The sequence below is a fragment of the Capricornis sumatraensis genome, chromosome 6 (assembly GCF_032405125.1).
Source record: "Capricornis sumatraensis isolate serow.1 chromosome 6, serow.2, whole genome shotgun sequence".
NCBI classification, from domain to species: Eukaryota; Metazoa; Chordata; class Mammalia; order Artiodactyla; family Bovidae; genus Capricornis; species Capricornis sumatraensis.
This window is the reverse complement of record NC_091074.1, coordinates 108,753,604-108,816,692: the sequence shown is the minus strand read 5'-3', so window position 1 is coordinate 108,816,692 and position 63,089 is coordinate 108,753,604. Positions and strand designations below refer to the sequence as shown.

The 63,089-nt window shown below is 41.2% G+C and overlaps 1 protein-coding gene across 1 annotated transcript; it reads left to right on the top strand.

Moving 5' to 3' along the window:
• The first annotated feature begins 12,731 nt into the window (after nucleotides 1-12,731).
• Nucleotides 12,732-49,459, top strand: LOC138081435 (thioredoxin domain-containing protein 8-like). Its single transcript, XM_068974581.1, has 6 exons — nucleotides 12,732-12,755; nucleotides 15,736-15,840; nucleotides 24,375-24,434; nucleotides 30,087-30,152; nucleotides 48,477-48,542; nucleotides 49,397-49,459. Exons 1-6 carry the CDS (start codon nucleotides 12,732-12,734, stop codon nucleotides 49,457-49,459), a joined length of 384 nt encoding a protein of 127 aa, XP_068830682.1.
• The last annotated feature ends 13,630 nt before the right edge of the window (nucleotides 49,460-63,089 follow it).

The following is a 63,089-nucleotide window of genomic DNA, read 5'->3' as shown; positions in this document are numbered from 1 at the left end:
CTCCATCCACAGATTGATGGACAAAAAAGAAAAAAAAAAAAAAAAACAGAAATGTTTGGGTTCTCCTTGGAAATTATTGTAGAGAAAAATGATGACAGAGTCTTTTGGGGTTTAGTTATGGTGAGTCGAGTGGAAAAGGGGTATTCCTGTAGCCCACACAGTAGGAGAAAATGTTCCCATTTTGATCAGTGGTATTACTAGCATAAGGCTTATAACAGTGGCATTCTCTCTCTCTTGTCCCTTATAGACCTAGAGTATATAGAAACAGTATCTGTTGAGCCAGTGCCATCATTTCTATTTTACATATGAAGGACACGTTGCCTTCTGCTCTGTTGCACCCATAAAATTTCTAATTCTACTATAGATGATGCTTCTCTGAATCAGTGTCTCTGCCTCTAGCCTGTATAGGACACATGCTCAGTTGCTTCCAACTCTTTGTGACCCCATGGACTGTGGCCTGCCATGGGGGGCCATGGGAGTTTTCAGGCAAAAATACTGGAGTTGGTTGCCATTTCCTCCTTCAAGGGATTTTCCTGACCCAGGGATTGAACCCCTGTCTCCTGCACTGACAAGTGATTCTTTACCACTGAGCCGCATAACATAAGTATAAAAATCCTTCCTAAAGTATGCTTTTCCACCATCGCTGTTTCTTCTCAAGAACCTGTAATGTTTCTTCTTAGCTGCTTATTAACATCAGACTCTTCTCTGTGAAGTCCCTTTGTAATCTGACCACAGACTACCTATCCAGTCAGTTTTCTTACAACTCATCTCCAAATTGCTCTACGTAGAGGGATACAATGTTCAAACATTTTTTATACAACTCACATTTCCATTTCATGTATTAACGCTCTATTATCCTTCACGTGCAAAAGCTATTTTTTTGCTTTTTTTTAATTTAATGTAAGTATAGCTGATTACAATGTTGTATTAGTTTCAGGTACCAGCAAAGTAATTCAGTTATACATATTTTTTGAAGATTCTTTTCTATTATATGTTATTACAAGACTTTGAATATAGTTCACAGTGTTCTACAGTAGGTCCTTGTTGGTTATCTATTTTATATGTAGTAGCATGTTTATGTTAATCTCAAACTCCTGATTTATCCCTCCCCCACCTCTTTCCCATTTGATAAACGTAAGTTTGTTATGTTTGTGGGTCTGTTTCTGTTTTGTATATAAGTTCATTGGTGTCATTTTTCTTTAGATTACACATATAAGCGATAATATATGATATTTGTCTTTGGTTTATTTCACTTAGTATGATAATGTCTAGGTCCATTGGTATTGCTGCAGATAACATTATTTCATTCTTTTTTATGGCTGAATCATAGTCCTTGTATAAATATACCATGTCTTTCTTATTCTTCTTTATCCATTTTCTGTTGATGGCCATTTAAGTTACTTCCATGTTTTAGCTATTGTAGATAGTGCTGCAGAGAACATTGATGTGGATGTATCATTTCATTATAGTTTCCTTTTTATGTATCCCCAGGAGTAGGATTGCTGGATCATATGGTAGCTCTATTTTTAGTTTTTTAAGGAGCTATTTTTTTATATAACTTAACAGCACAGATTTTTTTCCAGACCTCTTTTTCTTTTCTTTTTCTTCCTCTTATTGATTTACAGTAGTTGATTACAATGTTGTGTTAGCTTCAAGTGAACAGCAGAGTGATTTATTGATATATATATATATACATACATACATACATATATATTCTTTTTCAGATTCTTTGTCATTGTAGGTTATTATAAGATATTCAATATGGTTCCCTGTTCTATACACTGGGTCCTTGTTGTGTATCTATTTCATATGTAGCAGTATGTATCTCTTAATCACAAATTCTGAATCTATCCCTACCCCCCCTTTTATTCATATCTAAGAAAAGTTTACAGTAGAAAAGTAATATGAGTTTTTATATTTTAATTAAATGTGTGATAAATATATGTGGGTCTGGTACAAGAATAAATACATAAAGCAGTGGTAGAAACATAGAAATGCTCAAACATGCCCTGTCAGATATTATCTCAATAGGTTATATAGGAAACATCATATATAGCAAGGGAGAAAGATTGACATTCCATAAATCAGATCAAGGAAAATGTAAATATATCCTCATCTGTTCCTCAACAACAAAAGAAATAGTGAAAGTATTAAAAAGTAAAGTGTACATGGACACAATGAGGGAGGAATATATGTGATATTCTATTTGTTGAAGGATGGGTACATCCTTTGTCCTTTATGTATTATGATTGTCCTAGGTTTTTATAATTAGTGTTTTAATCATTACCAAAAAAAGGTTTAAAAACTAAAATTACTTTTTGTTATCAGGAAAATTATGAGTATTCACTAATAACCACAAAAAGAGGGTATCTTCCCTAGTATACAATCAGTAGAGCAACAGCAAAATACATGACCGACAGATTTGACTAAAAATTTAATTTCTGTGCCTAAAAAAAGTATTAATTACCAAAAAACCTAAAACATAAAGAGACTCTCACAAATTAAAAATCAGACATCCTAATAAAAAATTAAATACTGAATAATTTATATAAAAAATAGAAATATGTTCAACCACATATGTATTCAAGGAAATACAACTTTAAACTATCATGATATAACATCTTATCTATCAATTTACCAAAAAGTAAAGTCCTAAAAGTCAGTGAGTGAAGTCGCTCAGTCGTGTCCAACTCTTTGCGACCCCATGGACTGTAGCCCACCAGGCTCCTCCGTCCATGGGATTCTCCAGGCAAGAATACTGGAGTGGGTTGCCATTTCCTTCTCCAGGGGATCTTCCCAACCCAGGGATTGAACCCAGGTCTCCCACATTGCAGGCAGATGCTTTAACCTCTGAGCCACCAGGGAAGCTAAAAATCAGTACTAATAATTAAAAAATGGTGAGATGAGCATTCATGGACATGGTGATGTAAGTTATTTACTGGCACAAGCGCTCAAGAAGGAAGTTTTGCATAACACATCAAGATTCCTTAAAATAGTACATGCCTAGGAAATTACTCTCAGAAAATAAAGAGTTTCCACAATTACTTATTGGAAAGACACTCATCACAGTTTTATGTGATGCTTTGTGACTGTGAATTTGTGAAGAACATAAGAAAAAGCAACTAAGAAACTAGCAGAACATTGTAAAGCAAGTATACTCCAAAGTAAATTAAAAAAAAAAAAAAACACAGTGCACCCAAATGATAGAATGGTATGCAAGAATTGCAAATTATGCAGTCTGAGTTCATTAGATAATCAGGAAATGTCCCTAGCATAACGTTAAGGGAGAGAGCAGAATGCAAAACCACACAGTAATAAAATGGCGATTTGATTAAATTAAATTGCCTGTGTGTGTGTAACATCAAAATATAAACAATGGTGGTAATACAATCTTGGAAATAAAACCTCCATTAATTATTTTTCTAGTTTCCTGTTCTCAGTATTTTGACATTTTTTTTTAAATAAAAAAGCTATCAGAAATAAACAAGTAACTATAGATTTTACAAGAAGCTTTGGGGACTTTGGGAGGACTGTAAGCCACCTGTGGACGTGAGAGAAGTAAATAAAGACTCCAGTGTTCTCTGAAATAAGGAAAACAAAGGGATCTTTCAGTAGGAAAGAAGCTATGTCAAGGTTTTAGTCAGTTATTTTCCCTGGTGATCCCCTCTGCCTCAGTTTATCCAAGAGCACACTGATTCTTCTTTTCTTCTTACAGAACGTTTGCTGATTCAAGCAGATGGGTTTCTAAACTGACTCCCATGTAACTTCTCCCTCACTCCAAGTAACAGGCATTTCCTTGACCTCAGCTTGTGTTCCAGCCCTTTCCATGCCTGAAGGAAAATCCAAGGACTTTCAGGATCCAAATCTAAGAAGTTTGGGGTAATGACATACATGTTTTTCCTTCCTTTTACTGCAGTGTCACATATCTCACAGCCATGTACTGCAGCCACAGCCCACAGAAGTCAGAGGCACGAGTTTGCCCCAAGCTGGCAGAAATTGCCCTGTGATGGTTATATTAATAATTACCCTAATGCTAAACAACTCACCTTTGTGAACACTTTGCCTTTGGCGCAGTTTTTCATACCTACAATTTCATTCACTTCCCTGAAGGCTTGTTGTCGGGGGTTAAGAGATGCTTGAAAATTTTCTGTCTTGGTCTTTCTGTGAGTCCTTGGCCTCTTGCCTTTCTTTTTCTCCCCACTATCTGAGCTCTGTACTATTCACACTACCCACCATTGTGACTCTGGCCCCATAACCTTGATCTAGTACCAAGGGCCTCTCAAGTAGCACAGCTCCTTCCTGCTCTGTCCTATAGACTAGCCATCAGCCTAGGGACCTAGCAGAGTTTTGCTTCCTTTTAGTAAAGGGATCAGGCTTCCCTGGTGACTCAGATGGTAAAGAGTCTGCCTGCAATGCGGGAAACCTGGGTTAGATTCCTGGGTTGGGAAGATCCCCTGGAGGAGGGCATGGCAACCCACTCAAGTATTCTTGCCTGGAGAATCTCCATGGACAGTGGAGCCAGGCGGGCTACAGTCCATTGGGTCACAAAGAGTTGGACACAACTGAGCCACTAAGCACAGCACAGTTAAGGGATCACTGAAGGTTTTATTCCTATCTCAATGTGAAAGCTCCAAGCAAATATTTTTCTTGGTAAATAACAACTTCTGAATGTTACAATTGCCCTGGATTTCTGGAAAGAGCAGTTGTTGCATTTTTCATCAATATCACGAGGCTGATCCTTAGTTGATAGGTGCGGGATGGCTAGCTGAACCAGTTGTTAAACTACTGGAATGTGTAGGCTAATAAGCAGCCTCTGCCCTCATGTCCCACTTCATTGAGGCTGCCCCAGTCCCTCCTCTAGGACACCCTGGATCTCCCTACAATCCAGCAACCGAAGGGGTTAATACCTGGCCAGGTACCAGCTGAGCTGATACAGATTTGGATTGATCAGTGGCCAAGGCACTCAGAGTGTAAGTTTTGTTTGTTTGTTTCCGTTCTTTCCGTTTGTTTGTTTTGCCGCCTCTCACAGCTTATGGGATTTTAGTTACCCTGATGGATAGATAGATACCCTGATAGATACCCTAACCACTGGATAGGCAGGGAATTCTCAGGGTGTGATTTTGATTGCTGCTTCTTTATCATTGGGCTTCCCTGGTGGCTCAAACCGTGATACATCAGAGGCATGGTTAGTCACTTGGGTATGTCCGACTCTTTGTGACCCCGGGATCTGTAGCCCTCCAGGCTCCTCTGTCCATAGGATTCTCCAGTCAAGAATACTGCAGTGGGTTGCCATTCCCATCTCCAGAGGATCCTGGATCCTGACCCGGGGACTGAATCTGCATCTCCTGCATTGCAGGCAGACTCTTTACCAGCTGAGCCACCAGGAAAGCCCAATACACCAGATCGATATATAAATCAGTCCCTTTGTTACAAAAAACTTCTAGTCAGCTTGAGCACCCAGCAGAATCACCTGGAGGGCTAGTTAAACCACACATCTGGGCCCTACCCTCAGAGATTCTGATTCATTAGGTCCAGGGTGGGTCCTGAGAACTGGCATTTCTCACAATTCCCAGGCAACCCTGAGGCTGATGCTCGCAGTCCTCTGTCCCCACAGACAGCTCCCTGATCGACAAGGATCTCTAGAGCAGCTTCTCACACACCAGTGTGCATAAGAACCACCTGGGGACTCTTTCAATCCAGATTCTTATTCAGAACATCAGGGATGGAGCCTGGAAAGTTCTGCTTTTCCTTTAAGCATCCCAGGTGATGATGCCACTGTCTATATGACCTTGAATAGCAAGGTCTTCTGAAGAGAGTTCATACTTCTCATCTACATAATGAAAGTCCTCCCTTACAAATCCTTTATCCTTTCTGTACACAATTCACTTCCCATCCTTCTTTCATTTATTACTCTTTGTAGTTCCTGTAGCTTCTTTCATTCTTTTTTTTCTTTAATGACAAATTCACAGGTGATACTAATAGTTAGTCTGAGAGTATCCTGGAGAGTAAGACCCTAAAATGGCTTTAACTCTAGGCCTTGGTTGCAGAGCGCTTCAGAACAACCCCTTCTTCCTCTCACATTGTTGTTTAGTCGCTAAGCTGTGTCTGACTTTTCTGTGACCTCGTGTACTGTAAGCCCACCATGCTCCTCTCTTCATGGGATTTCCCAGGCAAGAATACTGGAGCAGGTTGCCGTTTCGTCCTCCAGGGGACCTTCCCAACCTAGGGATTGAACCCAGGCAAAAAAAGAAGTCACTGTTTCTCACAAACATATCCTTGAACTTCTCCTTCTCACCACTCAACTAAAGCTGAAGTCAACTCAAAGAAAGTATCACCCACTGGAGTGTTTGGTAAGACAGAATCTAATCTTTTTTTCCTTAGGATAGAACTAATCATGATCTGAATCTTATATTAATACTGAACAGTCCTTCACATGTTGGCATGTCTCTGTAAGTTCTGAGGTGGATTGCAAGTCATGTATATCAATGATTTGTCTCTTTATTCTTATTTTTTAGTTATCCTTTTAAAAATTATTTTCTCTTGGCCCTTTTTTGCTCTTCCTCACTCCCTTTTCCTCTCACTGACTTTCTTTTCTTTCTTTCTCTCTTTACTTTTCTTCCCACTCTGTTTTTTTTTTTTCTTGTTAATATTTTTAAGATTTTAAATTCTCAACCAATGCTTAGGATTCTATCCCTGGATACTTTTTTTTATTTTATTTTAATGCAACTCCGAGTGCTCAGAAAGAGACTCCACCCAGACTGTTATGGAGCTTCATGATTCCAACAATGAGGTCAGAAATGAGTCTCGGAAAATACATGTGCGTGCATGTTGGGGAAACAAAGAAGACAGTCAAGTACAAAAGGCAAAGCTAGAGTGCCCTTTTCTAGAAAATACTTGACTGAGAACTTTTATCCAGGACTAGAAACTTGTACTTCTTACCAACTAGCACTTTTTCTGCAAAACATAAAAAAGATGTGTTTTTATGAACTTGGTCATTCATTTGCTGGACCTTATAATAGTGCTTAATTCCAGTTGGATATAAACAGACTGCTGAGATCCGTCAGCTCCTGCTCTCTCTGCCCTTGGGCTGGGCAAGCTACTTTGCTGCAAATTCTGTGGAAAAATCTGCAAGCCCTAGTACCAAAAGGCAGAAGTCCTGGCCCAATCTTGCTCCACTTCTAGGAACCCAGGGACATGGCAGGAGTTTGTTGGTTTAGTAGCTGTGCCTAAGAGTTAAATCTGTACCATCTCCTTTGCAAGTGCAGTGGAAGGAAGTTCAAGAAAAGCTAGTTCCATAAGGAAAAGGATAGTGGAGATGATAGATACTTTATTGTTGTGGGGGAAAAAAAAGGAATTCACTGCATTCGGTTCATCCAGTACTAACTAGCTCACTAAGAGGCCTGCAGATTCGTCAGCTGACCGTATGTTCCTCCCTGTCTGACAGGCGACCCAGACTTGAATTCAAAATTAATTCTGGCTAGAATAAGTTATCTAAGCTTGCTGCACCTTGATCATCTCATCTGTAGAGTGGACACAATCCCCTTAACTAGGAGAGTATTTGTAAAATAACAAAGTGATGCCAAGAACAGAGTCCATACTTTGAAACAGCGTTTCTCAACAGGGGGCTTGGAAGATGTTCAATATGTACCAACATCTATCTTTCCTTCTTGAATGAAAAAGGAAAAAAAGAAGAAGGAGAGGAAATGGCAGGATCTTCAGTGGATAACCATGAATAAAATTCCGGGCCATGATGGTAAAAGCATCAAAATCAGCAGGCTCAAACTCAAATGCTAATAGAAGCCAGGCAAGTAATATTAATAAGCAAACCACCCCCATGAACAACAACAACAAAAAAGAATACAGTAGATACTCGACAGAGACATTAGAAATGCTTCAAGTACCTATTATCATGGTAGAAAACAAACAGCTGTACACCCTCAACAAAAATGGCATCTTTCTACCCCACCTTGGGTTCTTGGAGCAATGGAGGATGGTGAGGATAAGACCCAGCTGGAAAGAGCACGCTCCTTCTAGCAGGGCAACCACTGCTCTTCGTTTGACAGTCATCATGCAACGCAGAAGGAGAGGCCCAGGGTTGCCAGATCTTAGGACTCCTTGCAAGAGGAGTAAGAGGCTTTGTTTATCCCTAAAATATTCCAGTTTGTAAATGTTGGTCAACCCTCTGATATGACCAACAGTTGGCCATCAGGGTCTTGTGGACATTAGTTTACAACCTAGGTTGCTTCTCCTTTTCAGAGCTCTGCCAGCTCAGAAGATAGCATATTGACTTGCAGTTTGCCTTTTGTCCACTAAGAGGTAAGAAAACCCTTTCTGAAGTAGAAACTTGGAAAGCCAGAGTGATACATGCCTTTGCTGACTTGAGCTAGAAGCTCTTTTTCATATCTGTTTATATCTGTTAATTATCTTGTATAATTATAAAAGCATATATATTTATAAAAGATATAAAGAAATAATCATTTTAAATATACTTCTTTATATCTGTTAATTATCATCATATCCCTAGGAGGTGCACACTAACTCCATTTTACAGATAAAGAAATAGAAGCTTAGATAAGCAATCATTTGCTCAAGAGCTCACAGTAGCAGCATTCAGGTTTGAAACCAAGTTGTTTCATCCAAGTCTGGTGCCTCTTGTGTATTGCAAAGTGGAAAAATAACAGTTGTCTGAGTCTAAATCTTGTTTTCCTTCCACCTTCTCCCTTGATAAATATTAAGCAGTTAGGGAAGCTCAGAAAGAAACTTAGATGACTGGAATGCCAGTTGGTAAATAATTATTTCAGAGTAGTAATGAATATTTTGAGTCTGGACATACTCAGGACAGAAATTAGATTCCTCAGTCCTAAAGTTAGATTTTGCACTACTGTTGTGTGTCTTGAATGAGATTTTTAAACAGCAGTGGCAATGTTGAGTCATAGTTCTGGCAGTTTGACCCAAGTGGAGAAATTTCTATAATACTGTATCTGAGTGGTTACCAGATAATTATTAGAAATTCCAACTTAATTTGGTTTAAACTATAAAGGGATTTGCTGTCTATGGAAACAAAAATTCCAGGCTTTGATTGAACTTCTGGCAATATTTCATCCTGCGGACCAAGAAACTAAAAGCCAGGTTTCCTCTCTGCTTTCTGAAACAGTAGTAGTAGTGTCAGTTACTCAGTCGTGTCCAACTCTTTGTGGACTGTAGGCCACCAGGCTCCTCTGTCCATGGGACTCTCCAGGCCAGAATGCTGGAGTAGGTAGCCATTCCCTTCTCAAGAAGATCTTCCCGACCCAGGGATCAAACCCAGGCTTCATGCATTGCAAGCAGATTCTTTACCATCTGAGCTACAGGGAAGATCTGAAACATTGGTATTACACAAAGACTGGGTTCCTGCATGTTTTATAGTAGCTGCCAATCAACATCTTGTTTATATCCGGATAAAGAGGAAATTTCACTAACTGTCACAAGCGCTAGGAATTGCTTTCTCTTGTTTTCTTATCTTCTCTTGGGTAGTTCAGTTCAGTCTCTCAGTCTTGTCCGACTCTTTGCAACCCCATGAATCGCAGCACACCAGGCCTCCCTTTCCATCACCAACTCCCGGAGTTCACTCAGACTCACGTCCATCGAGTCAGTGATGCCATTCAGCCATCTCATACTCTATCGTCCCCTTCTCCTCCTGCCCTCAATCCCTCCCAGCATCAGAGTCTTTTCCAATGAGTCAACTCTTCACATGAGGTGGCCAAAGTACTGGAGTTTCAGCTTTAGCATTATTCCTTCCAAAGAAATCTCAGGGCTGATCTCCTTTAGGATGAACTGGTTGGATCTCCTTGCAGTCCAAGGGACTCTCAAGAGTCTTCTCCAACACCACAGTTCAAAAGCATCAATTCTTTGGCGCTCAGCCTTCTTCACAGTCCAACTCTCACATCCATACAGGACCACTGGAAAAACCATAGCCTTGACTAGATGGACCTTTGTTGGCAAAGTAATGTCTCTGCTTTAATATGCTATCTAGGTTAGTCATAACTTTTCTTCCAAGGAATAAGCGTCATTTAATTTCATGGCTGCAATCACCATCTGCAGTGATTTTGGAGCCCCCAAAAATAAAGTCTGACACTGTTTCCACTGTTTCCCCATCTATTTCCCATGAAGTGATGGGACCAGCTGCCATGATCTTCGTTTTCTGAATGTTGAGCTTTAAGCCAACTTTTTCACTCTCCTCTTTCACTTTCATCAAGAGGCTTTTTAGTTCCTCTTCACTTTCTGCCATGAGGGTGGTGTCATCTGCGTATCTGAGGTTATTAATATTTCTCCCAGCAATCTTGATTCCAGCTTGTGCCTATTCCAGTCCAGTGTTTCTCATGATGTACTCTGCATATAAGTTAAATAAGCAGGGTGACAATATACAGCCTTGATGTACTCCTTTTCCTGTTTGGAACCAGTCTGTTGTTCCATGTCCAGTTCTAACTGTTGCCTCCTGACCTGCATATAGGTTTCTCAAGAGGCAGGTCAGGTGGTCTGGTATTCCCGTCTCTTTCAGAATTTTCCACAGTTTATTGTGATACACACAGTCAAAGGCTTTGGCATAGTCAATAAAGCAGAAATTTTTCTGGAACTCTCCTGCTTTTTCCATGATCCAGTGGATGTTGGCAATTTGATCTCTGGTTCCTCTGCCTTTTCTAAAACCAGCTTGAACATCTGGAAGTTCACAGTTCACGTATTGCTGAAACCTGGCTTGGAGAATCCTGAGCATTACTTTACTAGCGTGTGAGATGAGTGCAATTGTGCGGTAGTTTGAGCATTCTTTGGCATTGCCTTTCTTTGGAATTGGAATGAAAACTGACCTTTTCCAGTCCTGTGGCTACTGCTGAGTTTTCCAAATTTGCTGGCATATTGAGTGCAGCATTTTCACAGCGTAATCTTTCGGATTTGAAATAGCTCAACTGGAATTCTGTCACCTCCACTAGCTTTGTTCGTAGTAATGCTTTCCAAGGCCCACTTGACTTCACACTCTAGGATGTCTGGCTCTAGGTGAGTGATCACACCATCGTGATGATCTGGGTCATGAAGATCTTTTTTGTACAGTTCTTCCGTGTATTCTTGTCACCTCCTCTTAATATCTTCTGCTTCTGTTAGGTCCATACCATTTCTGTTCTTTATCGAGCCCATCTTTGCATGAAATGTTCCCTTGGTATCTCTAATTTTCTTGAAGAGATCTCTAGTCTTTCCCATTCTGCTGTTTTCCTCTATTTCTTTGCATTGATCACTGAGGAAGGCTTTTTTATCTCTTGCTGTTCTTTGGAACTCTGCATTCAGATGCTTATATCTTTCCTTTTCTCCTTTGCTTTTTGCCTCTCTCCTTTTCACAGCTATTTGTAAGGCCTCCTCAGACAGCCATTTTGCTTTTTGGCATTCCTTTCCCATGGGGATTGTCTTGATCCCTGTGTCCTGTACAATGTCACGAACCTCTGTCCATAATCCATCAGGCACTCTGTCTATCAGATCTAACCCTTGGTCTAAATATAGGATTGTTGGTTGGATTAAGATCATTAGGTCAAGGGAGTTCCCTGGTCTCCCAGTTGTTAGAGATCTATGCTTCCATTGCAGGGGCATGAGTTTGATCCATGGCCAGGGAACTAAGATCTCCCAGCCATGTGGTTTGGCCAAAAAAATAAAAAATCATCAGGGTTGAACCCTGGATTTAAGGTTGGAGTAATCCCATACAAACTGCATAGCTGCAATAAAATGGGGGAGAGATAAATTTGCCCACAGAATATCAGGGTAGTTTAGTAGAAAGAGAAAGAAATGGGTACTAGAAAGCAAGTGACAAATATCTGCTACAAAAAACAATCTGGCTGAAGCTATACAGGAAATATTCATAGTTTTTCATCTAGCACACACACACACAAAAGAAAGGCAGATAATTCATTCCTGAGAAGCCTGAACGGAGGAATAAAGAAGCTAGAAAGAATAATTTTGCTGGGATTTCAGCTAGTAGTGGTGGTTGCTGTTACTCTGAAGAAGGTTTGAGGAGTTGCTGCTGTTTTTATAAAGCCCAGCAGTTAAAAATATTTACATTTTAAAAGATTGTAAAAACGAAGAATATGAACCAACAACTGCATGTTGTTCATAAAGCCCCCAATATTATCTGGTTCTTGACAGGAAAAGTCTGCCAACCCCTGGTCCAGTCAGTCCATAAGAGTGAAATTTCACTACCTCCTAAATAATTAAGGCAAAATAACAAAGTTTAGGGGATCTGGGACTCAAAAAAAACAAATTTACAAGAAGCATTATTTTAGAATTAAGGCTTTAGTATCTTTCTCAACTGCAAAATAATTCCTTCAAAATCCTAAATGAAAATGACTTTCTTCTGCTTAATAGATGAATACCTTGGTTATTTCTCATTTGGTGGTTGCCAGGACTGGGAGAGGGAAGGAGGTGCATGGAAACAGGTAGTAGGAGATTAAAAAGAGACAGACATGTTATTGATTCTGCACACAAGGCCAGCAGTTCTCCGATTCTTACTGACCACATACTGACAAAGTAGTTATGGCATAAAAATGAAATTAGCTCCATGTCTTCCAAAGTTCTAGGTTCTAAGATGTCCTGTTCAGTGATGTCATAGAGAAGGTACCCTTATACTCCGGCCAGGATCCTATAATTGGTAAGAGACAGCTACAGTCTGCCAACTGAACCAACAGAAGAGTTTTGTCAGCAATTCCCAGGTGTAAATCATGGTGCAGAATATTAGAGACATGGCAAGTATTTATTTGGCTTCAAGAAGTATTTCAAAAGAGACCGTCTTGAGAGCAGATTTGATTAGCTTTAAGTAATATTTCCTCCATGCAGTACTCCTTTGTGGCTCCGAGGCAAGAAGAGTTTGTTTTTTTAATGCTTTTTCTTCATGCTTTTTCTTGAGGGATGGCATTCTCTGGAGAATAGCCAAGAGCAAAGTTGATCAGAAAGAGTTTTATCCCTTCCTGCTTCTCATTTCTTGCTTTTTCTCTAGCTAGATCCAGACCAGCTTGTAACATCCCATTCTGTATCTGATCCCACCGATTTTACCTTGGTTGTACCTGGAAATTTTTCTGGAAGTACAATAGTCCACATTTTTCTCTGATTCTAGGAAAGAGAACCCCTAGACCTGCCTGTAGAATGGAATGGGGGCATTAATAATTGTTGAGGTGGTATTTCATAAAGCCACTTTCCATCTACTGTCCAGTGGTACTGCTGCAACAGATCTCAATACATGTAAAGGCCAGGGATAATTATTTATAAAGAAGAAAATTGCCTTTAAAAGAGTAGAGAGGTGAAGCACGCATTAGCATCCAGACATTCTGACACCCACTCATTTCAGGGGGACCAGGAGCCGGAGGGAAGGGGGATGTGTAGGGCCTGGGTCTTCCCTCCGTAGCACCTTCGGACTTAGACTTTTGACACTTTCCCAAACACGCTTGTGTTTAAGATCACAAACATGAGACCAACCAGGTTGAAAGAAGGTATGGCCATTTTTTAAAATAGCATACACTTGCTAATGATCTTACTAATAGTTTTCTTTTCTTTTTTTTTTTGGTTTCCTGGGAATCTCACAGAGAAGCCCTCTCCATCTCCTTCTTAGGTACCTATTCTGAGGACCTATTGTGTCCTTTATGCCTTTATTCAAATATTACATCCAGGTGGTCCTTGGCCACCCAGACTGCAAACGTAATCCAACTCTCATCCTTCCTTCTTATTTTATTCTTCTCCTTTCTTTCTTTGGGCTTCTCTGGTGGCTCAACTGGTAAAGAATCCACCTGCAATGTGGGAGACCTGGGTTTGATCCTTGGGTTGGGAAAGATCCCCTGGAGAAGGGAACGGCTACCGACTCCAGTATTCTGGCCTGGAGAATTCTGTGGACTGTATAGTCCATGGGGTCGCAAAGAGTTGGACACAACTGAGCGACTTTCACTTTTTTTCTTTATTTGCAGTGATCACAAATTTACTATATATTTCACTTATCTTACTGTTGACTTTCCCCTAAATGCAGACTTCATGAAGGGAGGGGGTGGAATGTTTTGTCTTTTTGTCCATGCTGTATCCTAGCAGTGTGTCCAGTACCCAGCACAGAGTAGGCCTTACCTGGTACATGTGGGATCACTCTGTACCATGGGAGTATTACCTACAGAGAACTTAGCCAAGTCAAGTTCGTGGGACCAACTAGGTCAGCTTATACCCTAACAACTACTGGGAAGTGAAGAGTTGGGGGTTTCTGAGGATGACATCTAACTTACAACTTCAGAAGCAAGTGAGAAGTGGAGGTGGCGTGGCTCTCTGAAAAGTTAATCACTTCTCTCTTGGAGGCATATTATTAAAGGAAGGATGTGTCTTCTTTGAGTCATCAGTTTCACCTCCTGAAAGTAAATCAAATGACAGTGTAATTGTCAGGACTCCCCTATTATAGAGTGTATTCCATCTGTATGGAATGAATCCCATCCCTATTTCCAGTGATAGGCCCCCATTGATTTAACTCAGTTACTGATCCCACCCCTCCATCTTAGTTAGTGGTCCAGGGATGAGTGAAGGATGGCATTTGGGCTAGAGAGAGAGAGAGAGAGAGAGAGAGAGTGAGCTCCATTACCATAAAGAACTCAGGAGGCAATTTTCTATAGTGGTTAAGGAAATGGACCTTGGAGTCAAACTAGTAAGGTCAGTAATCCCAACTATGACACTCACCAGCTGGTTGACCTTGAGAAAGTTTTAAAATGTTATCTTATTCATCTGTGAAATTCGGATAATAATAATAATAATACTGCATAAGGTATGCAGTATTATTGCATTCTCTTCCTTGTAAAGATTAAGGAAGAGAATACCAGCCACAGAGTAAATTAGGTACTATTATTGCAATTCCAGTGAGAAAAGGAAAAATAAATCCTGAACAGAACACTGTGTATTAGCAGATTATTCATTTAGTCAACTAAATGGTCCCTGAGTACTTACCATGTGCCACTTAGGGGCCATGAAGGCACTGAAGTGAATCAGGATTGAGCTCTGTAGGGGACTTGTTGGAAAGCCAAGTCATGAATGAAATAAGTAGTGTAGGACATTGTTCACAAAGCAATCAAGCATAGCTACCATGACATGACGTCCCAGAAGGAAAACCTTACTTTATTTAGATGATACAGAGAGCTGATAGAAAATTCACTTAAGACATTCAGCAAGAAGCATGTCTTATCCTTAAATGTATGGTTTTAACTATAGCTTTAATAATGATCAGCCTCTCCTCCCAAAAAAAAACAAAAACACCGAATTAGCTCTCTGCTTAGATTTCTCTGTTAATGCACGTTTAGGTCCTTGCTTTAAAAAATCACGTGTAGATATCCACCTTGAACACCCATTCATCCTCACCCTCTACCCCTCATCACTCATTGACTGATCTCAGTCTCTTACCAGAGGTATCCAGCCGTTATCAACCATCATTACCAATCCATCTGGTAAATAGAATCCTGAAGTTTTTGTGGGGTCGCAAAGAGTTGGACATGACTGACTGAACTGAACTGAAAGTTTTTATGTGGATTTATCATCATTTATGTATACTTAGGAAGATAAATATATATATGCTCGCAGGAACATTTAGGAAAGATAGGGTCCCCTGTAGAACAATGGTGTGGGGCACCATAACTATGCTGTCATTTTGTGCCTCGCATGACTATATGAGATTCAGTGACTGTACACATTTCTTCATTTATGTTCTGGTCTCAGGATGAATTTAAAGCATTTTTGAAAGCTGCTGGAAACAAACTTGTGGTAGTTGAATTCTCAGCAAAATGGTGTGGTCCTTGCAAAAGGATTTATCCTGTTTTTCATGTAAGTATCATGTCTATTTCACAGTTTTTTAGAAGGGATTTAAAGTCCTCGAATAGTTTTCCCAATAAATCTTAAAAGTTTGGCAGTTATGAGCCATTATGGGGTGATAGTTTTCCCCCCACTTAGTGCCCACTTCTTTATTACTATTGTTATTTTAATTTTTAAAATTTTATTGATGGAGAGCTGATTTACAGTGTTGTGTTAGTTTCAAGCTTACAGCACAGTGATTTAGTTAGATAGATAGATAGGGATATAGAGATAGAGATTTTTTTTCATGTTCTTTTTGCTTACAAGTTATTATAAAATATTGAATATAGTGCCCCTAGTCCTTGTTGGTTATTTGTTTTATATATATCAGTGTGTATGTGTTAATCCCAAAAAATAATCCCAACACAAACTTCCTAATTTATCCCTCCCCCTCCTTTCTCCGTTAGTAAGCATAAGTTTGTTTTAAAATAATTGTACTACCCAAGGCAATCTACAGACTCAATGCAGTCCTCATCAAATTGCCAATGGCTTTCTTCACAGAGCTAGAATAAAATTTTTATAAATTTGCATGGACGCAAAAAAAGCAAATAGCAATCTTCAGAAAAAAAATTGGAGTTGGAGGAATCAAGCTTCCTGACTTCAGACTATACTACAAAGCTATTGTAATCAAAACAGCATGGTACTGGCACAAAAGCAAACATGTAGATCAATGGGACAGGATAGAAAGCCCAGAAATAAACCCACATACCTATGATCAATTTATCAAGATCAGTTTATCAAGAGGCAAGACTATACAATGGAGAAGAGACTATACAGTCTCTGCAGTAAGTGGTGCTCAGAAAACTGGACAGCTAGATGTGAAAGAATGAAATTATAGCATTCACTCAGTTCAGTTCAGTTTAGCCACTCAGTCATGTCTGACTCTTTGTGACCCCATGAATTGCAGCACCCCAGGCCTCCCTGTCCATCACCAACTCCTGGAGTTCAGTCAGACTCACGTCCATCGAGTCCGTGATGCCATCCAGCCATCTCATCTTCTATCTCATCTTCTGTCATCCCCTTCTCCTCCTGCCCCCAATCCCTCCCAGCATCAGAGTCTTTTCCAATGAGTCAACTCTTCACATGAGGTGGCCAAAGTAGTGGAGTTTCAGCTTTAGCATCATTCCTTCCAAAGAACACCCAAGGCTGATCTCCTTTAGAATGGACTGGTTGGATCTCCTTGCAGTCCAAGGGACTCTCAAGAGTCTTCTCCAACACCACAGTTCAAAAGCATCAATTCTTTGGCACTCAGCTTTCTTCACAGTCCAACTCTCACATCCATACATGACCACAGGAAAAACCATAGCCTTGACTAGACGGACCTTTGTTGGCAAAGTAATGTCTCTGCTTCTCAATATGCTATCTAGGTTGGTCATAACTTTCCTTCCATGGAGTAAGTGTCTTTTAATTTCATGGCTGCAGTCACCATCTGCAGTGATTTTGGAGCCTCAAAAAATAAAGTCTGACACTGTTTCCACTGTTTCCCCATCTATTTCCCATGAAGTGATGGGACCAGTTGCCATGATCTTCGTTTTCTGAATGTTGAGTTTAAGCCAACTTTTTCACTCTCCTCTTTCACTTTCATCAAGAGGCTTTTTAGTTCCTCTTCTGCACTAGCACCATATAAAAATGGTATTAAAATAATAATCAAAATGGATTAAAGATCTAAATGTAAATCCAAATACCATAAAGGAAAATATAGGCAGAACACTCTTTGACATAAATTGCAACAATATCTTTTTAGATCCATCTTCTAAAGTAATGGAAATAAAAACAAAAATAAACAAATGGGACCTAATTACATTTAAAATCTTCTCCATGGAATCATAGTTTTTTTTGGAAGCATCCTGCTTAACCTGAAGATAATTCAGTGAGATCTAATTAGATCATTAGTACACACTCCAGATTAATGCTGTTTGTTTGTAGATAATTCTACAAGGATCATCGAAATGTGCAAAAGAGTACAATTGTATAAAGCAATGGATTATTCATAATAATGACATTTTACCAAAGTTCTAGTGTTCAGAACTTCCAAATATTGGAATAGATTACAGATGAACATGGTATTTTTTAAACTATAATAAAAAAGAATAAACTACCCCCAATCCTTCAACCCTATTGAAAAGCAGAGACATTAGTTTGCCAACAAATGTCCGTCTAGTCAAGGCTATGGTTTTTCCTGTGGTCACTTATGGATGTGAGAGTTGGACTGTGAAGAAGGCTGAGCGCCGAAAAATTGATGCTTTTGAACTGTGGTGTTGGAGAAGACTCTTGAGAGTCCCTTGGACTGCAAGGAGATGCAACCAGTCCATTCTGAAGAAGATCAACCCTGGGATTTCTTTGGAAGGAATGATGCTAAAGCTGAAGCTCCAGTACTTTGGCCACCTCATGCGAAGAGTTGACTCATTGGAAAAGACCCTGATGCTGGGAGGGATTGGGAGCAGGAGGAGAAGGGGACGGCAGAGAATGAGATGGCTGGATGGCATCACTGACTCGATGGACGTGAGTATGAGTGAACTCCGGGAGATGGTGATGGACAGGGAGGCCTGGTGTGCTGCGATTCATGGGGTCGCAAGGAGTCAGACACGACTGAGTGACTGAACTGAACTGAATCCTTCAACCCTATTATCAGAAGGAATCCTATGTCTTACTTATTCCTTTCATATCTGAGCTCCTTTATAAAATTTCTTTGTAAAATATTCTACTTAATTGTAATCGTATATTTATAGTCAGGTCTTTTTCTGTGTACACATTGTTTATGTTTTTATCAACTCTCCAGATTATAATTTTCATGTCTATACAGTGTTTCATCTAGTTAATTTTTCTGTTACCCCATTTAAGTGTTTACACCATTTGGTGGGGGGAGTGTACAACATGCTGCAGAAAGAAACTCAGGACATTTCCTCTTCATTTCTCGTTACTGCACCGGAGTTTCACATTTACGGTCCATTCTATGCAATCTCCTACCTTAATTATAAAGTTCCGTTTTCTCTACACAACTGAAAATCTGTTATTTTTCAGCAGGGTTTCTAACATTTCAATTTTTTTACTTAAACTCTTAAGTCTACTTTAATTCATTCTAACCAGTCATAAACTTTGATATTTAAAAGACACGTATTCAGATAAAGAAATTCGCTACATGACATCAGTTCAGTTCAGTCACTCAGTCGTGTCTGACTCTTTGTGACCCCGTGGACTGCAGCACGCCAGGGTTCCCTGTCCATCATCAAATCCTGGAGCTCACTCAAACTTATGTCCATCGAGTCAGTGACTCCATCCTACTATCTTATCCTCTGTCATCCCCTTCTCCCTCCACCTTCAATCTTTCCCAGCATCAGGGTCTTTTCCAGTGAATCAGTTCTTCACATCAGGTGGCCAAAGTATTGGAGTTTCAGCTTCAACATCAGTCCTTCCAATGAATATTCAGAATTTATTTCCTTTAGGATTGGCTGATTGGATCTTCTTGTAGTCCAAAGGACTCTCAAGAGTCTTCTCCAGCACCACAGTTCAAAAGCTGAGTCAGTTCTTCAGCACTCAGCTTTCTTTATAGTCCAACTCTCACATCCATACATGACTACTGAAAAAACCATAGCCTTGACTAGACGGACCTTTGTTGACAAAGTAATGTCTCTGCTTTTTAATATGCTGTCTAGGTTGGTCATAACTTTTCTTCCAGGTAGCAAGTGTCTTTTAATTTCACGGCTGCAGACACCATCTGCAGTGATTTTTGGAGCCCCAGAAAATAAAGTCAGCCACTGTTTCCATTGTTTCCCCTTCTGTTTGCCATGAAGTGATGGGGCCAGCTGCCATGATCTTAGTTTTCTGAATGTTGAGTTTTAAGCCAACTTTTTCACTCTCCTCTTTCACTTTCATCAAGAGGCTCTTTAGATCTTCGCTTTCTGCTATAAGAGTGGTATCATCTGTATATCTGAGGTTATTGATACTTTTCCCGGCAATCTTAATTCCAGCTTGTGCTTCATCCAGCCTTGCATTTTGCATGATGTACTCTGCATATAAATTAAATAAGCAGAGTGACAATATACAGCCTTGCTGTACTCCTTTTCCTATTTGGAACCAGTCTGTTGTTCCGTGTCCAGTTCTAACTGTTGCTTCTTGACCTGCATACAGATATCTTGGAAAGTAGGTCAGGTGGTCTGGTATTCCCATCTCTAAGAATTTTCCAGAGTTTGTTGCGATCCACACAGTCAAAGGCTTTGGCATAGTCAATAAAGCAGAAATATATGTTTTTCTGGAACTCTCTTGCTTTTTTGATGATGTTGGCAGTTTGATCTCTGGTTCCTCTGCCTTTTCTAAATCCAGCTTGAACATCTGGAAGTTCATGGTTCACATATCAACATCTATTCTGTGCCTAAAATTATTAGAATATCTACAGAGAATATTTTAATATCTGGCAGGCCTCTCTATTCAGACACTTAAAACTTAAGGCTCTCCATTGTTTAGCTTTAGGAGTATAAATACCCTCACCTGCTACAAAGTCAAAGCTGATCAGATTTCATTGGCCAACAAGGCATTTTAGGCTCAGGCTTAGTAACCCCTTCTTCCCTTCATTCCTTTAGGCCCTGAGGATGGTAGAGTCTCTGCCACCATTGTGTCCAGGCTCTCACAGCTCCTCCACACCCATCCTTAACTTTATAGTTATTTATATTTAGCCCTTTGGTGATAAACTTCCCTAAATTATCCTAACTTGAATGTGCTGTTTTCTGTTGGAATCCAGACTAATGCACACACAGTTTTGTTTTGTTTTGTTTTTAACTTGGGTGTATCACACTCTGAAATACTATTCAGATGATAAAAAGAGTCAAGTAGACCCATACATAATGATGGAATTCTCTCCAAGACAACATAGAATTAAGTAAAAAGAGGACAATATAGGAAAATTTATGGACTATAGTACCATTTATGTAAAGCAGAGATAAGTATATATATATATATATATACACATAGAGATAAATATAAATATATACTTATAAATAAAGAATATAAAAATATAAAAGTACCATTTATGTAAAGGAGAGATAAATATACATATATATATATATATATACACATATACCAGGGCTCCCTGGTGGCTCAGACAGTAAAGAATTTGCCTGCAATATGGAAGACCTGGGTTCGATCCCTGGGTTGGGAAGACCCCTGGAGGAGAGCACAGCAAACCACTCCAGTATTCTTGCCTGGAGAATCCCCATGGACAGAGGAGCCTGGCGGGCTACAGTCCATGGGGTCACGAATGAGCAACTAAGCACACAGCATGTATCTGTGTGTGTATATATCAGTATATATGTAGACAAAGAGGAGCAGAAAATGCATAGCAAATGATTTTTTTTCCATGAAAGGGAGTGAAAATTGGAGTAGGATTGAGAATAGGGAAATTTCATATTTTGCTTTATTTTTCTTGTGATGTTTGAACTTTTACAAGAGAATGTGTTTATGTATTCTGTGTCATTTTTTAAAAACCCAGAGTACATAATGGATTTGGAGAAAAGGCTTTTATTACTCTAGGGCACTGTATCAGTCAGAGCTCAAAAACTGGAAACAGGAACCAAATTAGACAGGAAAAAAAAACTTTAATATGAGGAATTAAATGCTCATAAAATCATTAGAAGGCTGGATGAATGGGCTCCAGACTGGAACCCCAAGAATGACTCAAGAGCACCACAGACCCATTTGAGGGGATCCTAACTTTGCCATAATGAGATATGAGAGGAGACGAGAGGCCACTACTGGGAGAAAAAAAACAACAACAGTAGCAGCTGGGGAGTTAGAACCAGAGTCTGGAAGCTGATGCTGGGCCACTGGACCCTTTAGTACAGCTGCTGCTACCTCCAGCACAAAAACACTCATGATCTTGCTTTCCAGCAGAAACATCCAAAGACAAAAAGAAAATAGCTCCGTCTCACTTCTGCCTTCCCAGTCTTACCTGCATGCGTCTCATTGGTGAAACCAGTTTGCATCCAGAACTCTAGCTGCAAGGGAATCCGAGGAATCTTTCCCTTTTCCCTTTTCCAGGCTCTGCAGGAAGGTGGAATGGAAGTGAGCTGACTACACCGTTACTCTAGGTGGGGAAGAATCCAAGATATTTTCAAATACACAAAAACTGAAAGTTGACCACCCAGAGTCTCTACTAAAGGATGCCTGGTAACAAGAAAAAAGTAAATCATAACCAAAAGTGGTTTTTAAGAAGTGATTTAAAGCTTTTAAGTCTTTTAAGTGAATTCCATGGTCCCATTTGATCTGCGCCTTGAAGACTGAAAGCAAGGGCCAGCAACCTTGTCTGCAGAGGTTAAAGATAGTCAATATTTTCAGGTTTATGGGCTGTATGGTCTATATTATATATACTCAGTTTTGGTGTTGTAGCACAAAAGCAGGCGATGGCAATATGTAAATGAATGGGCAAACCTGTTCCACTAAAATTTTATTTATGAGACCATGTGGAGTCCTGGATTTGGTGTATAGGGTGAAGATTGCTGACTCTGGGCTAAGAGAATCACCAAGCATAGATCCCCAAAAAGAACATTTTTGAGAAAAGGGAAATTATAAATTTGCTGAGAAATTGCATGGTGTGATCATGAGAAGGCAAGTACTCTGCGAGGCTAGCTTTCAGTTTATACAGTGGAAGTGGCAACCCATGAGCCTTGAAAAGGAAGCTGAGCCCTGAAAAGGAAGCTGAGCCCAGAGGGCTTATTATTATAGCTTAGTGAGTTGCTGTAGAGTCATAATGGAGAAGGCAATGGCACCCCACTCCAGCATTCTTGCCTGGAAAATCTCATGGACGGAGGAGCCTGGTGGGCTACAGTCCATGGGGTTGCGAAGAGTCAGACACGACTGAGCGACTTCACTTTAACTTTTCACTTTCATGCACTGGAGAAGGAAATGGAAACCCACTCCAGTGTTCTTGCCTGGAGAATCTCAGGGACAGTGGAGCCTGGTGGGCTGCCGTCTATGGGGTTGCACAGAGTTGGACACGACTGAAGCAACTTAGCAGCAGCAGCAGAGTCATAAAGAAGAATGTTAAGGGTTTTGGAATGATCAGCTGTGAATTTGGGGGAAATACTTTTGGCAGTTTGTATAAGAATGGGTTGGAAAGGCTGAGGCAGGTAACCCAAGTTTAACAACAATGTCAGTGATGGGTTTACCAGAACTAAGGTCGTGGTTTGGGGAGGAGAAAGGAAAGATCAAATTCAGGAGACAATTTAGAGGTAAGATCAACAGAATAGGTGACCAGATGGTAACAGATTGTATGGGAAGAATAGAGCAGAAAGAGGAGTTTTTGTTGAGGACAGAGGATGGTCTGTTGTGGATGGTATGGAATGGAGAGGGAAGGCAGTCTAGCAGGAAACCCACATCTGTACCAGGTCTTCTGGCTACTACTCAATATGAAAATGACAACCCTATCCATTTCCTGTCAGACTTGGGAGACTCTGAAAAGTTCATCAATAGAACCTGACTCTGGAATCAGATGTCCATATCTGTCAAATCCATTTCCCTGCCTGACTGCTACCAGGGAGCATCCATATATCTTAAACTTGAAAAGTACAGATCAGTTTCCCCAGAGTTCCTGGGCAGCACCATCTTCCTGCCAGGCATGGAGATGCTGCCGATCAAAATCAGCATCTATTTTTTAATCTGAAAAGTACTCTAAAATATCAAAGGCCTCCATATTTATTATCCAAGAGTTTTCCCCCCATTTCCCCATCTTGATGAACCACTGAAGAAAGAGCTCCCACTTAGGGCACATTCCATGGATATACAATTGGAGAGAATCCCTTCAGCAGAGCTCTGCACCTACTGTCCACCTAATCAGTTCATATCATGCTGCTTCCTGCCTGTCCTGGGAGCAGCCCCCAGTGACAGCTCTGTCTGTTGTTGCCTCCACTTGGCCATGCTCCAGACACCTCACACCACCATGGAAGAGAGGTTTCATTTGAAACAGGTCAGTGGGAATGCTTGAGATATGATGTTAATGCAAACAAATCAATATGCCACTAGGTACCTTTAAAGAATAAGCACAGCTGTCTGGAAAAAAAGAATATCCCAGGAGCTGACATTTACAGGCTGCTTCTGCATCCATTACCGTACACCCATTATACCACCACCATTATCTCCACCACTATCAAAGATGCTTCCAGAATGTCTGGAACAGAAGCAGAGAAGAGTTGTTTTTCCCTATTCCCATTTTCCATTTTCCTGCAAATGCTTCCCACTGGCAGAACCTAACAGGAAGACAACGGGCAGAGTATTCTGGGAAATCTAGTTTGGATACATAACACAGACTTTAGACTCTGGTTCTGCCATTGATCTTTGCTTGACTTTGGCAACACCCAGCCCTTGACTTCTGTCCTTAAGATTCTAGGCAGTAGTGTCAGGATGATGCTTAGCTCTCTTTCTCAGCTCTTCTGTTTGGTTCTTGCTTTTGCTAAAAGACACTGCTAGTGTGTGATTTAATCTTAACATAAAGCTAATGGGAAATTTTTATTCTTTTGAAGGCAATGTCTGTGCAATACCGAAGCGTCATGTTTGCTAATGTGGATGTGGACAATGCTCGGGTAAGAATCTTAAATCCCTCCTTGTAGATTCATAAAATCCAGTGTGATGTTGAAATGCTGTCTCAGTGATTATACAAGCAATTTGAAGTGTAATTAAGTAGTAAACGCCCTCATAAGGTTTTTGTATGTTTTATATTCTTTAACAGACAACAAATATGTGGCTCTCCCGCTATGTACCCTTCTCCCATACTATGGTAGAATTCGCTGATCAGTCCAGTGTTTTTCATCAATTGCTCTTGACTCTGCCCCACAGTCCTACCCAACAGAGTTGCTCTAGACAGACAATACCAGTTGGTTAGAGTTGGGCTCAAAGTGAAAAATGGTTTTCACCCCTGTTGTTGTTCTTCAGTTGCTAAGCTGTGTCTGACTCTTTGTGACCCCATGGACTGCACCACACCAGGCTCCTCTATCCTTCACTATCTCCTGGAGTTTTCTCCAGTTCATGTCCATTGAGTTGGTGATGCTGTCTAACCATCTCATGATCTGCTGCCCTCTTCTACTTTTGCCTTCAATCTTTCTGAGCATCAGGGCATTTTCCAGTGAATCCGCTCTTTGCATTAGGTGGCCAAAGTATTAGAGCTTCAGCATCAGCCTTTCCGATGAATATTGAAAGGGTTGACTTCTTTTAGGATTGACTGGTTTGATCTCCCTGCTATACAAGAGACTCTCAAGAGTCTTCTCCAGCACCACAATTTGAAAGCGTCCATTCTTCATTGTTCAGCCTTCTTCATGGTCCAGCTCTCATATCTGTATATGACGACTGGAATAACCGTGTGTGGTTAGTTGCTCAGTCATGTCTGACTCTTTGTGACTCCACAGACTGTAGCCTACCAGGCTCCTCTGTCCATGGAGATTCTCTAGGCAAGAATGCTAGAGTGGGTTGCCATGCCCTCCTCCAGGCAATCTTTCAAAGCCAGGGATTGAACCCAGGTGTCCCGCACTACAGGCAGATTCTCTACCATCTGATCCACCAGGGAAGCCCAAGAATACTGGAGTGGGTAGCCTATCACTTCTCTAGGGGAAACTTCCTGATCCAAGAATAGAACCAGCGTCTCCTGCATTGCAGGAGGATTCTTTACAAGCGGAGCTACCCAGGAAGCCCAGGCCTTTGTCAGTAAATTGATGCTTCTCTTTTTAATATGCTGTCTAGGTTTGTTGTAGCTTTCATTCCAAGGAGGAAGCATCTTTTAATTTCACCCCTGTGATAGATTATTAATAAATTTCTAAAATCCAATTCTGTGCATTACAGACATTTTTACGTACCTTGCTTTCCCCTTTCTATAGCTTATGCTTTTTGTGGAGTTCTGTTTGTGTGTGTGTGTGTGTGTGTGTGTGTGGAGTATTTTAAGCATCACAGGGAATTCCAGGAAAGCTTTCCCTTTTTTCTCTAGAGTCTTTCTTCCTAACCCCAGCCCTGCCGCCCCCCACCCCTGCCGAATAATCAGCCTCAAGTTTTCAATCAACATGTGTTTATTAATACATACAATGTGTCTAAAAACTTATTCTTCCTAGTATTTGTTATTTTAAAATGAGGGAAAATAGCAGTAATAAGTGGCCTGTGCATACATTGGATTGAATTTGAGCTTTTTAATTAAACAATCTATTATTTACCCATTTTGCCCTTTAACAGCTTTGTGACCACTTATCTGTTAACCTCTATAAATGTCAGTTTCTCTATATATAAAACAAAGTAATAATATTTAACAGAAAATGAAAAAAATAAAAGACACAAAATATATGGCATCATACCCAGAATGTAATAAAAGTTCCATTTTTCTATTGCCCTCAAAATGTGACAGTGTTTAATTGTCCTTTACGCTGAATCATGTACCATGCATTGAGAATAAACAGCTAGGATTATTATCTGTCAGATATTCAGATTGTACTGCAGCTATCAGTACAATCAATTTTAGAAGGTATTTACAACTCCAAAAAGAAATATGCCCCCTTTAGTACTCATCCCCCTAGTTGCCTCTATCCACCACCTCAACCCTAGATAACTGCTAGTCTACCTTCTCTGTAGACTTGCTTACTCTGGCCATTTCATATAAATGGAATAATAGAAAATGTGGTCTTTTGTGACTGGCTTCTCTCACTTAACATAAGTTTGCAAGATTCATCCATGATATAGCATGTATCCGTATTCCATTCCCTTTTATTGCTGAATAATTTACTACCTCTTTTTTATCCATTCACTCTTTTATGGACATTTGGTTTGTTTGCAACTTTGGGGTATTATGACTAATACTGACATAAACATTTAAGCATATATTTTCATTTCTCTTGGCTATATATCTAGGAGTGGGATTATTGGGTCATATGACAACTCTATGTTTAACTTATTGAGGAGTTTATAAATTATCATACAAAGTACTACACCACCTTACATTCCCACCAGCAATGTCAGAGGTTTCTTATTTCTTCATATCCTCAGAAGCATTAGTTACTGTTTTACTTTTTGATTTTTATAGCTCTTTGTCTCTTAAGGTGAGACAAAATGCACAGTTTTCTTTTTAATAATGTATTCATTGTTGTCATTACTGTGGTCATGAAGATTATCATTTAGTGTGTGTTGGGAGTAGGGGTGGGCAGTAGGGGAAAGATTTGTTTTGATCCTGTGAGCAGCCATGAAATTAAAAGACGCTTGTTCCTTGGAAGAAAAGTTATGACCAACCCAGACAGCATATTAAAAAGCAGAGACATTACTTTGCTAACAAAGTTCCATCTAGTCAAAGCTATGGTTTTTCCAGTAGTCATGTATACATGTGAGTTGGACTGTAAAGAAAGCTGAGTGCCAAAGAATTGATGCTTTTGAACTGTGGTATTGGAGACGACTCTTAAGAGTCCCTTGGACTGCAAGGAGATCCAACCAGTCCATCCTAAAGGAGATCAGTCCTGAATAGTCATTGGAAGGACTGATGCTGAAGCTGAAACTCCAATACTTTGACTACCCGATGCGAAGAACTGACTCATTTGAAAAGACCCTGAAGCTGGGAAAGACTGAAGGCAGGAGGAAAGGGGGACGACAGAGGATGCAGTGGCTGGATGGTACCACCAACTCAATGGACATGGATTTGAATAAACTCTGGGAGTTGGCAGTGGACAGGGAGACCTGGTGTGCTGCAGTCCATGGGGTTGCAAAGAGTCAGACACGACTGAACGACTGAACTGAACTGTGGGTGGCTAACTTTCGCTTGACTCTTAAACAAGATAAACAAAAAAGTGATACTTGAAATCAGATTGTAATGGGTTAGAACAGTTGGGATTCTTATATATTTTCTTTTCTCATGACTACAAAATCTTTTACAGAAATGGGCAGGGAAAAGAAGGTGTAAGGCATATAAGAAAGAAACACATAAGCCTTACTTAAAATGCACAATATACCACTCCATGTCTAAGTGTGAGTTGTAAAGAGACCTTTGAGTTCAGTTCAGTTCAGTTCAGTCGCTCTGTCGTGTCCGACTCTTTGCGACCCCATGAATCACAGCACGCCAGGCCTCCCTGTCCATCACCATCTCCCAGAGTTCACTCAGACTCACGTCCATCGAGTCCGTGATGCCATTCAGCCATCTCATACTCTATCGTCCCCTTCTCCTCCTGCCCCCAATCCCTCCCAGCATCAGAGTCTTTTCCAATGAGTCAACTCTTCGCATCAGGTGGCCAAAGTACTGGAGCTTCAGCTTTAGCATCATTCCTTCCAAAGAAATCTCAGGGCTGATCTCCTTCAGAATGGACTGGTTGTATCTCCTTGCAGTCCAAGGGACTCTCAAGAGTCTTCTCCAACACCACAGTTCAAAGGCATCAATTCTTTGGTGCTCAGCCTTCTTCACAGTCCAACTCTCACATCCATACATGACCACAGGAAAAACCATAGCCTTGACTAGATGGACCTTAGTCGGCAAAGTAATGTCTCTGCTTTTGAATATACTATCTAGGTTGGTCATAACTTTTCTTCCAAGGAGTAAGCGTCTTTTAATTTCATGGCTGCAGTCACTATCTCCAGTGATTTTGGAGCCCAAAAAAATAAAGTCTGACAATGCTTCTACTGTTTCCCCATCTATTTGCCATGAAGTGATGGGACCAGATGCCATGATCTTCGTTTTCTGAATGTTGAGCTTTAAGCCAACTTTTTCACTCTCCTCTTTCACTTTCCTCAAGAGGCTTTTTAGTTCCTCTTCACTTTCTGCCATAAGGGTGGTGTCATCTGCGTATCTGAGGTTATTGATATTTCTCCCGGCAATCTTGATTCCAGCTTGTGTTTCTTCCCGTCCAGCGTTTCTCATGATGTACTCTACATATAAGAAGTTAAATAAGCAGGGTGACAATATACAGCCTTGACATACTCCTTTTCCTATTTGGAACCAGTCTGTTGTTCCATGTCCAGTTCTAACTGTTGCCTCCTGACCTGCATATAGATTTCTCAAGAGGCAGGTCAGGTGGTCTGGTATTCCCATCTCTTTCAGAATTTTCCACAGTTTATTGTGATCCATACAGTCAAAAGCTTTGGCATAGTCAATAAAGCAGAAATAGATGTGTTTCTGGAACTCTCTTGCTTTTTCCATGACCCAACGGATGTTGGCAATGATCAGTGGAGAAATAACTCCAGAAAGAATGAAGGGATAGGGCCAAAGCAAAAACAATACCCAGCTGTGGATGTGACTGGTGATAGAAGCAAGATCCAATGCTGTAAAGAGCAATATTGCATAGGAACATGGAATGTCAGGTCCATGAATCAAGGCAAATTGGAAGTGGTCAAACAAGAGATGGCAAGGGTGAACGTTGACATTCTAGGAATCAGCGAAATAAAATGGACTGGAATGGGTGAATTTAACTCAGACGACCATTACATCTACTACTGCAGGCAGGAATCCCTCAGAAGCAATGGAGTAGCCATCATGGTCAACAAAAGAGTCCAAAATGCAATACTTGGATGCAATCTCAAAAATGACAGAATGATCTCTGTTCGTCTCCAAGGCAAACCATTCAATATCACAGTTATCCAAGTCTATGCCCCAACCAGTAACGCTGAAGAAACTGAAGCTGAATGGTTTTATGAAGACCTACAAGATCTTTTAGAACTAACACCCAAAAAAGATGTCCTTTTCATTATAGGGGACTGGAATGCAAAAGTAGGAAGTCAAGAAACACCTGGAGTAACAGGCAAATTTGGCCTTGGAATGCGGAATGAAGCAGGGCAAAGACTAATAGAGTTTTGCCAAGAAAATGCACTGGTCATTGCAAACACCCTCTTCCAACAACACAAGAGAAAACTCTACACATGGACATCACCAGATTTTACTCATTCTTATTTCTTTGCAATATGCTCTTTCCATATTGGGTTCTGCTGGGGCCTTCTTCAGTCTTTCACAAGCTCTTTTAAATAGAGCTCATTTTGTTCTTCAGTCCATGCTGCTTTGGCTCCTAGAGTCCATCAGTGAGAAAGCTCAGGAATGTTGGAAACAGTCACTTTATGTTTTAAGATTCCTGGAGGCTTTGAGGATATGTTAGGAAAGTTCTTGGCAAAAGAATCTGTAATGTATCAGCTATCCCTGGGCTCTCAGGCATGCCTCCTGAGACATCACCAAGTACCATTCTTGGTCCAAAAAGAGGATACAAAAATGATGACTTCATTCCATTTCTTTTCTTTTCTAGGAGTTGGCCCAAACTTACCAGATCAAAGCAGTACCCACATTTCAGTTGTTCAAGCAAACCAAGAAGGTATGTTTCTATTGTAACTGGCAGGTTGGAATAGATTATAAAGCCATCAGAGTCTAAAAAAGGCCTGAGGTATCCTGGATGGATGAAACAGCTGTACTTATTTTTATAGCAATGCAATTCTTAGTTTCTGAACTTACATATTGGCAAGGAGTTAAAAAAAGGGGGGGGTGAAGTGTGAGAAATCTCCCATTCAGACCATTTGAAGTGTCCAAATCTATACGAAATACCCCACTCTTGCCTCTCTCTGGGGGCATGACCATTAAAAAATAACCTTACAACAAAAGACATGATGAAATTCTTGCACAAATGTATACGCATTTTTAACAACACTTGAGTGAATGTCAGTCAAAAGCAATCACAAGGTAATATGGCCTACTGTTTGAACAGGCAGGGTCTGGATTCAGATTTCTGTGGTTCAAAAACCAGTTCTTCCATTTCCTAGCAGTTAACTTACTAAGCTCTTGGTATCTTAGTTTCTCTATCTGTAAAAACATGAATCATAGCAAGTTTCCCCTTCCCTTGTAGGATTGTTTTGAAAATGAAATGAATTAACACAACTAAACTTTTTAGACCCTTCCTGACCCACAAATATGTTACGTTGGTTGTTATTTTGAAGATATTAATGGAATGAAGTGTCTCAAATACTTTGTGTGATGGAACTAGTAATAATGTATATGACTTGGGAGCATGGACACCTGTGTACACCTTATGAAAGGTGATTTTGCAACATGCTTAAGAGGAATAAAGTTCATTCCCTTTCATACACTATCCCATTTTGGGGAACTTTTGCTAATGAAAATACCTCATGGAAAAATAAACATCTAAGTGCATGGTAATTGTAGCATTATTTCTAACAAAATATGGAAGCAATGTAAATTACTTTTTTTAGTAAAGTGGCTTAAGTGATTTATGATACATCTTGTCTATGTGTGTGCTGAGTTGCTTCAGTCCTGTGTTATTCTTTGTGGCCCTGTGGACTGTAGTCTGCCAGGCTCCTCTGTCCATGGGATTCTCCCGGCAAGAAACTGGAGTGGGTTGCCATTCCCTTCTCCAGGGGAGCTTCCTGATCCAAGGATCAAACACGCATCTCTAACGTCTCCTGCATTGGCAGGCGGGTTCTTCACCACTAGTACCACCTGGGAAGCCCGTCTAGTCTATGAAAGAGTATACAACTAAGAACTATGAATAGAAAAGAAGCAGACTCACAGATATAGAAAACAAATTAGTGATTACAGGTAGGAGTGCAATATAGGGGTAGAGGAGTGGGAGGCACAAACTATTGGGTGTGACAGGCTCAAGGAGGAGGTATTGTACAACATGGGAATATGGCCAATGTTTTGTAATAACTATAAATGGAAAGTAACCTTTCAAAATTATAAAAATGTTTTAGAATTTTTAAAATGAGTTTAAAATATTCAATAAAATAAAAAGGGTTATGAGGAATATACATAAAGTTAAAAAATTCGTACTTTACTCTTTAAGATTATGTCTGCAGTATAAAGAATGAGATCACTTGATATGCTAGCTATAGAATTTTATTTTCAATTTCTGCTTGTTCATATGTGCTTGCTGTAACATAATCGAGGCAATAGATTTAAATAATTCTTCCCCCAAAAGATAACACTACCTGTTTCCTCTCTTGAGTTTTTACTTGAAAATTGAAACAGTTTAACACATGCCTTCTCAACTCCGCTTACCTACATTATCAAATTGTTTGTGTGTCATCTTTTATTATCTTCTCTTCTATTCCATCTCAGAAATGAAGATGCTTCCTCCTTTGAAGTCAGTTCCATCTGTCTCTTGACTGCATCCCTCCCATCTGTGCCATGCCTTTATCCATAGTTATCCTGTTTCAAACCTGGTCATTGGACTCTTATTGGTTTCTGCTACCCAGCTACCACTCTCCATTCCCTTTTTAGCAGTTCTCTGATTTTCCTCCAGGAAACCAAGCCCCTTCTAGTCCTTAGTCCATGTACTTCCTTAGGGTCCATCTCCAGGTGTAGACCAATCAGTGAACTCCATCACCGTCAGGAATGGGCCCTTCACTCCAGTCAAGCCAAGCCAAACCCAACCAGAGCTAATTCCAGGATTTTGCTTAAGCAGTTCAGTAAGTCTCTCACTTTGATTGCACTGAATTTGAACTTGGAAAGATATAGTGCTAAAGCTCTTATAGCTGGCTTGCCACCAAAGGGAACCTAAAAATGAAGCTACCATACAGAGGAAAGCAGAATCAGGCCAAGAAGTGCCCACGGCATTGATGGAACCCTGAATCTATGTATGTCTGAAGCCTGAACTACCCCCATAAATTCTTCAGTTATATAAACTTTGGGTTGCTTTTTCTGTCATTTGGAACCAAAACATTTCTAATGAATATATCTGTTCTCTCAGACTATTCTCGTTTATTCATAATCTAACTCTTAAAAGAATTAGATGTATTTACTGCTTCCAATTCTCATTTTCCACTCATTCCCTCATCGACAGTCTTGAAAGTTATCAAGGATCTTCTTGCACCTAGTTTAAATTCCTGTTTCTCAATCCTAGTATCCCTTGCTTACACCAAAGTGCATTAACTGATCAGCTTCTATACCCTGGAAACTTCCTCCTCTTTTGGCTTTGATCCTTGATTCCTCCCCAGGTTTTCCTCTGGCTTCTTTATCTCCAGCTGTTCTCACATGTAAGTGTTTCCCAAGGCTCTATCTTTTTCCCATTCTACCTCTCTCCATTAATTTCATCCCCCAATTCTAATTCTAGCTATAAATATCTTTAACTTAAACAATAGCCTCAAGTTCACACCAAAGCTCTTGTTTTCTTTTCCAAATAATTCCTTGCTCCATGTATGTCATCCTCTTATTTAAATTTTTATACCCCTCCTCTGCCGATACCTATAGGATCAAGACTGGACCCTTGTATGCCAGTCTGACTCTAATTTCTCCATGATTTTAACCCAGTCTATGTTCCCAAGCACATTTTTTGTGTGACTCAGAACTTAACTTCATATAGTATTCTCATTCTCTTCCAAGTACTTGGAGTTGTTCATGTGTGATTTGAAACCCCAGTGTCTAGGAGAATCCCTCCTCTATAGAAAACACCCACTTTGTGTTTGATGGTGACTCAGTTGATAAAGAATCCACTTGCAATGCAGGAGATCCAGGTTTGATCCCTGGGTTGGGAAGATCCCCTGGAGAAGGAAATGGTAACCCACTCCAGTATTCTTGCCCGGGAAATCCCATAGAGAGAAGAGCCTAGCGGGCTACAGTCCACAGGGTCACAACAGTCGGACACTACTTAGTAACTAAACCATCACCAGTGAGTGAACAAATGAATGACTGTGTGCACCAGTGCATCTTGCTGTCTTTCCCCTGCATCTCCCACCAGCTCTGTCTCCCTTCCTGATTTTATCCTTGTATTAATCAGACTCAGAGAAAGTTTCTTGCCAGCTCAGAACAGCTTTCTGGTTTCCTTCTCTTTACAGATGATATTGCCTGATGGCTGCTGCTACTCAACAGTTTTTTCCCTGTGTTGCAAAAATAAAACTTTGGATTCTCAGTTGATTCTGTATCTAGGCTCTGGAGCAAATCCATAGCCATGCTCTTGAGGAAAGACTTGGTCCTGTTTGGTCTCAGTTCTGTCTGGAGGTAAAAGAGCCCTGCCCTAGGGGTGGAGCAACCCCTTATCAGTCAAGTATTTCTTGACTGGTGTCTGTAGGGTATGGATCCGTTTTGAATTAATGGAACAGGATACCTGTATTGTAGGGATCACTAAGGAGCTTAAATTTGAATTTTATGAATTTTATGCCGATTAGCTAATGGAAAATAAAGTCAAGTGACCTTGTCCATTAAGCTGATCTGCCTCCCTATATTCTAACTGCAGAGTCATCCAGCAAGCCTTTGATTATCACATGGGTATTTATCTCCCAAGAAATGTTCCTGAGACTAGAATTTCTTGTTGAGTAGAACTAAATTAGCATGCTGTTTATGCTTATGCTGTTGATGTTTATGCTCATACTGTTTATGTTTATGGGGTTATTTTTTAAAACTTGGTATGTTTATATCATGATATCAAATGTTCAGATGCTAAGTCATATCCGACTCTTTGCAACCTCATAAATTGCAGCATGTCAGGCTTCCTTGTCCTTCTCCGTCACCCGCAATTTGCTCAAACTCTTGTCCATTGAGTTGATGATACCATCCAACCATATCATCCTCTTTTGGCCCCCTTCTTCTCCGGCCCTTGATCTTTTCCATCATCAGGATCTTTTCCAAGAGTCAGCTCTTTGTCTTAGGTGGCCAAAGTATTGGAGCTTCAGCTTCAGCATCAGTCCTTCCAATGAATATTCAGGATTGATCTCCTTTAGGATTGGCTGGTTTGACCTCCTTGCTGTCTAAGGGACTCTCAAGAGTTCTCCAGCACCACAATTCAAAAGCATCAATTCTTTGGTGCTCAGCCTTCTTCATGGTCCACTTCTCACATCATACCTGACTACTGGAAAAGCCACAGCTTTGACTATATAGACTTTTATTGGCAAAGTGATGTCTCTGCTTTTTAATATGCTATCTACATTTGTTACAGCTTTTTTTCCAAGGAGCAAGTGTCTTTTAATTTCATGGCTGCAGTCACTATCCACAGTGATTTTGGAGCCCAAGGAAATAAAATCTGCCATTGTTTCCATTTTATTCCCCATCTATTTGCCATGAAATGATGGGACCAGATGCCAAGATCTTAGTTTTTTGAATGTTGAGTTTTCAGCCGGCTTTTTCACTCTCCTCTTTCACCTTTATCAAGAGTCTCTTTAGTTCCTCTTCACTTTCTGCCATAAGGGTAGTGTCATCTGCATATCTGAGGTTGTTAATATTTCTCCCAGCAGTCTTGATTCCAGCTTATGAGTCATCCAGCATTTCACATGCTGTACTCTGCATATAAGTTAAATAAGCAGGGTGACAGTATACAGCCTTGATGTACTCCTTTCCCGATTTTGAACCAGTCTATTGTTCCACGTCCAGTTCTAACTGTTCTAACTGTTACTTCTTGACCCCCATACAGATTTCTCAGGAGACAGGTAGGGTACTCTGGCATTCCCATCTCTTTAAGAATTTTCCACAGTTTGTTGTGATCCATACAGTCAAAGGCTTTAGCATAGTCAATGAAGCAGAAGTAGATGTTTTTCTGGAATTCTCTTACTTTTTCTGTGATCCAGTGGCTGTTGGCAACTTGATCCCTGGCTCTTCTGCCTTTTCTAAATCCAGCTTGTACCTCTGGAAGTTCTCAGGTCATGAACTATTGAAGCCTGGCTTGGAGAATTTTGAGCATTACCTTGCTAGCGTGTGAAATGAATGCAATTGTGCAGTAGTTTGAACATTCTTTGGCATTGCCTTTCTTTGGGATTGGAATGAAAACTGACCTTTTCCAGTCCTGTGGCCACTGCTGAGTTTTCCAAATATTTTGTTTGTGTGTATGCGAAGAGTTGACTCATTGGAAAAGACTCTGATGCTGGGAGGGATTTGGGGCAGGAGGAAAAGGGGACAACAGAGGATGAGATGGCTGGATGGCATCACTGACTCGATGGACATGAGTCTGAGTGAACTCCAGGAGATGGTGATGGACAGGGAGGCCTGGCGTGCTGCGATTCATGGGGTCGCAAAGAGTCGGACACAACTGAGCAACTGAACTGAACTGATATGTAATCATATCTCCAGAAGGATTCATATCTGTAGCAATTGAGATATCATTTGAAAACCTGTGGAAAAGATTTGTAATGCTGGTTCTGACTGACAAAAAATATCAACCTTCTGTGCAAAAAAAAAAAAGGCATCCAAAAAATGGGGTGGGAGAAATATATAGACGCAGTATTATAAATCTTTTGGGCTTCCCCAGTGACCCAGCTGGTAAAGAACCCACTTGCCAATGCAGGAGATGCAAGAGACTCAGGTTTGATTCCTGGGTCTGGAAGATGCCCTGGAGAAGGAAATGGCAACCTACTCCAGTATTTATGCCTGGAAAATTTGATGGACAGAGGAGTCTGGTGAGCTACAGTCCATGGGGTCACAAGAGTTGGACACAACTTAGCGACTAAACCACTACAACCACCACTGCCACCAGTGAATTTACCTCCACCTGTCAATAGGAAGACTACCTGTAACATTCACCATTTTCCTGGGGTGGCGAAAAACTAAGTTCAGTTCTCTGAGACCACTTCCATAAATATTCTCTTTCTTCTGGCATGGCACAACTGAAAATTGACTTACTGAAGCGGTTAACTGCTACTTATCTGGTATTTTTAAAACCCGTAGAATTGAGCTCCTATGAAGAAATGTTGGTGGCAAGAATACACGGAAGAACTGTACAAAAAAGATCTTCACGACCCAGATAATCATAATGATGTGATCACTAATCTAGAGCCAGACATCTTGGAATGTGAAGTCAAGTGGGCCTTAGAAAGCCTCACTGTGAACAAAGCTAGTGGAGGTGATGGAATTCCAGTTGAGCTGTTTCAAATCCTGAAAGGTGATGCTGTGAAAGTGCTGCACTTAATATGCCAGCAAGTTTGGAAAACTCAGCAGTGGCCACAGGACTGGAAAAGGTCAGTTTTCATTCCAATCCCAAAGAAAGGCAATGCAAAAGAATGCTCAAACTACTGCACAATTGCACTCATCTCACATGCTAGTAAAGTAATGCTCAAAATTCTCCAAGCCAGACTTCAGCAATACTTGAACCGTGGACTCTCTGATGTTCAAGGTGGTTTTAGAAAAGGCAGAGGAACCAGAGATCAAATTGCCATCTGCTGGATCATGGAAAAAGTGAGAGAGTTCCAGGAAAAAACTATTTCTGCCTTATTGACTATGCCAAAGCCTTTGACTGTGTGGATCACAATAAACTCTGGAAAATTCTGAAAGAGATGGGAATACCAGACCACCTAACCTGCCTCTTGAGAAATCTGTATGCAGGTCAGGAGGCAACAGTTAGAACTGGACATGGAACAACAGACTGGTTCCAAATAGGAAAAGGAGTACGTCAAGGCTGTATATTGTCACCCTGCTTATTTAACTTATATACAGAGAACATCATGAGAAACGCTGGACTGGAAGAAACACAAGCTGGAATCAAGATTGCCGGGAGAGATATCAATAACCTCAGATACGCAGATGACACCACCCTTATGGCAGAAAGTGAAGAGGAGCTAAAAAGCCTCTTGATGAAAGTGAAAGAGGACAGTGAAAAAGTTGGCCTAAAGCTCAGAAACGACATTCAGAAAATGAAGATCCTGGCATCTGGTCCCATCACTTCATGGCAAATAGATGGGGAAACAGTCGAAACAGTGTCAGACTTTATTTTTTGGGGCTCCAAAATCACTACAGATGGTGATTGCAGCCATGAAATTAAAAGACGCTTACTCCTTGGAAGAGAAGTTATGACCAACCTAGATAGTATATTCAAAAGCAGAGACATTACTTTGCCGACTAAGGTCTGTCTAGTCAAGGCTATGGTTTTTCCTGTGGTCATGTATGGATGTGAGAGTTGGACTGTGAAGAAGGCTGAGTGCCAAAGAATTGATGCCTTTGAACTGTGGTGTTGGAGAAGACTCTTGAGAGTCCCTTGGACTGCAAGGAGATCCAACCAGTCCATTCTGAAAGAGATCAGCCCTGAGATTTCTTTGAAAGGAATGATGCTAAAGCTGAAGCTCCAGTACTTTGGCCACCTGATGTGAAGAGTTGACTCATTGGAAAATACTCTGATGCTGGGAGGGATTGGGGGCAGGAGGAGAAGGGGACAACCGAGGATGAGATGGCTGGAAGGCATCACGGACTCGATGGACGTGAGTCTGAGTGAACTCTGGGAGATGGTGATGGACAGGGAAGCCTGGCGTGCTGCGATTCATGGGGTCGCAAAGAGTCGGACACGAATGAGCGACTGAACTGAACTGAACTGAAGAAATGTTATGAAAAATGTCTTTACATTTCTGGTAAAATCTCTGGCAAAGAGCCACTGTCTATTAATGTCTTTTAAAATGTACACTGTATAAAAAATTTTATGATAATTCCTCATAGGACTGAGAGTCAGGGGAATGTTCGCCTCCCTTGAAAATATGATCAGCTTCCTCTCATTAGACCAGAAGACTTAGGGAATCCCTTAGGTTTCTCTCTTTTCATTGCTGCCAAAAATCTCAGGATTACCTCTTCTACTCAAATACAATAGTCTCCCTTACCTTCAGTTTCCTGGCATTTCCTAACTGCCAGCTCCACCCTGGATCATCCTTTAATGGCTTTGTTATATATTTTTTAATACTTTTATTTATTTTTGGCCGTGCTGGGTCTTTGCTGCTGTGCAGGTTTCTTTCTCTAGTTGCGGCAAGCGGGGGCTGCTCTCTAATTGCTGTGTGCGGGCTTCTTGTTTCGGTGGCTTCTCTTGTTGTGGAGCATAGACTCTAGGGCAGGCAGCCTTCAGTAGCTGAGGCATGTGGGCTCAGTAGCTGCAGCTTCCAGGCTCTAGAGCAGAGGCTCGATAGTTTTGGAACATGGGCTTAGTTGCTCTGCTGCATATAGGATTTTTCCAGATCAGAGATGGAACCTGTCTCTCCTGCGTTGGCAGAGGGATTATTTACGACTGAGCCACCAGGAAAGCCTCTGGTTTTATTATTTTAGCTCCTTGAGTCTTGCTCCTTTGAAATATTCACAAAGCGCATTGACTATACACAATATATAAAACTTTAAAAATCTAAATCAAATGAAGCTACATAACTATATGACCTAGGGTTATGGTAGATAATGAGCCTTCCCTGCTGCGGTTTTCATGCAGAGGTTGGGTGAACATCTGGCTGGGATGCACTGTAAACAACAACTATAATTATTTCACAGTTTTAGGCCAAAGGCCAGCCAAAGCAAATTCCAGGTAATAAATACGGTGGGATGGTTCTTTCCTGCTCTGCCCCTGAGTGTTTTCATCTAGGCCATCATAGCATGTTCCAGTAAGATTCGCTGTGGTTAAAAGAAGAAAGAAAGATAGCATGGAAACATATACACTACAGTGTAAAATAGATAGCCAGAGGGAATTTGCTGTATGACTCAGGGAACTCAAACTCTAGGCTCTGTAACAGCCTAGAGGGATGGGGTAGGAGGTGGGAGGGAGGTTCAAAAAGAAGGGGACTAGGTGTACCTATGGCTGATTCATGGTGATGTGTGGCAGAAACCAACACAATATTGTAAAACAATTATCCTTCAATTAAAAATAAATAATTTTTTAAAAAAACAAGAAAAAGAAAACAAAAAGTAAAAAGGCATTCCTCTGATGTCTTTCAGATGGGACACCCAAAACCTTGGCTGATTTTTGTGACCAGAATATTACACATATTCATAAACTTGGTTTATAGACCCTCTTAAAATCCAATGGAGACTATAAACTCTTTCCAGAAGAATATACGTATGCACCTAAATCGAAATGTGCATTTATTGCTAGGCTATTCAGTGAACCTCTGAAGCTGATGACTAGATCCCCTATGTTCATAACATTGGTTCCAGACAAATTGGTAGAAGTCTGTGGAATAGAGAGAAGGAAGAGCAACAGATTTGCCAGGTCTTAGTCAACTGCTTAAATATGGGCCAACTCTCAAAAATTGGTTCCATCTTTTCATCTTTTGGGCTTCCCTGATAACTCAGTTGGTAAAGAATCTGCCTATAATGTGGGAGACCCTGGTTTGATTCCTGGGTTGGGAAGATCCCCTGGAGAAGAGATAGGCTACCTGCTGCAGTATTCTTGGGCTTCCCTTCTGGCTCAGCTGGTAAAGAATCCACCTGCAATGCGGGAGACCCGGGTTCGATCCCTGGGTTGGGAATATCCCCTGGAGAAGGGAAAGGCTACCCACTCCAGTATTCTGGCCTGGAGAATTCACTGGACTATACAGTCCACGGGGTCACAAAGAGTTGGACACGACTGAGCAACTTCCACTTTTACTTTTTCATCTTTTGATATGAGAGTAAGATGGTTCCCCAAAGCACTTAGGAAAGATGAGAGCGAAGGGATGTAAGTACATAGATGCTAATAAATGAGTTATTCACAAATGAATAATTCAGAAGAACAGAGCTCTCATTTTAAGTGAAAGGAAACTCTTGCCCTTATGGGTGTGAATTGTGGGCTCCAGCTGAGGACACGGACGTCATTTCCAGCAAGCACCCTCCTTGAAGGAGGCACAGAGATGAAAAGAATTTCAAATGAGCAGCACCTTAGGGTGCTGGAAAGAGGATAGGATTGGAAGCAGCGGCCACATACTCAGCATCTTCAAGGGCCAGGCAGGAAGTGAGGAGAATGGTGGTCCCTGGAGAATCACCCTCCCAAATGGTCTTTGTTCATATTCATAAACAGCATTTGACCCACCACTCCAAAAAAGTGTCTGTGGCTGACTTGCCATCTCTGGAGTCAAATGATTGTAAGTTAAATTCCAGGTCTGCTTCTTATTAGTGAGGATCTTGGGAATGTACCTTAACCACCTTTAGGCTCAGTTTCATTCTTCATAGTGACAACATCATGTGTCTTGGAACCTTGATTATGAAAATTTGTGACAATGTAAATAAAGTGCCTCACACTAGACTTGGTATATACTATGAAATGTAGCTATTATTCGAGCCCCAGGCCCTAGCTGTGTACCTATCTCCCAGAAAATTTATAGGTAAATAGAAATATAGAAATAAAGGTTATCGGAGACCTCTAAAGCTCTTTGAGTAACTACAGTATGCATTTAAGCTAAGTCATCTTAGCATTCTGGAGTTACCTACCCAGTGGTTTCAGTCTTAATAGATTGTGGCTTCCCAGGTGGCCAGAGTGGTGAAGAACCCACCTGCCAGTGTAAGGGACATGAAAGATGCAAGTTAGATCCCTGCATCAGGAAGATCCCCTGGAGGAGGGCATGGCAATCCACTCCAGTATTCTTGCTTGGAAAGTCCCATGGACAGAGGAATCTGGTGGGCCCCTGTCCATAGGGTTGCAAAGAGTTGGACACGACTGAAGCAACTTAGCCCACACAGTTACAGAGGCATTCTGCGTGAGGGGAAAAAGAAAAGCGCTTTTACATGGTCTTCGGGGCTCTGAGAGGTATCAGTCCCTCGAAGGGGTTACATAAAAGCCCCATGGGCATCTAATGTGTTGGCAGAGATTAATTGACTGGAGGAGGCAAGAGCTAAGTGAACATGAAGGGAAAGTCAGAGAAGTACAGCAACTATGTACCACCATTTAGCAACCTTGCTGAAGATTGCTAAAGATACAGCTCCCAGCGTTAGCAACTTAAAGGCAGTAATTACTTGTGTATGTCTTTTCTCCAGGGCAGGGTTTTGGGTGAGGGCTAGATACTGCCCTTGTTGGGTGGAAACGTGTCTTCATTTGAATTTTGGATGTTTTGTTTATCATGGGGTTTTTTTTTTTTTTGCATTAAATTTTAATACTTTTTTAAGTTTTTTTTTTTAAGTACTAAGATATTATTTATCTTCATTACCAAATTTTTTTGGCACCCCTTAAATTTTCCACCCTAGTCCCAGCCCTGTTCTTCTCTGAATTTTAAATTGTTGAAATCATAGGAGTGTTTCATTCAGTGATTCACAAAAGGATTAACAAGACTCAATAGCGTGTTATATTCATAGCTAAGATTTATCACAGCAATAGACATAGAGTCAAAACAACAGGGGCAAGAAAGACAGGCATTGTTGGAGTCTAGAAAGGTCCAGCACAAATTTCTGATGTTCTTCCTTGTCCAGAGCTACTTAGCAGTACCTAAGTTTCTAAGTACCCCTGGACAAGCACTCCCTAGCTCAAGGATATATGTGGAATGTCTCTGCCTAGGAATGCCTTTTTGAGGCTCTGGGTCTGAGTTCTTTTATATGGGGACTGGTCACATACACATACCTTGCTAAGCAACCATTGCTTCACAACCAGCCATAACAATGGAAACTCAACAGTAAAACTAGGTGCACATTATCACAATTGATGTTTATGCAAAGCAGCTTAATAAGCCAGCAATGGCATAGTCCATTGCTCCAGAAATATATACAACAAAATCATCCATCGCTAACACAAGGAACACTTGGAGGACCACAGTCCCCAGGACTTAGTGAAGTCATGGTTCTCTTGGAGACACACCAGGAATAAGCAACCAGAGCTGTTATGTTAGCCTTTTCTCTCACATGGATTCATGTGGAAAATTGAAGTGTCACCTTTATTAAAAGTAGCAGTACTGCTAAATTGTGGTAATTGAAGAGCTTGGCTTAGATCCATGTCAAAAGACTTTCCACTAGATTCTTGGAACCTAGACTTTGAGATGACCCATCTATGGGAGAATCTGGGACTGCAGAGGACACACTTACCCACCCAGATGGAAGAGATACTACTGTTTTTGTAACGGTGGAAAAAAAAGTGTTAGTCATTCAGTTGTGACCGACTCTTTGAGACCCGGTGGACTGTAGCTTGCCAGGCTTCTCTGTCCATGGAATTCTCTAGCCAAGAATACTGGCATAGATAGCCATTCCATCCTCCAAAGGAATCTTCCCGACCCTGATTGAACCTGGGTATCCTGCCTTGCAGGCAGATTCTTTCCCATCTGAGCCAAAGGGAAGCTGCTTTTTTGTAACTATTTAGCCCCCAAAGGGAGGGTGATAGCTTTCCAGAGCTATCTTTAAAAGGCAGATATTAGGCTTACTTCCAATATGCTTTCCAGAAGGAGACAGACCTGTCCCTTGAGCAGACACTCCTAAAAGGAAGAGGAGAACAGGCATGAGCTCATTCCTTTGTCTAGGCTCAGCTGATAAGCTTATCTTTGAATGTAGGGAGAAGAAAGTGTAGGGATATAGCAAACAGGTATATTTTCCCAATACTGGACAGTTGAGCAGATTGCTTAATGGAAACATAAAAACAATAGTATATGCCATTGAAAGGAATGGCTCCAAAACTGTTTTTATCCCTGAGAACAAAATTCCCTCCCACTCTTCCAGTAATGGGCAGGATAACATTTTCTCTGGTCAGAGTCCAAAATCACTTGTCATACTCTCAATGAAGCTTGATATAAATTCCTACAACACCAGATTCATGCCTCTTTTTTCCCCTCCAACAGAAAGCCACCTTGTCCTGAGTGACTGACTTTCAGGCAGCTTCAGTTGATGGCATAGTTATTCATAGTTGGCAAACTATGGCCCCAGGGACAAATCTGACCCTCAGTTTTACTGGGACACAGCCATGCCCATTTGTTTAAATATTATCTACAATAGCTGTTTTGTTGCAGGAAAACAACTTCCAGGGCCTGAGAGTGGCCTCTTGTCTAACACTCAGAAATGAATTGTCTGAGGAGATGCATGTGTTAAAAAGCAAAAGATTTGATTGGGAAGGGGCGCCTGAGCAGAGAGCAGAAAGGTAAGGGAACCCAGGAGAACGGCTCTTTCACGTGACTCGCAGTCTCAGGCTTTATGGTAATGGAGTTAGTTTCCGGGTTGTCCCTGGCCGATCATTATGTCTCAGACTTCTTCCTGGTGGCACGCGTATCTCTCAGCCAAGATGGAGTCCAGTGAGAAGGATTCTGGGAGGTTGGTAGGACATATGAACTGGCGTCTCCTCTCTCCTTTAGACTTTTCCCAAATTCTTCTGGTTGATGTAGCTTGTTAGTTCCACATTCCTTACCAGGACCTCCTGTCATACGATAACTCACCCAGGTGGTTACTATCATGCCTAGCCAGCTTGAGTAGTTTTAGTCAGTGGTTTTCCTAATAACTTGAGTAGATTTTTCTTTAGAAAAAGGAAGTTTATTGCTGCATTATCTTTATAAAAAGTATACTGTATTTTTAATATTATATAACTTTATAGATTTATAGAGAAAAAATTTAGATTTATGTAAAAGTTGCAGATAGTACAGAGAGTTGATTTGAGTAGTTTTGACAAAGACCATATGGCCTATAAAACCTAAGATGGGTATTACCAGGTCCCTTACCAAAAAAGTATTTATGCCACCAGTGCACTGAGAAACAGGTGCATAGGCAGTTTCTAACTCTACTACAGGAAAATGAAAGTGAATTAGTATGTTATCGAAATCTCACTACTGGAACAAGTTGAGAAAGGGGCCAGTACAGATTAAGGAAAGATTAGCTAACAGATTGCTTTATATGCTTTTTTCTTAAATTCAGGTGCAAGTAAATTCAAGTTGTTTGAAACAGACTATTTCAAAGAGGCCATGTCTTCTTGGTTAGATTTTGCTCAGCTCCAAAAACTGTAATTTACCTGCTTGCATTTGCAGAGTCTGTTCTGGGTGTTGTGATAGTGAAAGAGGAAGTGTGCAAATACTTGCAATATGATGCAGATGGTTCTGAGGAAAGAATGAGTGTGGCTGGAGTCAGAGAGTCAGAGAAAAAAGCCAAGATAGGACCCAACTGTAATTAACCCTATCCACCTCTCAATAGAAGGTTGAGGTACTTTTAAACGTTCCCTTGTTGGGATATACCCTTTTCATCTTATTAATCACATATAATGTCTTAGAAGAAAAAGAGTATCATACTATTTCAATTATAAACTTGTATTGTTCATACAAGTATTTCCACAGCCCATCCCCCAAGAAGTATCTTGTGTGGGTTAGTTTGGTTGGGCTTTTTGGTTTATGTTGGTTGTTGCTGTCGCTTTGAGAATTTTATTGCTGCTGTTATTTCTAACTGCAGATGTCTGAAAATTGTTGAACTTTCACACAAGTGGTCCAAATGTAACTTCAGTATTCACTCAGTTGTGTATCAACTGACCAAAGTATTTTATACTTATTCTATAAGGACATCACTAGCCAGATTCCTTGATGTATATTCTTAGAAGTCACTGTCTCACCAGCACCCTTGCATTTTCCCAGTGGCAGGAATAAACTCTTCATAGGTGATTGCATGTCTTTGGCATAAAAAACTGCCTCTGGTTGCACCTGGGTGGTGGGTAAATGGGGGGATGGTGTTCATGTTATTATTCTCTATTTTTGTGTATGTTTGAAAATGTCCATAATGGAAGTTTGGGTTTTCTATTTATTTATTTGGCTCTGCTGGGTCTTAGTTGTGGCATGCAGAATCTTTAGTTATGGCAAGCAAACTTTTAGTTGTGACATATAGAATCTACTTCCCTGACCAGGGATGGAACCTTGCCCCTCTGCATTGGGAGCATAGAGTCTTAGCTACAGGACCACCAGGAAACCCTGGCATTTTTCTTTGCACTGATTGTTGGATGTAGTTGGTGGTTCTCTAATGCATGAACAACCACCATATATTCCACTGGTCTTTGCAAACTGGAGCTTGAAATTTTTATTAGCAATCATTACTAGGGTGGCAGCTGTACAAGAAAAATGAAGACGTTGAGCAGAGCAAGGTTAACACTACTTCTTAATGCTTCAGAGTGGAGCATGCTTTGAGAGGTACAACTAAACATTCAGGTTGAAATGAAAAAAATATTTTGGGCAGAAATTAGATATTAATGGCCTTGCAAATATATCCTTTCGAAAGAAAGCTACTTGTGAAATGAGCCCTTATCAGTAAACTTCTCCTCATTTGTTACCTACATTTATTAAACTCCTGTAGGCAAAGACCTGTGCTAGACAGGGAGACACAAAGATAATGTTTGCCTTTGTCAAACTGGACAAAGAAAGAATAAGATAAATAACACCTAATCCCCAAAACTTAGCACTGAGTCTTGGACCCGGCCCTCAATGACCAGGAATCAACTTAGCTCAATTCACTTCAGAGTTAATACCGTTCTAATAGAGCACCTACTCTGGGTAAGGTTCTGAGCTAGATACTAAAACTGTGGAGGAAAAATATAGTCCCCATCCTTGGTCTAGTGGAGAAGATGGGTAATGAAATCAACTCTTGGATTCTGGAATTGCACTGGCTACTATGAGATGACAGAAAAAGACTTCAGGGAAGTCTTCATGAGTTAAATCTTAAAAGATTATTAAGTTTAGCAAGTGATTAAAAATGAGCAGAAGCAGAGAGTTACAAAGTATCTCTGGTATGAGGTCAGGAATTATTTGGTAATCAAATACCAAGAGTATTTAATTATCACTAGAATGTGCACTCTGTGGTGGGATTTTGTCTTGTTTTGTTCATTATATGTCTGGATCGTATAGGCACTCATTAAGTATTTATTAAATGAACAAATAAATCCAGCTATGAATTGTTGCTTGAGTCCAGAGTTTATGGTAGAGAGCGACAGTGGAGGTGGAAAAGATAAAATCAAGGAATCCCTGTAAGAAGCTTGAATTTTATGATGATGGAAAAACACTCAAGAATTTCACAAAGAAAAATAGCATGGCAGGATTTGTGGTTTTGAGCTTTGCAGGGGAGAAGTCTCAGGGGCATAAGACTGGAGAAGGAAACAAAGTGTAAGCTGTTGCTAAAATCCAGGGGAAAGTTGATTGGGTAAAAACCATGGAATTCAGACACAAATTCAATGTCACCTAAAGCCACTAAATGGTTAGCATGAAGAAGGCTGGCAGTACCAAGCACTGTCAAGCATGTGGGACAAGCAGAACACTTATCCCCTGCTGGTGGAGTTTACACCGATGCAATCTCTTTGAAAAGCTGTTGGGTAACTCCTACAAAAGCTGAATGCAGTAATCCCCCTTTCAGGTAAACTACAGAACCCAACAAGAATGGGTGTTCATATGCCCCCAAAGATGTCTGCGCAAAGGATGTTCCTAGCAGCACTCTTCGTCATAGCCCAAATGGATAAACTGTGTTACAGTCATGCAATAGAATGCTAAAAAAAAAAAAAAAAAAAAAAGGTGAAAATGAATGTATGGCCATTACACAGATAAATCTCAGAAACATCATGTTGAGTAAGAAGCCAGGCACAGAAGAATACACACAACATACTATAGAATTCCATTTATAAACGTTCAAAGACAGACTCAGCCCATTTGTGGTGAAAAATCTGGAGTAGACTTTGGCTTTGGGCACAGGGTAATGGCTGGGAGCGAGGAGCTAAGCTATACCTACATCTTGATCTGGACATGGTTATACGAGTGGGCTCTCTTTTGTAATAACTCGCCAAGCTGTATGCTGCCATTTTTGCAATGTTCTGAATATATATGAATATTTTAAGTGGCCTCAGCTTCCTGGCTCAGGTACCTGGGTGTGTGATGGTGGCCCTGTATTAGATTCAATGTATCTAGAAGAAAGAGGAGTCAAATTCCACGGTTACCAAGGCTCTTAGTGCGTTTGTGGCTTCTGGCTGCCCAAGTCACAGCATAGGCATACCACAATCCCTATGGTCATGGAAATCACCCCTCCCTGGAAATCTCCCTTCGAGGTGAGCCCTCCTGTTTCTAATACCCCTACAGATTGTGCCACCCCTCTGTTCAGGGAACTCTCATCCAAGAAGAGAAGCCCATTTTTAGGGGCCCCCAAACTCTTTGGCTCCATGCTGCTTTTTGGCAGTGGGGGAGATCCTAAGATAAGGAGTCAGAATCAGATGCACTAGAATCATTGCCATAAGAATGATAAAACAGCATCTTCTAGACCACTGGGGGTGGGGGGGACTGTCTAGAATTACGTGGCAGTGGTCATGGGGAACAGACACACCTTGGGAACTTCTCATCCCTTCTTTGCCAGTGCCTTTCTTCTGCTCAGCTATTACGTGTGCCTTCACTGGAGTCAAGCCACTCCTGAAGCAGAGGAGTAGAGGATAGAGACTCAGGAGGAACCTTGGACAGAAGCCACAAGGAAGGATAAGTGGGAGCCACTGCAAACATAGTTAAAAACAGGGGGAAAGACAGACTGAGACTGGAGTGAACCCCAAGCCTCTCCCACCCTGCTTTCCACCCCAGCATCGGTTAGAGACCAGGGACAAAGTTCCTTTCTGGCCAGGCTAAGCTGTCTCGGAAGTCCTAATATCCTCAAGTGAAAAGAGTGAAGAAAGCATGCCCAAGCTCCCAGCTCCCAGCCCCCAGCTTCATGGAGCATGCCAAGCAGGCAAAGGCTTGCTTCCTTTGCCTCATCTTGATCAGGAGTTTCCTGGCAATGGGTTCAGTACTTTGGTCAGTTGGCTAAGCTTACCATCCTTTTTCTATCCCTGGCCAAGCCTGGTCATTCAGATGACCAAGTCCGACCTCTGTTCCTGCCAAGACTTCTTGGCTTGGTACCTCCCCTAGCCTGAGAGGGGCATGAGACTCTCATCATGCCCTAGAGGCTCCATCCAGCTGCCACTGACTCTTAAGAAAGAGCCTTTTGCAGATCCTTCCTGACACCTTCCTCCCCTGGTGGCCAAGGCCAAGAGAACTAGTTATAGAGGAGATGGCTACAAACCAGACAACCCAGATAAAACATGAAATTCTGCACCCACACTTAGGTAACCCTATTCTCGAGAATCAAAAGAGCAATTTGCTGTTATAGAAGTGGATCCCTGAGCGAGCCGGTAAGTGAAATGGGATCAAGACAGAGGCACAAGAGTGGGGTTGACTTTCAAGAAATAGAATGAACCATGATGCCCTCAGGCGCCATGCTGCTACCTGGGGAAGCAGAATCATTAGATGTGGGCGTAGTTTCTTCCTTGTTGCACACTGAGCACTGAAAGTAGTTCTAGACTTTTCTAACCCCTACCCCCGAAGTCCTAACACCATTTCTGGCTGCTGAAACCTCTCTCACTAGAAACTCAAGTCTTCACCAAATCTCAGCTTCAGTTTACCCACACTCTTCCTTTTCTCCAACCCACCTGAAACAATTGGTACAAAACTGATCATGAAGAGTAAGGGTCTTTAACTTCTATATTTCATCAGATATAAGATGTTCAATGATAGATGCACCATCCTAATTCAGAGATGTGAAAAGTTGAAAAGAAAATGTGCTTCTTAGAATCATTATTATTACCTGAACTAAAGTCAGGGCATGGGAAATCACAAGCCATTTGATTTTAGGGGATCATGTATATGAATTAGCAAGCCCTTAAGATCAGTGTGTATAAATGCCCTGAGAAGTTTTGATGATTGGGTTTCCTCATTTTGAACAACATGATATATTTTAGATCTTAGTTTAGAGGAATATCATGGAAAATTACATAAATCTGTTAGAATATTAGCATAAGCAATTTTGAAAAGGTGCCAAATAAAACATCAGAAATTTAGTGTGTTAATGTGTATTTCTCTCTAAAGTATCTTGCAGACGATGGAAATGAGTAGTGGATAAATTTATAAACAGGAACAAAATTCCACAAAGCTTCATCTTTGCCATATTTGAACCAATAAATATTTCACCTTGTGTATTTGTGAACAGATTTTTGAACTTTGTGGAGCTGATGCTAAAAAACTGGAAGAAAAGATTCGAGAATTCATGTAAGCTGATCTCTAAGACAAAATACACTTGCAATGTTCTAAAAGGCCACAGTGAATGTGTTGTGTTTTTATTTCCAGCAAACATTGTGGTGTTCTATTGATCTCTCTCCTGGTGCTTTACAGGTTGAATTCCATATTGCAGTCTCACTGCAAAAACTGTCAGAACTCTTGTGCTGTCAGAGATAGTGTCATTTCCATTCTTTTAGCCTTGCACAGCTGAGTAATACCAGCTCAGTAACAAGGTTTTCCAGAGATGACAGAAGATGGGATCTATCATAGCAATCAAGAAACATATAGAAGTCTTATTGGCTTGGTGCACTTCAAATATATAGCAGACTCTCCCAACTGAGCCAATATTTGTGGTACAAGATTCTTCTCCAGTGCATCACCTTGTGTTGGAACCATTGGAGAAAAGAAAGCACGGTGTATACAGCTATGGTTACATGGATAAATACTATGTGCTAGGCAATATGCCAAGCCTGTAGCTGAGATTTGGCCTCTGTACACCAATACCAAATGGAACCTTAGAGACAGTTTTGGGTGAAGTAGGAAAAAAAAAAAACTGCTTTATTGCTTTACCAGGCAAAGGAGGCCATGCCCTCAAAACTACGTGTCCTGACCTGGAGAGGGTAGTGAGGAATTTTATAGTAATTGTTCAAAGAGGAGGGTGTGATAGCTCATGGACATTCTTCTAATCAGTTGGTGGTGAGGTAATTGGGAGTCAGCATCATCAGCCTTCTAGTTGCAACTGGCCTGGGGTCTTTGTGCTTGTAGGCAGCATACAGTTAACTTTTCCCACCTGGTGGGGTTTCAGTATATGTAAAGCAGCTCAAAGATATTGCTGTGTATATCACTTGACGGGGAGCCAGGACCCTGCCCCAAGGCTGCGCTGTTGTTTCTCGGCTGCTCCTCCCTTGTCTCTTTCCCTTATTAGCAACTATTTGAACCTGCTATTTGGAACTCAGGAGAGGGCATGGAGGGTGAACGAAGCCTATTTCCTACAAACAAGAAACAGGGGACACAGAAACGTTTCTGTGCCCAGGAGCCCCATGGGATCCTGCTCAGTTTCAAGTCCTTTGCATCCGTTGCCTCATTTAATATTTGCAACAATCCTGTAAGTAGACATGTATGAGGAAATGTTTAATGGGCTCTCTGCATGGAAAAAGTCTGTAGTGATTGCCAATTTCTATGGTGTAAATACTTGGTAAATTTCAAGCTACCAACATGATGTTGAAACTGTTTATGTTTGGGGCTTGAACCCACAGTCCTTTAACTGGGATACGGACTTAATGAAGCTCAGGTTCTTGGTGTCTCATCACAGAAAGAATTCAGTAAGAGACAATGTGATAGGTAAGAAGTGGTTTTATTTAGAGAGAAACACTTCACAGACAGAGTGTGAGCCATGTCTGAAGGTGAGAGCAGCGTGAAGGCATAAGGTTGTCAGTTTTTATAGGGGTGGGTAACTTCATAGGCTAATGAGTGGTAGGAGTATTCCAGCTACTCTGGAAAAGGGGTGGAGATTTCCAGGAATTGTGTCACCACCCACTTTTTGATGTTTATGGTTGGCCTTGGATCTGTCATGGTGCCTGTGGGTGTGTCATTTAGCTTGCTGATGTGTTACAATGAGCATATACTGAGGCTTAAGGTCTGATGGAAGCTGTTTGCCATGTTTTACCTATTTGGTTCTAATCAGTTTATGTTATGTCCTTGGGCTATGTCATTCTTAAGCCCTGCTCCCTTCCCTCCTGTTTCACCTTAATGGGTCCCAAATATACATCCTCCTGCTGTGTGTTTAGGTCATTCTGCATCTACAATAACTTTGTGCTTCAATGCTGACAGTGTATTCTTTTAAAAGCCATTTTAAACTGCAATTTAAAACTTCTAGGGCATCAACAATGCTTCTAAATCGATTCAGGTGATCACACGTGAACAGCTCCGGCCATGTCTGTGCACACATAGTGACAACCAAGTCAGACATGCCACCTGGTCCACTTAGATTATGAGATGCCACTTCTTGTCAGGGTCATCTCCATTTCAAAGATGTTGAAATGTGCGATAACGTAAACTTAGAGTACTCGACCACCTTGATCTCCCAATTAAAAGTTAGCTCAAGAGCAAAAGGTTAAAAGTAGTCATAAAAAGGTTGTTGTACTTCTTCTGAATGATAAGTTGATCTCAGTCCCTTGAAATGCAAGTGCTAACCTGTTTGCTTCACTAAGGAAAGGACAAACAGGAGGACAGCAGCAGGGAGCGGTGAGGGGTACCAGCTCTCTTGATCTCTGTTGAACCTTGAGTTGCTTATCTTGACCCTTACAGTGTTTAGGTTAAAACATTCCCATAGGATGGGAGCATGTTATCCTTCTCACCTCTAATTCTCTGACATCCAGCCCAGTGCACAGACCAGAGGAGACCCACAAGACACGAAGCTAAATGCAACATGGTACCCTGAATGGGAGCCTAGAGCAGAAAAGGGGTATAAGTGGGAAAAATGATGAAGTGTAATTAAAATCTGGTGCTTAGTCCACCGTAACATACCTGTGTTGGTTTCTCAGTTTTAACATCAGTTCAGTTACTCAGTTGTGTCCAACTCTCTGCAACCACATGAACTGCAGCATGCCAGGCTTCCCTGTCCATCACCAACTCCCGGAGCTTGCTCAAACTCATACCCATCACGTTGGTGATACCATCCAACCATCTTATCCTCTTTCATCTCCTTTTCCTCCTGCCTTCAATCTTTCCCAGCATCAGTGTCTTTTCAAATGAGTCAGTTCTTTGCATCAGGTGGCCAAAGTATTGGAGTTTCAGCTTCAGCATCAGTCCTTCCAATGAATATTCAGGATTGATTTCCTTTCGGATTTAATGATTGGATCTCCTTGCAGTCCAAGGGACTCTCTCAAGAGTCTTCTCCAACACTGGACAGCTTCCATACTAGAACATGGAAGCAACCTAGATGTCCATCGACAGATGCATGGATAAGGAAGTTGTGATACATATACACAATAGAATATTACTCAGCCATAAAAAGGAACACATTTGAGTCAGTCCTAATGAACTGGATGAACCTAGAACCTATTGTGCAGAGTGAAGTCAGAAAGAGAAAGATAAATATTGTATTCTAATGCATATATACAGAATCTAGAAAAGTGGTACTGAAGAATTTATTTACAGGGAAGCAACTGGAGAAACACACATAAAAGTCTTATGGACATGGGAAGAGGGAAGGACAGGGTGAGATGTATGGAAAGAGTAACATGGAAACTTACATTACCATATGTAAAATAGATGGCCAATGGGAATTTGCTGTATGGCTCAGGAAACTCAACCGGGCTCTGTATCAACCTAGAGGGGTGGGATGGGGAGGGAGATAGGAGGGAGGTACAAAAGGGAGGGGATATATGTATACCTATGGCTGATTCATGTTGAGGCTTGACAGAAAACAACAAAATTCTGTAAAGCAATTATCCTTCAATAAAAAATAAATTTTAAAAAAACCTATTTTTTAAAACTACTATTATTTTTTGACTGCACTGAGACTTCGTTGCTGTGTGGGCTTTCTATTGTTATGGCAAGCAGGGGCTACTTTTTGCTGGGGTACAGGGGCTTCTCTTGTTTTGGGGCACAGACTCTAGGCATGCAGGCTTCAATAGTTGTAGCCCTCGGGCTCAGTTATTGTGGCTCATGGGCTTAGTTGCTCCACGGCATGTGGAATCATCCTGGACCAGGAATTGAACCCATGTCCCCTGCATTGGCAGGCATATTCCTTCCAGTACAAGGGAAGTACTGGCTATTAGTTTTATGTACACATAAAAATAAAATTAAGGGGTTTAAATTGAACAGCAAAAAAAAAAAATAGTAGTCTCCCTGTGTCAAAGCTGTTTAATACCACATTCCCCATACCACCCCAAATCATCCGAAATTACTACTTGAAATTCTCTCTCATGGTCACATGGGTCTGTGTCTTCCATTGTGTGAAAATGTAACCAAACTCTGATTATATGAAAGAACAACAACAAAAAAAAAACAAACAAGAAGTGGAATGGTTTCCTGCTGACGGCAGAATGAAATTGTGAATCATTCATCTTTCTGCCAAAGCCCTTCATGATCTGGCCCTTACGTGCATGTTTGCCCTCCTCCCATTGTCCAAGGACTCCAGGCATTATCATTATGTCAAGCTCTGTAGTCTTCCCTGCATTTGAAATTGCCTCCTCGCATCTCTCCCTGCCAAACATTCTTCAACATCACTACCAAACACACCGTTCCTTCACATGAGTCCACATCATCATGCGAAGCCTCTCTCCGCGATCCCCGACAGGGAAGAGAATTCCTTCTCTTGAGTGTCTATGGAGCTTTGTATGTACAATCATTAGAGCTGCTATCTTTGGTGGGGTGTGGTGGATTTTTTTTGTCTGCCTAGAGTGCCCGATAATATACATGGTGCCTAGTAAATTTTGAATTTCAGATTTTTTAATGTAAGTATGTCCCATGTAATAGTTAACTGAGTGCCCTGTATTTTTTATTTGCTAAACCTGGCCACCCCATGTCTGTCTCCAGTGAGCCTTAGCTTCCTAAGACAAACGTAGTGGCCCTCCATCCCTGTGTGTGCAGTGCAACCAAGGCCAGGAATACATCTTTATTCCTGCCTAGAAATGCAGGTTTGGAAGAGGGAAAGATAACATGCTCAAATATAATACATTCATAATCTACAGACTAGACCCACTGTTGACACTATTCTCTAGTTTGTCTTTAACACACATAATAACAAGTTACAGACTGCATGGCTTCTACTGACATTTCTAGTCTATAGGTATCTCCCACACAGATCACATTGTGAGGGTGAGAACTTGGTCTACTGAATCCAAAGACAGGCATGACAAATAGCAGCTGCACCCAAGGACAAATCTACTCCATGTTGGGGCCAGTTCTGTCCCTGTTAATCAGGTAGGCAATGAATCACGGTGTTTTGCTTTCAGGCGTTCCTGTGAGGGCAGTGTGCAATGATGGAAGAAATTACAGGCTCTAAAGTCAAATAAACTTGCATTTGCAGGTCTGACTCAGCCACTGCCAGACCAGAGGTATCTCTGGAGCTGTTTTCTCATCTGTAAACCGGGCCATCGTGGATACCTCCAAAAGGTCAATGTGAGTATTAAATATACTGATATACATGAAGCATCTCTGTGGCACCTCTCCACAGCATGTGTTCAAGTGATGATGGGGATAAGGATGATGCTGTTTTATGTCTCCTATTCCAGCCAGAATATAATCTCTTTGAACATATGAGCTGACTTTTTTATAAACTTCTTTTGTATTGTCCAACAGCCTCTAGTGCCATAGGCAGTGTGTTTTCCTCCTATAGACATCCAGAGAGATCAGAGTGTTTCAGATGTTCAGTGCTAGTGCCTTTCAGAAAACTGACAGTATTTAACCACAGCAGGGTAGAGTAGGGTCAAAAATTAACCCAGGTGACTCGTGGACTGCACACCGTCTTTTATAAATCCTTGATAGACCAAGTTTGGGCAAATTAGTACTAGAGACATTGAAAAAGTAGGCATTGCTTTCTTAAAATAGTAAAGAACAGTTTTGGCATAAAAACTGCTATTCCCATATTTCCTGCCAGAATATTCTACTGGACATGTACCATAATCCCAGACACTCACCATCAGGAACGCACTTCCATGAGGTCACCACTTCACCATCTGCCCTTCTCACTGGCTGCTCAAGAAAACAAGTTCAGAATGATTCATAATCTACTCTCAGCAAACGTATATTCAGCATTTAGAAGGCCTTCTCCCATCTTAATTCTTATGTGTTCCTAGTGTCATTTAACTATAGCTATCATTAAACTTGTATTTCCATATTAAGACACCTTGAGTTAAACCTAGCAAAGTCTTCATTGGCACCTCGCTTTATAACCATGTCTGTCTGTTTCTCTCTTACCCATGCATATATATATATACATATGTACCATCATCTTCTTGGAACTCTGTGGCTTTGAACAGTTTGCTGCTAAGTCACTTCAGTCATGTCCGACTCTGTGCAACCCCATAGACGGCAGCCCACCAGGCTCCCCCAACCCTGGGATTCTCCAGGCAAGAACACTGGAGTGGGCTGCCATTTCCTTCTCCAATGCATGAAAGTGAAAAGTGAAAGTGAAGTCGCTCAATCGTATCCGACTCTTAGTGACCCCATGGACTGCAGCCTACCAGGCTTCTCCGTCCATAGGATTTTCCAGGCAGGAGTCCTGGAGTGGGGTGCCATTGCCTTCTCCCTTGAACAGTTTACCTGGGATAGAACTTTTCTCACCTGTACACTGAGAAAGTTGGAATTGTGTGGTCTCTAAGCTCCCTTTTGGCTCTGTATCCTTAGGATCTGATTCTGTTTTGTCCCTGCTTCTCCGTTAGTTGATCCAGAGTCCAGCCCCCCTCCTCACCTTTTGGGGTGAGGATTTCAATATATGGAGGCAACTGCCCAGAATTCTCTGCTGGTGTCACAGAGGGTAAGGAAAGCCCAGAAGCAGCTGCTGTTTGGGAGCTTGAGAAAGAAACTGGCTATAGAGGTGATAGAATATTACTCAGTCATAGAGAAGAATGGAATAAGGCCATTTGCAGCAACATGGATGGACCTGGAGATTATCATATTCAGTGACTTAAATCAGAAAAAGACAAATATCATATGGTATCACTTACATGTGGAATCTAAAACAATAATACAAATATTTACAAAACAGAAACAGACTCATACACATAAAAAACAAACTTACGGTTACCAAAGGGGAAACACTGGGGTTGGGGATGGATAAACTAGATGTTTGGAATTAGCATGTACACATGATTACATATAAAACAGATACTCAACAAGCACCTACTGTATAGTATAGGGAGCTCTACTCAATATTCTGTAATAACCTATATGGGAAAAGAACCTGAAAAAGAATGGCTATATGTATAATGGAATCATTTAGCTGTGCACCTGAAACTAACATTGTAAATCAACTATACTCCAATATAAAATAAAACCTTTAAAAAATACCACAGACTAGGTAGCTGTAAACAACACAGATTTCTTTGTATTTTTTTCTTTTTTTAATTTTTATTTTTGCTTTATTTTGCTTTACAATACTGTATTGGTTTTGCCATACATTGACATGAGTCAGCCATGGGTGTACATGAGTTCCCAATCCTGAATCCCCCTCCCACCTCCCACCCCATATCATCTCTCTGGATCATCCCCGTGCACCAGCCCCAAGCATCCTGTATCCTGTATCGAACATAGACTGGCGATTCGTTTCTTACATGATAGTATACATGTTTCAATGCCATTCTCCCAAATCATCCCACCCTCTCCCTCTCCCACAGAGTCCAAAAGTCCGTTCTATACATCACAACACAGATTTCTTTCTCACAATTCTGGAGGCTGGAAGTCCAAGATGAGGGTGCAGATATGGTCGGGTGAGAAACTTCCTTGTGGTTGCAGACTTCTTGTATCCTCACCTGGCAGGGAGTTCTGTGAGATCTTTTTTATTAGAGCACTAAGCCCTTTCATGTTGTGGCTTCCCTGGTGGCTCAGAGGTTAAAGCGTCTGCCTGCAATGCAGGAGACCTGGGTTCGATCCCTGGGTCGGGAAGATCCCCTGGAGAAGGAAATGGCACCCCACTCCAGTATTCTTGCCTGGAGAATCCCATGGACGGAGGAGCCTGGTGGGCTACAGTCCATGGGGTCGCAAAGAGTCGGACACGACTGAGCGACTTCACTTTCACTTTCAAGCCCTTTCATGAGGGCCCCACCATCAGGACATAATCACCCCCCAAAGGCCCCACCCGTTGGTGGTTCAGAACTCTTTCACCAGGACTATGCACTTAACAATGACGAGTTCTTTACAGCTCAAGGAAAATTGCCACAGTCCTTTCCTGGTTGTCTGCTTCCCAGTCTCCCCCAAGTTCCTGTTTTACCAGTAGGATCCATGTAAGTTTTTTCAAACTTGATCCATTTTCCTTCTGAAATTAACTCCTCTGAAATAACCAACTTGTATTTTGGGAAGAATCTGTTTGTTCTTGGTTTTCCATTTTCAAATGAGTTGATCTTCATAGTCTTTAGACAGGAAGTTCACATCTAAGATGTGGAATGGAGGGGTTCACCTGTGGGAAGAGGGCGAAACGTAGAGAAGAGGAACCCAAGGCAGCAGTTTCAGGAGATGCAATGCTACTGCTTTTAGAGCTTAGGTGGTTGTGAGAATTACACTTGAGAATACAGAGTGCATGGTTCATTCATCTGAAATCCTGGACAGACAATAATGGATCATCATCATCTCCCAGAAGATATGATCCGCTCTCCCAGGCAGCCTTTAGCCTCAGTGTCTTTCCTTGGCCCCCTCTGGAAGCACCAGACCAACTGATAATTGCACAGACTCACACAGCCCTCAGATGAACTCATCTTTCATTCATTATAGTAATAGAAACAGGAGCTGGGAGAAACTCAGGCCTTTTCAACTGTACAGCTGGGGAATTACAACTACCAATAGAATGCCAGCACCATGAGGGCAAGGATTTTCGTCTGCTTGCTCACTGCCATTATCCCAGTGCCCAGACAGTGCTGAGCACCTCGCAGGCACTCAACACTTAGTTGAATGAGTGTGTGAATAACTTCATAGATATTTACAAGAGTTAATAATAGTGAGATAAGAGAACTCACCTCATGGAGGAGATGACTCACAGCTGAGCCCCATGTGAAAAAGGCTTTAGTCTTTTCTCTAAAGCCTTCTCTTTAGAGTTTTTTCTCTAGAGTCTCTGCTTTTCTCTAATGACCTTTAAAATACCCCAGTTTTATGGGGCATTTTACTGGAGATAAACTTAATAAGTTAAAGTTACATAATTAGTTATATCAGCTTCCATTATATTATTGATCCAAGGCTGCTCATGGAGCACCTGGCAACAGTGAAAGAAAAACAGTAGCAGGTGTTTGGACTTAGTTCGTGCTTGCTAACTAATTAGATGAGGATTTTTTTTCCCCCCGGAAACCCTAAGCAGTCTTCATTTGGCTCCAAAATTGAGAGTCCAAACCCAGAGGCTTCAGCCAACTCTGTTTCTCTTTCTTGCTTCTGGACTGGAAGACATTCTAGCATTAAGATGCTTTCACATAAAACTAATGTTGTTCATCAGAAGTTGATTTTATAGTTTAAGTGCCAGATTCTACACAATGGATGGACTGGAGTCAGAGTGTAAGGGTTTGAATCACAGCTCTCCCATTTACTAACTGTGTGTCCTTGGCCATACTTAACTTTTTGTTGCTCCAGCTTCAAAACCTATAAAATGGGGATAACGATGATATTTATATCACTAGATTATAATGACAAATAAACAATGCCTTGAACACAATAAATGCTATACATGTGTTCCTTCAATCATAAAACTATTTAAATTTTAATGCTTTCGTTCCCAGTAAATTTTTTGTTAATGATTGATTATCTGATCATTTAGGAACATGATCAAAGTTGTTAATAAACAGGTTTATAGCTGACTTATATTCACATATGCCTAGTAAAAATTAAAAATGTAGCACCTCAGTGAAGGGCTGGTTGTATTCAAGGATTGTTTAGGCAGAGAATGTCAGGGTTTTTGACAACCTACAAGAGAAACTCAGGCTGATTGCTTTAAGTAAAGCCACTGGGGAAGGCCCCCCAGTATTAAGCCTCAGGAAGGACAGGAATCAGGCATTTCCAGGCATCTCAGGAACATAAATTCATGGAGAAGCCCTTTAGGAGTGACTCCTGTGATTTTTCCCTCTTGCACTACTCCTTGAGTAATCATTAGCCTTGAGAGCTAAGCTCTTCTGAGAGAGTTTGATTGGCCTGAACTCAGCTGCCCATGCTTGGGCCTAGTGGTAGGGGCAGGTGTGGTACCTGACTGGTCCCAACAGAATTACAGGGAATGGAGGGGAGAGTTATCCAAAGGAAGAGATGGGTGTCATTACCCAAAGAAATGGGGAGGCTTGTTAGACAGGCCAAAGCAGCAGCTGTCCCCTGGGTGAAGAAAGAAGAGGAAGGGAGGGCAGTGTTTTCTAAAATACTAGTTACATTTGTTTTGGAGGCCTTTCCAGGAATTTAAATGCATCTCTCTCCCTCGGAGGCTGGCTCATCCTCTTGGGGCATTCATGCAAAAAAAAAAGCAAGAATCTGGCAATAATCATAAACTGCTCCTTTCCCTGGCCTAATGAAGCAGATCTCTGGTTGTTTGTGTTGCATTCATTTAAATACCAGTCTTTGCCTCACAGTTTCATAACAGCAACAGTTCCTAGTTCAATCAAAACACACGATGCTGAACTTTCAGAATTCAACAGATGATAAGTTTATGAAAATGGATTACATATTCATGAATCCTTTTCTCAGTCAGGTTTTTTGGGCTGTAAGTGCCAGAACATCCGACTTGAAGTTGCTGAAGCCAGACAGAAATGTATTATTAACACAGCACTGAATGTCCAGGTGCAGGAGAGGCATCAGGTGGTGGTGGGGTGGATGGTTTCATCCAGTGGCTCCAGCCCTTCTCCTCTGCAATTGCCATGATGCTTTCTGCCTTGTTTTCTCTCCATGTTCTTCATCTCAGGATGGAAGTAAGATGGCTCAGAATTTCCCAGCCTTGCAACTACAGAACACAGTAGCTGGAAGGAAAATGAGATCATTTCTCAATGCAGATTTCAGGAATAAGGGAACTTTCCCCAGAATCTTCTAGCAACCAGCATCATGCCTGGTTCCCAACTCACCAGACAAGAAAAGGGAAGACAGTATGTTAAAGAGAAAATAGAGTAGGCATTTCTCTTTTTTTCTCCCCAAATATCTGAACCTCACTGCTGCCCCACCTGTATGTCAGAGACGTTTAAGATTTAGTGGAAGACAGAGGCCACTTTGAGTTATCAAAGCATCATATATTTAAAATTCAGCTTTAGGCATCCTACGTTTATCCTAGACCTAATCCAATGGAATCCAGTTTCCAGGGGCAACCAAGTGTTCAATGGCAATGGCAGAAGGGGCCTCACCAGACTGGGTTTTTTACTTGTTTGGGGTTGCAGTCCAGCCTGCTGTCTCCCTCCCTGACTCCTGCTCAGTTTCCAAACCTAGTTCTATGTGACAAGAAATTCTGTGCAAATAAATCATACTAGGTAAGCTTTGGTTGTTTGCAACTCTGAATTCTGATCATCCAAACCTCAACATCAGCTACTAAAATGTGAACCAGTCATTTAGCATTGATGTCAGTATGAAACACAAAAGGGGAAAGGACATTTTTAAAGCAGAAGTAGCATGGTACTGCCTTCTGAAGTCTGGGTCTTAGAATAGCAAACTTCGGCTTAGTCAGTGCCTTAAGGAATTTCCCAACAACATCTCCTGTGTCAACTAACCTAAGGGTAAAATGGAAACAATCCTGGGCTGTTCAGTGACTTAAAAGTTAAGGCTAACAAAATTCTGGCATAAACAGGCCTAAGTCCCTTACTAGGACTTTTCCTTTCCTTTTGAAAGTGAAAGTCACTCAGTTGTGTCTAACTCTTTGCGACCCCATGGACTATACAGTCGATGAAATTCTCCAGGCCAGAATACTGGAGTGGGTAGCTGTTCCCTTCTCCAGGGGATCTTCCCAACCCAGAGATCAAACCCAGGTCTCCTGCATTGCAGGTGGATTCTTTACCAGCTGAGCCACAAGGGAAGACCAAGAATACTTGGGCTTGGGAGTCAGTAGCCTATCCCCTATCCAGCGGATTGTCCCAACCCAGGAATTGAAGTAGGGTGTCCTGCATTGCAGGCAGATTCTTTACCAGCTAACAGGGAAGCCCTCCTTTAGCCTATCCTGACTAATAAAATGAAATTATTTTCATATATCATAATCTAACTCCTAGTATATTTAGCAATTTGAAGATAACAAAAACCTGTAGCATGAAAAACATAACACTTTTTGTCTCCTAAATTAAACTATATTCCTATCAGCTTTGGAGAAGGCAGTGGCACCCCACTCCAGTACTCTTGCCTGGAAAATCCCATGGATGGAGGAGCCTGGTAGGCTGCAGTCCATGGGGTTGCTAAAGGTCAGACTCGACTGAGCGACTTCACTTTCACTTTTCACTTCTCTGCATTGGAGAAGGAAATGGCAACCCACTCCAGTGTTCTTGCCTGGAGAATCCCAGGAATGGGGGAGCCTTGTGGGCTGCCGTCTATGGGGCACACAGAGTCGGACAGGACTGAGGCAACTTAGCAGCAGCAATAGCAGCCTATAAACTTTGTTACATTCTCAGAATAAGACATATTTATGATCTGAATTCTGTTTGGACTGGGGGCTGATGCTAATTTATCAGCTGTCATTGGGTAGTATAATAGAGCAGTTTAATGACACTATTAGTTATAGACTGGAAACACTGCTCTCCTTTCTTCTCTAGACCATGAAAGAAGCATCTTGGTTCTAGGTGGTGACATTTGCTACCCTGCACACATGCCAGGGGACAATGGGAAGCTTGGGCTACTGACTTTTTAAATGATGATAAAGGTTGGTTGTTGAGGTTGAACATGGTGCTAATAAGCTGGGCACAGGCTCTCCAGCCTTTTTCAGCTTCAGTCCCTCACAGCTGGCATAGTTCTGGAAGCCAAATATGAAGCAGAGGCTCTCTTAACAATTGACAGTTCCAAACATGAACAAGCTCCTAAAACACAGGGGTGGTGTGTTTTTGTTTTTGTTACCCCTATTCAGCAACCATTCCTTTTTTCTGACATCCCCTGATTCCTCCATAGAAAAGTATTGCTCCCATACAATGTGAAATCTAAGAGACACAGTGAAACCAAAGGCTGCCATTTTACTGAAGAAGCTAAGGGGGGTCCCTGAAGGCTCCTTCTACAAGATTCTACCTCTTATAGTCCTAGCCTAGTCAGAGGGGTAGAGAATGTGACCTTGGCCTGGCCCAATATGTGGCCACGTTGACTTGTCCACTCAATCTGAACCAATAGGACATAATAAAACCTGAATATTGACTCCTGAGGGGGGGATTTTTTTTTTTTTCTGTCTTTTTCACTGGATTTGAAGGCCTAGGAGGTTAGGTTTGAAACTATAGCAGCCAAACTGCTACCACAGGCTTGTCTAGAAACAGGGCTAATCAGAGGCTAAAGAATCAAAAGAAAGTAGGTCCTGGTGACATCACTTGACCTTCTTCAGCAAGTCATAACTGAAGCCAGAACTACCCCTGGAATTGCCAAGTTCCCTTTTTCAAGGCCCATGTGGTTCCTGTCCCAGGGACAGAGGTGAAGTGATCCAGTTGCTTTTCCCTCCACATGCAGTTGTAAGACTGTCCAGAGTGAATAATAGTCACCACCAGGCCTCGGACCAAGGCCTTGGACCTCTAGGCAGTCTCATCCAGCGTCCCCTGCTGTTAACTCCAGGCAGGCCACCTCACCTGTCTCTGTCTCTTCCCTATCAAAGGAATGTTCCTGCTTGTTCTAGAGATTCATGTGGCCATGGTAGGGAAAGCAATGTGGAAGCAACCGATATGGAAAGTCTACAGTATTATTTTTACTATAATATTATAGTATTTGCTTTCCAAGAAATCTGAGAAGCTCTACCAAAAGAAGCAACTCTGGAGCCACACTTCTTTGTGTTTTTATTTTTCCTGTAGGGC

Excerpts from the sequence above, each read along its gene's own strand:
- LOC138081435 (XM_068974581.1), top strand. The coding sequence starts at position 12,732 with ATGGTGCAGAATATTAGAGACATG. Across the intron at positions 30,153-48,476 it reads TGTTCAAGCAAACCAAGAAG|GTAACCCTATTCTCGAGAAT; the intron begins GTATGTTTCTAT and ends ACCCACACTTAG. Across the intron at positions 48,543-49,396 it reads GTGGATCCCTGAGCGAGCCG|ATTTTTGAACTTTGTGGAGC; the intron begins GTAAGTGAAATG and ends ATTTGTGAACAG.